Here is a 70,443-nt window from a genome sequence, read left to right as displayed (position 1 = left end):
AGTCTGAAAACATCATACGAACTTGCTTGCGTGATCAAATCACCAAAATAACACCTAGAACTTCGAATCGGACGCCAAATCAAAGGAAATTTTCAAGAAAATTTTAAAACTTATATTTTTACAACTGGACGTCCGAATCTCGTCAAATCAACTCCGATTCTCACCAAATTCGGCAGACAAGTCATAAATATTATAGTGGACCTATACCGGGCTTCGAAACCAAAATACGGACCCGGTGTCAATAAATCCAATATCGGTAACTTCTTAAAAATCTTTAAGCTTTCAACCTTTTAATGTTTCATCAAAATTCCATATCTCGGGCTAGGGACCTCGGAATTTGATTCCGGGCATACGCCCAAGTCCCAAATCATGATACGGACCTACCGAAACTATTAAAATACTTATCCGAGTCCGTTTACTCAAAATGTTGACCAAAGTCAACTCAGTTGAGTTTTAAAGCTCTATTTCACATTTTAATCCATTTTTCACAAGTCGAGGAATGATAATTAGTGCTTTTCAAGGTTTCAGAACACAGAATTACTTATTAAATTTAAAGATGACATTTTGAGTCATCATATTCTCCACCTCTAAAACAAACGTTCGTCCTCGAACGGAGTTAGAAAAAGTACCTGAGCTGGTGAATAAGTATGGATATTTACTCCGCATGTCCGACTCGGACTCCCAGGTAGATGCCTCTACCAGCTGACCTCTCCATTGCACCCGAACTGAAGGATAACTCTTAGACCTCAACTATCGGACCTGCCGGGCTAGAATAGCCACCGGCTCCTCCTCGTAAGTCAAATCTTTGTCCAATTGGACTGAGCTGAAATCTAATATATGGGACGGATCTCCATGATATTTTCGGAGCATAGGCATATGGAACACCGGATGAACCGCTGATAAACTAGGTGGTAATGCAAGCCTGTAGGCTACTTCACCCACCCTTTCAAGAATTTCAAAGGGTCCGATATACCTAGGGCTCAACTTGCCCTTCTTTCCGAACCTCATTACACCTTTCATAGGTGAAACCCGGAGCAATATTCTTTCTCCAACCATGAATGCAATATCACGAACTTTACGGTCGGCATAACTCTTTTGCCTAGACTGAGCTGTGCGAAGTCGATCCTGAATAATCTTGACCTTATCCAAGGCATCCTATACCAAATTGGTACCCAACAACCGAGCCTCTCCCGGTTCAAACCAACCAACTGGCGATCGGCATCGTCTTCCGTATAATGCCTCATATGGAGCCGTCTGAATGCTCGACTGGTAGCTGTTATTATAAGCAAACTCTGCAAGTGGCAAGAAATGATCCCAAGAACCTCCAAAGTCTATAACACAAACGCGAAGCATATCTTCCAATATCTGAATGGTGCGCTCTGACTGTCCGTCTATCTGTGGATGAAATGCTATACTCAACTCAACCCGCGTGCCTAACTCATATTGTACAGCCCTCCATAAATGTGAGGTAAACTGCGTACCTCGATCTGAAATAATAGACATGGGCACACCATGAAGGCGGACAATCTCACGAATGTAAATTTCAGCTAACCTCTTTGAAGAATAGGTAACTGCCATTGGAATGAAATGTGCTGACTTGGTCAACCTCTCCACAATGACCCAAACTGCATCAAATTTTCTCTGAGTCCGTGGGAGCCCAACAACAAAATCTATAGTGATACGCTCCCACTTCCACTCAAGAATTTCTAACTTCTGAAGCAAACCACCAGGTCTTTGATGCTCGTACTTAACTTGCTGACAATTCAGACACCGAGCTACATATGCAACTATATCCTTTTTCATTCTCCTCCACCAATAATGTTGCCGCAAATCTTGATACATTTTGGCGGTACCTGGATGAATAGAGTACCTGGAACTGTGTGCCTCTTCAAGAATTAATTCACGAAGCCCATCCATATTAGGCACACAAATACGACCTTGTATTCGCAGAACTCCATCTTCCCCCACAACAACATGTTTAGCATCACCGTCCCACACCGTGTCCTTAAGGATAAGTAAATGAGAATCATCATGCTGCCTCTCTCTGATACACTCATATAAAGAAGACCGAGCGACTGTGCAATCCAGAACCCGACTAGGTTCTGAAACATCTAACCTCACGAACTGATTAGCCAAAGTCTGAACATCTGCAGCTAATGGCCTCTCACCAATCGGAATATACGCAAGACTGCCCATACTCACAGCCTTTCTACTCAAAACATCGACCACCACATTAGCCTTTCCGGGGTGATACAAAATGGTGATATCATAGTCTTTCAACAACTCCAACCATCTTCTCAGCCTCAAATTAAGATCCTTTTGTTTGAAAAGATACTAAAGGCTACGATGATTAGTAAATACCTCACACGAGACACCGTAGAGGTAATGCTTCCAAATCTTCAGCGCATGAACAATGGCTGCCAATTCTAAGTCATGAACAGGATAATTATTCTCGTGAACTTTCAACTGCCGTGACGCATATGCAATTACCTTGCCATCTTGCATTAATACTGCACCAAGCCCAATGTGAGATGCGTCACAATATACCGTATACGATCCTGAACTTGTGGGTAATACCAATACTGGCATCGTAGTCAAAGCAGTCTTAAGCTTCTGAAAGCTCAACTCACACTCGTCTGACCATCTGAATGGGACACCTGTCTGGGTCAATATGGTCAATGGGCTTGCTATAGATAAAAACCCTTCCACGAACCGACGATAATAACCTGCTAAACCCAGGAAACTCCGGATTTCTGTAACTGAAGTAGGTCTAGGCCAATTCTGAACAGCCTCAATCTTCTTAGGATCCACCTTTATGCCTTCTGCCGATACAACATGCCCCAAAAAGGCAACTGAGTCTAACCAAAACTCACATTTTGAAATCTTGGCATATAACTGATTTTCTTCAAAGTGTGAAGCACACTTCGAAGATGATGCTCATGTTCCTCTCAACTGCTGGAGTAAATCAAGATATCATCAATGAATACAACCATAAAAGAATCCAAATAAGGCTTGATCACCCGATTCATCAAATTCATAAATGTTGCTGGGGCATTTGTCAACCCAAATGACATCACTAGGAATTTGTAATGCCCATACCGAGTCCGAAAAGTTATTTTAGGGACATCAGATGCCCTAATCTTCAACTGATGGTAACCAGACCTCAAATCGATCTTCGAAAATACCTTGGCACCCTGAAGCTGATCAAATAAGTCATCAATTCTTGGCAGCGGATATTTGTTTTTGATAGTGGCCTTGTTCAACTACCGATAATCTATACACATCCGCATAGAGCCAGGGCGAGACATTGGGTCTAATGAATCCCTGATCAAGCAAGTCTTGTAACTGCTCTTTCAATTCTTTCAACTCCGACGGGGCCATACGGTATGGTGGAATAGAAATAGGCTGAGTGCCCGGAGCCAAATCAATACAGAAGTCAATATCTCTGTCGGGTGGCATCCCCGGCAAATCTGCAGGAAATACTTCTGGAAATTCACGAACAACTGGTACTGAGTCCATAGAAGGAACATCCGCACTAGGATCGCAAATATAAGCCAAATAGGCTAGACACCCTTTCTCTACCTTATGCCGAGCTTTCATATAAGAAATAACCCTGCTGGCAGAATGACCAGGAGTTCCTTTCCACTCTAACCGAGGTAACCCCGGCATGGCTAGAGTCACTATCTTGGCATGACAATCCAATATAGCATGATAAGGTGACAGTCAATCCATACCCAAGATGATATCAAAATCTACCATATCAAGAAGTAGAAGATCCACACTAGTCTCAAGATTACCAATAGTAATCGCACACGAACGATAGACATGATCTACTACAACAAAGTCTCCCACCGATGTAGATACACACATAGAAGTACTCAGAGAATCACAAGGCACAACCAAAATGAAGCAAAATAGGAGGACACATAGGAATAAGTAGATCCTAGATCAAATAGAACTGAAGCATCTCTATGGCAAACTGGAATAATACATGTGATCATAGCATCAGATGACTCGGCCTCAGGCATAGCTGGAAAAGCATAAAATCGGGGTTTGGCCCCACCACTCTGAATTGCGTCCCTGGGATGGCCTCTAACTGGCTGGCCTCCACCTCTAACGGTCTGACCTCCACCTCTAATGGCCTGACCTCCACCTCTAGCTGCCTAACCCCTACCTCTAGCTGGCTGAGCAGGAGGTGAAGCAACCAGTGCCGGTATGATGGCACGAGAATCTTGCCGAGATCTGTTACTCGCCAATCTAGGGCAATACCTCCTGATGTGACCAATGTTTCCACACTCATAACACCCATCCCGATGTCGTGGCTGCTGAAGCTGATCCAAATGGGCCGGATAACCGATGTAGTAACTCTGGAGTGGTGATGCACTGATAGGAGCTGAATGTGCACTGAATGCTGGCTGCCCAGAGTAAGTCATAATAGGACCGTGACTCCCTGAAGAACTAGGAGATGCATGAAGTGCTGAATGAAACGGTCTGGGAGGATGACCCCTACCAAAATTACCCTTGCCTCCAGATGAAGCACCACTGAAATCACTGAACTGACGAGGCCTCTTATCAGACCTCTGCCAAGAACCATCTCGATCCTTCTCGCGACATTAGCAGCCGCCTGAAAAGAAATCTCACTTCCGGTCTCCTTGGCCATCTGAAGCCTGATAGGGTGAGTGAGTCCCTCAATAAACCTCCTCACTCTCTCTCTCCCTTGGTAGGTAGTAAAAAGAGAGCATGACGGGCCAAATTCACAAAACGGGACTCATACTGAGTAACAGTCATACTACCCTGCTATAGACGCTCAAATTGCTTGCAGAATTCCTCTTTCAGTGTGATAGGAAGGAACTTCTCCAGAAATAGCTGAGAGAACTGCTCCCAGGTAAGTACAGGCGATCCAACTGGTTTGGTCAATGTATAATCTCTCCACCATCTCTTGGCGAAACCCGTCATCTGAAATACAGCAAAATCAACCCCATTGGTCTCAACTATACCCATGTTCTGCAGCACCTCGTGGCAGCGTTCAAGATAATCCTGTGGGTCCTCAGAAGGTGTACCACTGAAGTGAACTGGAAAGAGCTTAGTAAACTTATCCAGTCTCAATAAGGCCTCAAAAGACATGGCGGGCCTATCACCAGTCTGTGCCGCAATAACTGGCTGAACTACCCCAACTGACGGGGCTGCTGGAGCCTGATTCTGGGGAGCCATCTGATCCGGAGTGGGAGTAATGGGAGTTTGTGCTCCTCCCCCATCCTGTGAGACGGCTGGTGCCACTGGAAATGTACCATTCTGGGCCACGGCCTCCATAAGACTTACCAAACGGACTAGAGCGTCCTGAAGTACTGGAGTGGCTATGAATCCTTCCGGGACCTGAACTGGTCCAACTGGTACATTCTGAACTGGAACCTCCTCCTGAAGGTCCACCTGAGGTTCTTCAGCAGGTGCAGCTGCTCGAGCTCTGGACTGAGCTCTACCTCGGCCTCTGCCTCGGCCTCTAGCACGATCTTGACCTCGACCTCTACCCCTGGCCATAGTTTCCACTGGGGGCTCTGGTCCCTGTCCATCAGTAGAGGTATTACGTGTTCTCACCATCTGCGGGAGAATAAGAGTAGAATGGTTCAATCATCGATGATAGAATAAAATCGCACGACAGAATAAGAAAAAAGTGATGTTGTTCCTAAACTTCATAGCCTCTGAGAGATAAGTACAGACGTCTCCGTACCGATCCTTCAGACTCTACTAAGTTTTCTCGTGACTCATGAGACCTATGTAACCTAGTGCTTGGGATGACCTGTCACGAACCGAAATTCCCATCTTCAGACCGTGATGGCGCCTAACATTTCACTTGCTAGGCAATCCAACGATAGAATAATATTATCAATTTTTTTAAAAATATTTAAATCTATTAATAACAAAGAACAATTGCGGAAGTAAATTCTGAAATATAGTGAATAATCCATAAAAATAACGGTGTCTAAATAACATCCCAGAATTGGTGTCACAAGTGCACGAGTTTCTAAAATAAATATAAATAAAGGTTTGAATAAAATAAAGCTGTCTGGAAATAAACACACAGCTAAAGTAAAATAGACGGGGATTTCAGAACTGCAGACATTGTGCAGTTATACCTCAAGTCTCCTCTGAGTAGCTGAAATCCGAGCAAGTCTATGGTACGCCACTGGGACCAACTCCGAAATCTGCACAAGAAGTGCAGAGTGGAGTATCAGTACAACCGACCTCATGTACTGGTAAGTGTTGAGCCTAACCTCGACGAAGTAATGACGAGGCTAAGGCGGGTCACTTACATTAACCTGTACGCAATATTAGTAACAACAACAAATAATAGAAATAAATCAGATAACTCATTTATAATAATTGAAGCCAAATCAGCAGTCATAACAAATTATCATTTCTATAAATTTCCGTTGCAGCGTGCAACCCGCTCTCACAATATATTCACATTCAGTTATGTCGCAACGTGCAACCCGCTCTCACAATATATTCATTTTCAATCCTCTCATATAATTATTTAATCAAGTATATATATTGACTTTTAAATAAGTCTATTGCGGCGTGCAATCCGATCCCCAAATATTGACTTTTAATAAGTCTATTGCGGCGTGCAACCCGATCCTCCAATATGGACTTTTTAATAAGTCTGTTGCGGCGTACAACCCGATCCTCCAATATATCCATTTCAATCAATTCTGTTGCGGCGTGCAACCCGATCCTCCAATATATCCATTTACCAATTCTTATAGAAGAAATTTTTCCAATAAATGCAACAATTAATATAAAATTATAAGACAACAAACATACAATAATTATGATTTAATTATGAAACAAACAATGACAAATAGCAAATTATTGTGGAAATCAGGGAGAAAATAGATAGTTTAATGTTTAATATGCTAAATGTCAAATAGCAATTAAGACACATAATTCAAATAGCATGTAACAATTAATGCAGGAATTCAAGAATTAATATTTGACAAAGAATAGGAGAGAAACAATTATTATAATAATTAATTCATGACTTAAAACGATTTATAATTTTTCAAGTAATTATGCAAATAATTAATTTGACGACGTATAGACACTCGTCACCTCGCCTATACGTCGTTCACATGCATTTCACATATCAAATAGTTTAAGGGTTCTATTCTCTCAAGTCAAGGTTAACCACAATACTTACCTTGCTTTGCAAATTCCAATCAATTATTCGACCACAGCTTTTCTTTTTAAATTTGTCTCCAAAAGCTTCAAATCTATTCACAAACAATTCGATATACTCAATACGAATCATAGGAATTAATTCCATATGAATTTACTAATTTTCCAGATAAAAATCTGAAATTCATTTAAATATTCAACAGTAGGATCCACGTCTTAAATCTCAGAAAAACTTACGAAATACGAACACCCGTTTCGATACGAGTTGAACCATACAAAATTTATCCAATTCCGATGTCAAATGGACCTTCAAATTTTAAATTTTTATTTTCGAGTTCGTCCCACTATAAGAAAGTTGCAAACATAGTGAATTTCAGCAAACGAAGAAGATGAGCCAGTTCTGAAGCATAGAGAATGTAGGGAACCGACACACCTTTTGCCTCCAGACATCTCCATAGAACTGCTCTGGGTACCTTATCATACGCGTTCTCTAGGTTAATAAACACCATGTGCAGATCCTTCTTCTTCTCTCTGTACAGTTTCACCAACCTTCTAACAAGGTGTATAGCTTCTGTAGTCGAACGACTCGGCATAAATCCGAATTAGTTGTCGGATACAGACACTGTCATCCTCATCCTCGCTTCAACCAACCGCTCCCACACTTTCATGGTATGACTCAGTAATTTGATACCACTCTAATTGTTACAATTCTGGATATCACCTTTGTTCTTATACAATGGAACCACCGTACTCCACCTCCACTCATCCGACATCCTCTTCGCCTTAAAAATAACATTAAAAAACCTAGTCAACCACTCCAAACCTGCTCTCCCCACACACTTCCAAAATTCCACCGGAATCTCGTCTAGCCCGGTCGCTCTGCCCCTGCTCATCTTACGCATAGCTCCTACTACCTCCTCGACCTCGATACGCCTGCAGTACCCAAAGTCACAGTGACTCTCGGAATGCTCCAATTCGCCTAGCACAATATCCCGATCCCCTTCTTCATTCAGAAGGTTATGAAAGTAAGTCTGCCATCTCTTTCTAATCTGGGCATCTTTCATCAATACTCTACCATCTTCGTCCTTGATGCACTCACTTGGTCCAAATCCCGAGCCTTTCTCTCTCTCAACATGGCCAGCCGGAATAACTTATTCTCCCCGTCTTTTTTCCCCAATTCCTCGTACATACGACCATAAGCCGCAGTCTTAGCCTCTGTGACCGCCAACTTAGCCTCCTTCCTAGCTACCTTATACCTCTCCATGCACGCTCGCCTCTCCTCCTATCCTATGCTCCGCACTAACTTCAGGTACGCTGCCTTCTTCTCTTCCACTTTACCTTGGCCCACTTCATTCCACCACAGTCTCTTTTGTGCCCACCAGACACGCCCATCGAGACCCCTAACACCTCTCTCGCAGCCTCGCTAATACAGTTTGTTATCGCTGACCACATAGTGCTCGCATCACCACTGCTCCTCCACGCTCCCATAGCCGACAACTGCCCCTCCAACTCTTGGGCTTTATCCTTAGTTAAGGATCCCCACCTAATTCTCGGTCTTCCTCGAGCAGACCTTTTTCCTCCTCTTTAACATAATACCAACGTCCATCACTAAGAGCCTATGCTGCGTCGCGAGTATCTCACCCGGAATCACCTTGCAATCCTTCAACAACCCTCTGTCACACCTCCTGAGGAGGAGATAGTCAATCTGAGTCTTTGCCTCCGCATTTTAAAAAGCAACCAAATGCCCCTCCCTCTTTGGAAAGCTAGAGTTTGCAATCACCAAGCCAAAAGCCTTAGCGAAGTCTAATAACGATGTATCTCCTCTGTTCCTCTCCCCAAAATCGAAGCCTCCATGCACCTCGCCATAACCACCTGTGGTCGACCCCATATGCCCATTGAAATCCCCTCCTATGAATAGCTTCTCAGTAGGCGAAACCTGGCGCACAATCTCATCTAACCCCTCCCAGAAGTGCCGTTTAACCTCCTCATCTAGGCCCGCATGCGGCGCATAGGCGCTAATGATGTTTAGGGTGCACTCTCCAACCACCAACTTAATAATCATCAATCTATCATGCACTCGTCTAACCTCAACCATAGACTCTCTAAGTTCCTTATCCACCAAGATGCCCACTTCATTCTTACCTTTCTGGACTCTTGAGTACCAAAGTTTATACCCGCATGCGTTCTTCGCCCTCGACCCTACCCACCTTGTCTCCTGGACACACGCTATATTGACTCTCCTCTTCTGGAGGATCTTCGCCAAGCCTATAGACTTACCCGTCAATGTACCTACGTTCCATGACCCAATTCTCAACCTACAGACACCCTTGTTCCCTTTACCTCCCTTGCCTCCCGCCCCCACCCCCTGTTTCCCCCAAGGACATGATCTCACTCGACCATCCCAGACCACAGCCACTATACCTACGACAAAGTAAGGGGAATCACTATCACACACAAGGCAACATACCAAACCAGAAGAAGACAAATTGCAACAATAGACACACTAATACGATGAATAAACTAATACGAACTAAGATGGCAGCAAATTAACTAACACAACAAAGGGAAACTGGAAAACGAGAGGTACCAACTCCCGTGAGTAGAACCTTGGAATTGTCTTGGTATATACGACGATGTTGAGGCCACCTAGCACGTTCGCGTCCAACTCCCGCCGCCCCCTGTTGACACTCGCCCGGGTTGTTCTTCAATGTTTACACACACACGTCCCTTTCGCCGTTAATAGACACAGGCCCTGACTTGAAATACACACAAAACACCACGAAGTCGAACAAAGGGGGAGAGGGGTTGTCACCGCTACCACTGGTGAGGCCCCACCCATAGCAAAGGAGCGCAAAAAAGGATGAAATAAAACCTTAAGTTGATTTAAAAACAGTCAATTCAAAATAATCACAAGAAAAATGACTAACCCGAAAAGATACAAGCTTTATGTATATATCAAAACAGATGAGGCATTAGAAAATTTAAGTGAACCAAATGGAGAATAATAAACTGTACAAAGAGTGACTGGAAGAAATAGTTGACTGAGAGTTGAATTTTTGGTTATAGAGAAAGGGAATTTGAACTCTAAAGGAGCCGTTTTAACTCAGAATGCAAGAAGCTACGCACAGAATGTGACTCGTTTTTCACCGGAAATGTCAACCGCCAATTAAGAAAAAAAGATAATAACTTGGATCTGAACAAAGACACAACAGATTCTAAAATCTTTATCCCCTTTTTCAACAGGAACAAGATACACTTGAACAAGTGTTATCTAAGACACACAGATCTAAAAAAATAAACAAAATAAACAAATAAACAATATATTCAAATCTCTAACTCTTATATCTGAAGAAAAATTGAATAAACAAAATAAACAAATAAACACTATATTCAAATCTCTAACTCTTAGACGAAGAAAAATTGAAACTTTGAAGCACACTTTTTTTGTTTATTAAGGAAGATGATGACAAAACACTGTATATTATAGCGGCACCAAACAAACCAAAGCAGATTATAATTCAAAGTATTCGGAAATGTATTATTAAGATTTAAGAGACAACAAGGAGAGAACAATTAATAAGAAGATGAAAAAGAGATAAAATCAGATCAGTTAAGCAAACTTTTGAAACTAATAAACTTAATTAGCATCAGTGACAAACAAAGAGAAAGAAGGTGAACCTGTCCAAATATTATTACACACATTTGCATGTGAAGACACACAGAGAAAAAAGGTACTGATTTGATTACATAAAGATTCGATTTGTAGAAGAGATCTGAAGATTGTAAGCAAGAAAATCCAACTGGGTTTTGCGTGAGAGCACAAGATGAACCAAAAATAAAAAAAATAGAAGTACGAAGGTGCGTGTGAGAAAATTCTGAAAAGAAAAGAAGAAAAAGGAATACAGACACCATGATTTCAGCAAGGTAGAAAAATCCAAAATGTTTTTTTTCATAAACAAATGCTTAATTCATAGCCTTTCGGCTTTAATTATTTCTAAATTACCCACAACATTTTCACACACTTTTCAGAATTGAAGCACTATATCCAGTTTGTTCGTCCCAAAATTTTGACCACAACATAACACCACCATACTTGCGCGACTTCTTAATCATCGGAAGAATTTCGCCGGTCAACACATCCGCCGGAATAAACCCACTTCCGGCAGCTTGTGGTGCCGCCGGAAGCCCTAAAAATATCCTTCTAGCATTCACCGACGAAGTCCACCGAATCCAAGAATTTTTTAGATTATCAGTATTATTAGGAGTATACTGACAAGGAGGATTATTGTAAAATTGAATCCAAACAAAGTCAAAAAGCCCTGTATTTAAAGCAGTACCAAGCAACCTATCTGGAAACGGGCATTGTGGAGCTGCTGTTAAGTACACTTTTCTTCCAATTCTACCATAAGCTTTCAAGTATTTAGCTAAATCTTCATAAAAAAGAGATGATCCAAGCTCAATATCGAAGTCAATTCCGTCAACAACAGCATTTCCTAAAGGCCTAAAAGAGGAACGTCCACCCAAAAATGAGTTCCATAAATAACGTGCAACATTTTTGGCGTCTTTTTTGGAAGCTAAAGAGTAATTTCCAACGCCACCACCTATAGACAACATTACTTTGACACCTAATTTTTGACAGTGTTTGATTTCTGGGCCAACGACTGTGCATCCATTAACGGCAGGATTGCAGTGACCGGCAAGATTGAGTTCTGGGGTTTGACCATTGCCGAATTTGTTAAGGAAGGCTAAGTTGACATATGAATATCTACCTGAGGCACAGGTTTCGTTTAAGGTCGCTTCGTTTCCGTTTTGGCCCCAGTAAATGGATATGCCACTAGCAATTGAGGTCTGGACAATAGCTAAGAATAAGACAGAAGAAAGAAATTGATGTTTGGTGGCCATTTTGGATAGAGTATATGGTAATTCAATATTGGTTATATGATGGAGACTATTAATAGAAGGGAAACGGGGAGATTTTGGGAAATTGAGACAGTGATATTAAGGAGATTTTCTTGTTTAAAATAGTACCACTCTCTCGCATTATGTGGATTTCTTAGAATATTTTGACCAGAAGGCAGCTGAATTATGGGAGTCAGGGAAGGAAGAGGTCAAACATCTACTGCCTTTTTGGACATCAAAATATCTCCACTCTCTTGCATTTTGTTTATTTTAGTCTGTATTTATTCTCTTTCCAAAATCTTTTGAAAAAGAAGGGGGTCCGTAAATAGTAAGGATCTGTAAATGGGAGTACATTAATACTAAGGGAGGAATTGAGGAAAGATTGACTGAGGGGGTGACCTTTAGTGAAAGCAGAACCTGTACCCAAGTGATGTAAGATGCAGTCACAACTATTATATTGAAACTTCAAATTTCTTTTCTTAGTGTAAAATCTCCACTCTCTTTTATTAATGAGAATTGGTAAGTCCTATACTTACTACGTATGTTTTGACATTTATATCCCCTTTTTTTCTCATGATTATCACTTGGGTTGAGTCAAGCGCCTACGAGGCAATTCAAACAGAATTGATCTGTTTCACAATTCAAAAGTCTAAAAAATGCAAGTAGGTTCACAATTTGCAGTTTTATTGGACCTTCCACCAAGTTTAACAGGTCAATAATCAATAGTCCTGTGTGGGTGCAACGCTGACTCCTATTTGCAAGTTGCAACCACACAAAAGCTATTTCGCAGAATCAATCCATTTTTAACCTTAATAGTTGTTTAAGGTTTGTATTTTAAAAAGCTTTTTACTGCTTTATGATTTTCCTTATTATTCGCCCCTTTCCGATAGACATAAAAACCAGGATTGGCTAAATAATCCTGTCTTAAATAAGAAGTTGTTACGTTTGGATCAAGGAAAGACGTGCTACTGATAATGAGCCTTATGGCAAGCTGCTACACTTCCAACTACTTGATGATTGAGTTGACCAAAGAATACATTTTTTTTTAAATGTAAAAATACGTTCACAGATGCTTAGTTGTCCTCTACACGAACTTATCCATGAGTTGACCAAAAAAAAAAACATACTCCATTGTTTTTGCAAAGTCAATTCATGCTACATTTAGTAGTTAGATGAAGAATGCAAGGTCTTATTGTCTTCTAATCCAAGAAGCCTTACGGAGATGAGTAAATGACATAATATGTACATGATGTTTATATCGGGTTATTCACGAGCAGCGAAGGACCTATGCTTGGACAAGTGGGGTCACTGAATCCTGTTAACTTCAACAAAAGTTCTGAATATATAAGTGTATATATGTTGAGAACAATCATATATTTTGCTTGGAACCTTTAAGATCAAAAGTCCGATGGGGCACTGGTTGAGCAGTTCGCTCATGTTCCCCGCCACCTTCAAATCCTACTTATGAGTCTGCTTCTACTTATGAGTTTGGCAGAATCCAATATTTTGATTCTTAGTTTCGGAGTTTAACCCTATAAATATTAAAAACAAACACAAAATAGAGTTGGATATAGTTTTTAGAACCCACAATGTTTAAATTATGGATTTTCTGTTGTCTCGTGCAGAAACCTATACACTACACTGATTTTTAGAAATTATAGTAACCTTCAGTTGAACAAAACAGATCCACGAATCTCCAATCATTTCTTGTTACTAGCACAGAAGGTGCAATTTTCATGCAATTAAATCTTATCTTCTGACAGTGTGTGTGTGTGTGTCCCAAGCTGATCAAAATTATTAGTTCAGAATCCCTGTTCATTAAACTATGCACCAATTTGTTTACTCCTGTTTTACACATAATCGTAGGCAATACTTCAGATCTATTCATGTCATGTTAACGAATGCAGTGGAGGTGTGAGCTCACAATATACTTTGTACCATTAACACCTTTAACATTTTTGGAACTTGGCCATTTCTACTCATTTAGTTTTGTAAGAGAATGCAAAGCTCTAGCTCTTCTTGAAGCAAGCATTCACAAAACGATAAAAGAAACATATCTGTTCTGTCAAATGGTTCTCTTCACTTTTTAAGGAAGGATAAATAGCACAAACAACTAGATTAATTAGTTTCTAAAATTTTCTGGATGTCTCTATTCAGCGCAATGTCCTTTCTTTCACTAGACTATCTACACAAATTCTGCATTGGGGGAAGAGGGATTACATGAGGTAGCTGACTAGTTTGTGATGTACAAAGGTCTTCATACAAGACAAGAATATACAAGAATAATTGATGAATAGAGAAGAAAGCATTGTAGCTGAAGCTTATTTGTTCAGATGTTCTCTGACCAGCAGTGCGGAAACTGACTTCTGCTATTCCTCCCCAGTAATCTTTTTCTTAAGAGCTTGAATATTACTTCCCAGTTCATCCCTTCCAGACTGAAAACAGAAATCCAAATTAGTGTTAGCCATGTGCACTATCTACCCTCAGCAATGATTATACACTGACAGGGAAAAATACTAGTAATAAGATACTGTATTCAGCATGTTATTTCAATCCGAAACGATTAGGCTCTTGCACTACAGATGTAGATTTGTGGCTTACCAGACTAACTTGAAACAGGATTTCCTAGGTTATTTGGCATGTTGAGGGTCTCTGATGTCTGGAGGTGAATTTAGTAACTAACTAATGTAACTAAAACATACTAAAACTTAACGAAAACCTCCCCTCAAACTTGGATTAATTAACAGCTTCTGTCACTTTAACCTGTAAATTGCCTCAGCTGACATAGGAAAATTTGCACAATTGCTCTACATGTACTGAAGTGATAGTTTTAGGAAAGAAGTGAATGAAAAACAATAACTCGTTTGAAATATCACTAGAGCAATGTGAAACTGAATGGTCTAGAAAATTATTCCTGCAAGATTGACCTGAAATTTCTTAGCAAAAGTGCATGCTATTCTAGCCTATGTCTATACCCAACTGAGAATAGAGATTAATTGCAAGAAATGATCTGCATCTATTTCATGTAAGATCATACCTTAAAGAGAAGATATGTGTAGACGAACCAACCAAAGTATCCAAAGCCGACCAACTCCAAAAACTTGGGTAACTGGTTTAAAAAAGTTAAAACGTGAGAGAGATTCACTTGGGTTCAAGAATCACAAGAAAGCAGAAATTGTGATAACCCCAAAAACACAAGGCTAAGTAAGACTAGTCACAATGTATTGTTAGTAGTATTGGCACCCTATATTTTGCTAAAGAACTGGAAAAGACTAGTCCAATTAGATTACTTACCATGGGAATGGAGTCTAATGCATCGATAAGTATTGAAGAAAACCAAAGACCAAGGACGGCTGAACCTCCATAAAGAAAGACAGTAGGTTTCTTTTCGAGTTCGTCCCACTATAAGAAAGTTGCAAACATAGTTGGATTTCAGCAAACGAAAAAGATGAGCCAGTTCTGAAGCATAGAGAATGAACTCTGAAGTAGTACTCATAAAATAAGTGCGGAGTCTTACCTTGTCTTTTACATTGGAAAATACCTTTCTGATACGAGCTAAAGATTCAGAATTTTCTTCCTCTTCAGAAGAAGCCCTGATCTTGAAGATGGGAAATCTCTTGGAATCTATGTGATGTCGAAAGCCTGAAAACTTTTACAGCTTAGACCAAAGAACTCTGGCTTGATAAAAGACAAGTTCCAATAGTCTCCTAGAATGAAAAATTCAGAAACTAAAATCTTTTGTCTTCCCTATTTGAAACTATAAAAAGACTTCTTCACTTGGAACATAAACGGAGTTGAGACCAGTAAGGCCTTTCTATAGTACTAAATTAAGGTGCCAAGATCCTTGAAGCCGTATGCTCTCTTCTCCGGGGCAACAAACTTTACTTGTATTTAATCCACTCCTTGTATGGTAACTTTGCAGTACGTGTTAAATTTGTATTCCATTTGATCAACTTTTGTTTTCCTTAATAAAGGACCACTGGCATAGTCATACTTTCGTTATTTAAAAAAAAAAAGAAGTTTGAAGTTTAAAACCTTAGATAAAGATGGACTTCTATTTTCCCTTGAAAAGTTAAATTCTGATAGTTTCTAATAGCAAATTATCACAAGGAAGATATCTCTCTGTCATTAAACTATAGACATCTCGTAGGTCATTTTCCTCTTCTGGGTACTTAACAGGCCGATTGAGACCCATATTTGTAGGATTGCGTAGAGGTGTTCATAACACACAGCGGAAGACAATAACAATCCTAGGCAGAACTTTTCGTGTTTAAAAATTATTTACATGTCAAAGATCGGATCTAAGACGTACCTGGTGAAGAGAGTCTTGTTTTAAATTTTTTCGATAGTGCGAAAACTTTATGCCTATCCACACCGAGACTGATCCTTGCTATCAACTCTTTGATCAATGAAATCCCGTGAACAAATTGAATGAAAATATTGTGTTGAAATTTTTCTCAAAAATCTCAACTCAAAGGTAGAAGAACAAGAAATAATTTTCTTATACTAGTATTTTCTATCTTGGCTTTGTATTGTACTATTACTTTCTCAAAGCAATTTTCTTCTCAATAATAACTCTATTGGTATTTACGTGACTTTAAAATATGTATAAGATCTATATCTTCATCATTCTTAATTACGACACACACACACACACACACACATATATATATATATATATATATATATATATATATATATATATATATATATATATATATACACACATAATTTTCATTGGAAAATACAAATCATATGCCTCATGGTAAATATTTAAAAAACAGGTAACTCATTTATGCAATTCAATTTTAAATTGAATTTTACAACTTAGTCAACATTTTAAAATAAAAACATGTAACTCATTTATGGAATTCAATTCTAAATTGAATTCTACAACTTAGTCAACATTTTAAAATAAAAACATGTAACTCATTTATGGAATTCAATTCTAAATTGAATTCTACAACATAGTCAACATTTTAAAATAAAAGCATGTAACTCATTTCTGTTCATATACACAAATATTAATTATAATTATACACAAATATATATCAACCAAGAGATGTAACTTAATTTTCTTATTTAAAATAGAAAACTTCAACTTGTCCACAATATTAATTATATCCTCTGTGCTAACAAAGAATATAATAATATTTCATTTGGACTAATAACTAAATTTATTTGACTAATTAAATTCTTTAATTTAATTATCAAATAATAAAGTAATTAATCCTTTAGCAAAGATCAGAACACTCGTTAGTGTGCGACCTCATAGGTTCAATACTAAGCCGGTAGTAAATTGATCACATCAATATACTAATCAAGGGCGGCGTCTAGCAACACTCCTTAACGACCGGATAGCATGAAGTATACAATTTACTCTCAAGAACTTGTAAAAGAATAATGTATTAATTTCTTCTGTCCTTATAGCTCTGGGTCACTCTAGGATATGGTTCAACTGTCAATCCTAATAGGCGGCCGACTATGTGTTTATGTCAAAAATAATCGACCATTGAATGACCTAAGAAACTCTTTTCTTCTTTCATTCAATTACCCTGGCCAAGGTCTTAATTTGGTCGGTTATAATTTATGACAACATGGAGCTTAAAACTCATTACCAAGAGTTGACAGATTCCATCTTGATCAATCACTAATTCTACAAGTATTTAATCGTACCCAATATCCTTTCAACTATCGCCCTAGGGCCATAGGTGTCTAGTATCAAAGCACAATAAATAACTTGTCAATTACTATGATGATATCAGGTCAAAGGAAACTCTTACATCACATTCTTCAAGAGAATATCCTATTGACAGTTTATGGTAATTCTAACCATTAGGAATTATCCAATGAATCAGTTCAATGATCATATCTCTATATGCATCATCTATTTATGTTATTTAATTAATGAGATCAACTAATCATTATCTCATAAAGACGATCACATAAATATTGATCTAACCGGATTACTAATGTCCAAATTAATAATCCTACGATCAAGAACAAAATTTAGGTTAAATTGTAAGAGACTTTACTCTCATTATCATGATTCCATCATGATGACAAATCTCAAAATTTAATCAAGGATCTTATTAAATTAATCAAGCAATTAATAATAATTATGATAAATGAATATCAAATGCCATATATTTTTATATCAAATAACATTCACAAAAATATATTCAAATCATCAAATATGAGATTGGATCTAGGGCATATTTAATATATCCCTAACAATCTCTCACTTGCACTAGAGCCAATCGCTCTTGTATTTCATTCCCAATTTTCACTTGTGCTTGTCAAACTCCTTTGCTCCAAGAGCTTTGGTGAATGGGTCTGCAACATTTTCCTTTACATCTTTGAATCTCAACGTCTCCACGTTCAATTATCTCTCTTATCAAGTGATACCTTCGCAGAACGTGTTTGGATTTTTGGTGTGATCTTGATTCTTTTGCTTGAGGAATGGCTCAGTATTGTTACACAATAATGGAACTGCATCTTCTATTGAAGGAACCACACCAAGTTCAGTTAAGAACTTTTTCATCCATACAGCTTCCTTAGCAGCTTCACTAGCTGCTATATATATTCTGTTTCAGTCACTGAATCAACTACTGTAGCTTGTTTAAAACTTTTCCAACTCACTGCACCACCATTTAAAGTGAATACATAACCAGAAATAGATTTGCTATCATCTCTATCTGAAGAGAAACTTGCATTAGTATAACATTAAAGTTTCAACTCAGAATCTCTATAAATGAGGAATTGGTCTTTAGTCCTTCTTAAGTACTTAAGAATGGTCTTCACCACCTTCAAATGTTCCTCACCAGGATTTGCCAGATATCGGCTAGTCACTCCAAGTGCATAAGCCACATCAGGACGTGTACATATCATGGTATACATGATAGCTCCCACTGCACTAGCGTATGGTATCCTACTCATGCTTTCTCTCTCTTCAGGTGTTTTAGGACAATCCTCCCTACTGAGAGTAATTCCAGTGCCTATCAGTAGATAGCCTCTTTTGGAATTATCCATGTTATACCTTTTCAAAATGGTATCAATGTACAAAGACTGGGAAAGTCCAAGTAGCTTCCTCGATCTATCTCTATAGACCTCTATTCCTAATATATAAGTTGCTTCTCCCAAGACTTTCATGGAGAACTGTTCAGATAGCCAAATCTTGGTACTTTGCAATGTCGGTATGTCATTTCCTATGAGCAATATATCATCAACATACAGTACTAAGAATAAAATTATGCTCTCACTAACCTTTTTGTACACACAAGGTTCTTCTTCGAATCTAACAAAATTGAACTTTTCAAATGTCTTGTTAAAGCGAATATTCCAACTTCTAGAAGCTTGCTTTAGTCCAATAAAGGTTCTTCAACTTGTGTCTCATGATATTAATTTTGTGTTGATTCATTAGTTTCTTGAACTTCATCAAGTTCTATTTCTCCACTATAATTTCCTTCCAAAAGAAATTTCCTTTCCAAAAAGGTTGCTCCTCTAGCCACAAACACTTTATGGTCAGAAGGGTGATAGAAATAATATCCCATTGTTTCTTTGGGATACCCAATGAACCTACACTTATCAAATCTTGAGTCAAGTTTATCAGACTGTAGTCTCTTAACATAAGCTGGACAACCCCAAACTTTAATGTGTTTAAGGTTAGGCTTACGTCATTTCCATATCTCATATGGTGTTGTAGAGACTAACTTAGCGGGAACTTTATTAAGTAAGTATGTTGCTGCTTCCAAAGCATATCCCCATAAATTTATTGGAAGATCAGTGAACCTCATCACAGATCTCACCATATCTAATTAAGGTTCGATTTCTCCTTCAGACACACCATTGTGTTGTGGTGTTCCTGGAGGTGTCCACTGTGAGAGAATCCCATTCTCTTTGAGATACCTAGTAAAATCTTTATTAAGATATTCTCCACCTCTATCAGACCTTAGTACTTTGATACTTTGACCAGTCTGTTTCTCAACTTTACTACGGAACCTTTTGAACATTTCAAAAGATTCAGATTTGTGTTTCATAAGATACACAAATTCATATCTTGACATATCATCGGTGAAGGTGATGAAATAAGAATATCCACCTCTAGCTTGAATTTTCATGGGCCCACAAACATCTGTATGAATTAGTCCCAATAATTCAGATGCTTTTATTTTAAAATGTTTGACTATTTTGTAGAATTCAATTTAGAATTGAATTCCATAAATGAATTACATGTTTTTATTTTAAAATGTTGACTAAGTTGGAGAAATTCCTACATGTTTTTTAAATATTTACCATGAGGCATATGATTTGTATTTTTCAATGGAAATTATGTATATATATATATATATATGTGTGTGTGTGTGTGTGTGTGTGTGTGTCCTAATCAATGATGAATATATATATATATATATATATATATATATATATATGTGTATGTGTGTGTGTGAGAGAGAGAGTCCTAATCAAGAATGATGAAGATATAGATCGTATACGTATTGTAAAGTCATGTAAAAACCAAGAGATGTAATTTGATTTTCTTATTTAAAATAGAAAACTTCAACTTGTCCACAATATTAATTATATCCTCTGTGCTAACAAAGAATATAATAATATTTCATTTGGACTAATAACTAAATTTATTTGACTAATTAAATTTTTTAATTTAATTATCAAATAATAAAGTAATTAATCCTTTAGCAAAGATCAGAACACTCGTTAGTGTGCGACCTCATAGGTTCAATACTAAGCCGGTAGTAAATTGATCACATCAATATACTAATCAAGGGTGGCGTCTAGCAACACTCCTTAACGACCGGATAGCATGAAGTATACAATTTACTCTCAAGAACTTGTATAAGAATAATGTATTAATTCCTTCTGTCCTTATAGCTCTGGGTCACCCTAGGATATGGTTCAACTGTCAATCTTAATAGGCGGCCGACTATGTGTTCATGTCAAAAATAATCGACCATTGAATGACCTAAGAAACTATTTTCTTCTTTTATTCAATCACCCTGGCCAAGGTCTTAATTTGGTCAGTTATAATTTATGACAACATGGAGCTTAAACTCATTATCAAGAGTTGACAGATTCCATCTTGATCAATCACTAGTATGATCAATATCCTTTCAACTATTGCCCTAGGGCCATAGGTGTCTAGTATCAAAACACAATAAATAACTTGTCAATTACTATGATGATATCAGGTCAAAGGAAACTTTTACATCACATTCTTCAAGAGAATATCCTATTGACAGTTTATGGTAATTCTAACCATTAGGAATTATCCAATGAATCGGTTCAATGATCATATCTCTATATGCATCATCTATTTATGTTATTTAATTAATGAGATCAACTAATCATTATCTCATAAAGACGATCACATAAATATTGATTTAACCGGATTACTAATGTCCAAATTAATAATCCTACGATCAAGAACAAAATTTAGGTTAAATTGTAAGAGACTTTACTCTCATTATCATGATTCCATCATGATGACAAATCTCAAAATTTAATCAAGGACCTTATTAAATTAATCAAGTAATTAATAATAATTATGATAAATGAATATCAAATGCCATATATTTTTATATCAAATATCATTCACAAAAATATATTCAAATCATCAAATATGAGATTGGGTCTAGGGTATATTTAATATATCCCTAACAATATTATCTTTAAGCTTAGCAAAATGATACGAACTCTCAGAGAAAAAAGTCAGTTTTCGGCAATTCCATGTCGATCTAAACCCTAAAACTCATACCATCTTTTTATACTGATCACTTCATTTTTAGTCTTTTTCGTTTGTGCATTTTTCTTCTTCTTATGCCTTGTGTAGGTCAACAGTCAACCAAAATGCTCTCTATTCTTCTTCATTAATTATAGAGTTAAGCTAATAAAGAGAATATTTTGTCTCAATCAGTCAAAACTGCCTCAATTAAATTTTTAGCCAACATTAGCCGCTTTATACTTCATAAAATAGATACACCAAAACGGCAAACCACGGCTATATATCTGGGATTTGGGAATCGTAGAAGAAAGAAGACAGATGTATTAAGAGAAATTATACCTGATGGCGGCCTAAGAGACGATGAAAACGACGAAGGAGCAGCTTGGGGAGAAAGATGAAGTAGAGAAGGGGCATTGGAATGACGCAACCTCATGGAGGAATGTGGAAGTGACATGATCCTTTCCATTGAAGGAGATGAAACAGAAGAAGCTGTAGCCATTTTTGCTGTATAATTCTTCTCTCTAAATTCCTTTTCCTATATCAAATATGGAGTTCACACCAGCTATCCTTTTGACTTTTTTAATTTGTTGTTGTTCTAATCAGCTTACCCATACCTTATTTATTTCACTAGATAAATGTATAAGTAATAAATAACTCTAGCCTATATACTTTTATCATATCATATTTATAGAATCAGCCCAATAAGTTAACTAGTTGGCTTCTCTTTTCAAAGGTACCTTCCTCCCTCTTTTGTATATGAGTACAAAATGTAGATGAAGTGCTGTCACAAACTCCGGGAGGCAACTAGTCCCGTTTATTAAATAACATGTCCGTGTTTAAAACTTTAAATACTTACTCCAATATAGTTACTTCCATCTCTTTCCTACCCTAGTCTAAAGTTAGGTGAGCAAAGGTAGGTGAGAGGTATGATTAACAAACTGGAATAATTGAACCCCTCATAGTGGGTCACTCTTATTAATAAATTCATCACTAACACATGTTACATCTTTTAAGCACATTAATATATCTTTGTAAATAGTGAATCCTATAGCATACATCTGAATAGTACTTAAAATTTCTTGATACCTACCTAAAATCACTTTTTTTAATAAAGCAGAAGACATAATTACTCCAAGAAATTACTAGTATCTTATTAGATGGATACTGCACTCTTAAGGAAATTCGAATTCAAATTTAACTGTAGCCTGCTGATTGTGCTTACTGGCACATTATTGCATCTGTTAAATCGATTAGCAATACCAGCATGAAACTGAAGACGGTATATTTTCTCACAGATACAATAGGCTTCTATTTGCTGATGAAAAGTTTTACAGCTCCTGACGTGGTGCAATTGAGCTATTTAACTATTTCTCTCACGTTGAAGTTAAGATGAATAAAGTTTAATAGTTAATGTATTGAATCTGGAAAGAGGCCTCTATTACGGTGAGCAACTTAGGTCCAAAATTTCCCTTCAACTACTCGTGGCGTCTGCCATCTGTGCCCACTAACTCTTCAGTCAATCTTTGTCAGATAGCAACAAGTGTGATCAGGCAATCAAAGAATTGTTGATTGCAAGACTGAAAAGAGTAATATACTAGCAAAATAAGGAGGATAAAACCTTTGCAGTCACCAAACATGAGCAACTGCAATAAGCATACACCTTTGGACCTCAAGGCAGAGTCACCAATAATCACTACATGAGCAAACTCCATTCTGAAAGTGATGATAGCGATTTGTATCCCTAACAATAATCAGACGTTGCGTGATCTTGGAAATAATCTTGGCAGCAATGTGGCAATCTCCACATACACGTAGGTTTTTAGTAATTCTAATGGGTGTATCTGGGGTGGTGTTCATAATTGCAAAGACAATGGCCAGTTTCTCACTATGAACTACAAGATGATTTTCTTTGTCTTCCTCCTCAACATCATGAAGGGCAGCATTTGTTTCTGGGACATATCCTTCCTCTTTCATCTTGCCTATTACTATGTCTAACTCTTCATAGATCTTCTTTGATTGTGGGTGAGACGTGTCCCCAGCAAGGAAGGTGTGCACCATGTTATTGATCTCAACATTACTGATACCGGGCATTTTCTTAATCCCTCTTCCCTTCATGATTGACCTAACAGTCGTTACATCTTCCCATCTTCCAGCCTTTGCATAAATATTTGATAGCAACACATAATAACCAGACTGCTTCGGGGACAATTCAAAAAGATTGTCTGCGGCTACAAGACCAATGTCCATATCATTGTACAACCGACAAGCACCCAAAAGAGCACCCCAGATTCTCTCATTAGCTTCCATAGGCATCTGCTTGACGTAATTGTAGGCCTCACTTATGCATCCGGCGCGCCCTTTTAAATCAACCATGCAGGCATAATGTTCTAACCTCGGAACAATCTTATACTTGTCTGTCATTAGCCTGTAATAGTACTCTCCTTCTTGTAGCAAGCCTGCATGGCTGCAAGCAGAAAGAACGGAAACAAAAGCAATAGAATCAGGTTGAAGACCAGACTCCAACATTTTTGAAAACAAAGCAACTCCATCCCGGCCTTGGCCACCCTTACCATAAGCAGATATCAAGGAAGTCCATGACACAACATCCCGAAACTTCATCCCCTCAAACATTTTCCTTGCCTCGGTCAAATATCCGCACCTGGCATACATATCAACTAAGGAGTTCTCAAGAGACAAATTTGGCCTAAGACCTTTTCTTTCAACAGATTCATGAATCCTCCTTCCCAATGATGCAGCTGAAAGGTCCCCACAAGCAGGAAGAATGCTAGCAAAAGTTATAGCATCAGGCTCTATCCCACAAGTTTCCATTTGGAGATAGAGCTCAACCGCCTCATTAGGCATAGAATTCTTGACATATACAGCTATCATCACATTCCATGGAACCGAATCCTTTTTATCAATATTCAAGAAAATGTCTTTTACGAACGAGACATTCTCAATGCTGGTATTGCTTACAGCAGGTAAAATGCTAGCCATGGTTCCCGCATTTGGTTTATGACCTAATAAGTTCATTTCCTTACAAACCTCTAATGCATCATCAAACATTCCATTTTGAGCATATCCAACAACCATTGAATTCCAAGAAACAACATCCCGTTTGGGCATTCCATTTAGAACCTGACGAGCCTCCACTAAACACCCACATTTCCCATACATAGCCACCAGGCAATTCCCAATAAATAGGTCAGAATCGAGACCCCTCTTGCTGACAGTACAGTGAATTTGCAGCCCCACCTTCAAATTATCAGAGCCAAAACAAGCTTTAAGAACACAGGGAAATGTAAAGTTATCAGGACTAACATCTCGTTTACACATATCTTTGTAAACAAAAATAGCATCTTGATAGAACCTGTTATTCGCATAGCTCCTGATCATGACATTATATACAACCACATTCCTGTCAGGTATTTTGTCAAACAGTTGGCGACTAATATTAGGTTGGCCGCAAGCTGCATAAGCTCGCATCAACTTGATGGCAAGAGACGTGTTGCAACATAGACCCGGATCGAAAATAATCTTGGAATGTAGTTTTTCCAGTGTTTTGATATCTGGGTGTGCGTCTAATATACGACTGGAAGTAACCTCGTCTAAATGGAAAGAGTTGCTCAGCTGGGGTTTTCTCACTGTTTGTATATACGAATTGGCGGTGGAACTATGGCGGCAAAGACGCATAGGGCTTGCAATTAGTGTCATGAAACAACAGCTTACGATTGAGTGACCAATAAACTTTCCTTTTCTCCCTCCATGAAGTGGAGAAATATTTAGGGAAATTTTGAAAGAAGAAACAATTTTATACTCGATTCACATGCATTCCATTTCGTGAATAGAGTTCCGTTGGAGTACTCTAAAAATTGATAAGAGTTCCCCCTACTTTGTTTTAGTTACGAGTGTTTTAGCTTCACCAGTACTGGAAATGAAATTAGAAGGAACTCAAATTTCTTTTCTCAAAACTAATTTAGATGTTAAAAAGATTAAATTTTTTTACAACAGGGTGTAACACTTTGCGTCGAAAAATATTTATACGTTATGGACTTATGGTCAAACACATTAGTTACTGGTAATTCGCACCAAATGCTTATATCCAGTCAAATCCACATATCTTTTATCTAAAAAATTACTATTATTTTACTATGATTAGGTGATATGTATTCTTACTCTAATTTTTAGTTAACTAAGATTAAAATGATTGATTGCATATAAACAACGGGTGCGAGTAAGCAGGGGCGGATCCACCCTTTAGGGTGGGGTGGTACACTCGTTAGATTAGTAAAATTATCATATATTTATGTAAAAATTTTCTTAAATTAGGTTAAATATTTTATCTTGCCACCCCCCAATCGCAAACTAGACAAATGTGTCATGGCTGGTAGACCTTTGTGAAAGCGTTTCTCGTGTGCAAAATTCGAGTTCGAATTTATTTGAACATTGTCTTACTTTCCTTTTTCGTTGTACTTTTTATTTTCTTTGTCCCATTCATTTTTCTTTTTGGCTACCTCCCAATTTTCTATTTGTCGTTTATTATTTTTTATATGTTTTTTCTCTATTCTATTATTTTATCTCTGATCTTTAGCAAAGACACTCAAAAAAAACAGCCTCCTATATTTAAAATACCGTAAAATAAAAATTTCTCTTAATTCAAATCTTTTTATTTATTTTTTTCAAAATCAAAAAACTTGGTTCTTGATAGAAATTTTGGATTGAGATCAAATTTAATTTTTATAATTTATTTTTTTATTATAACATAAAAATTTGTGTTATTCTATGATTATTAAATACAATTTAACTGTCTTTACTATTAAATTATGATGAATATTTCGCAAGTATTGCTTAGAAAAATATGAGATTTTTTATTTTAATTTTCGGGATCTTGTATTTATCTAATTCTGCATTTACTTATGGTGTATAATTTATCTATTGAAGATATTTTCTTATTTTTCTTATTCTGATTAGTGGAATTCCCTTATTAAAGATGTTATTTTACTTGTGCAAATTTACTTTTAGCATACAAAAAAAGATGCAGTTCCCTAGTAAAAAAATATTGATTTTACTTGTATTGTTAATAATAAAGGTGTGATTCCTTCTTTAAAATGCTAATTATATTTTTTTCTTGATGTCTGAGATGTAATTTTTGTACAACAACAACAATATACCCGGTGAAATTTCACAAGTATATTCTGGGAAAGAGATGTAATTTTCTAATTTTAAATAAAAAATACCTATTAATTGCCTGAATAAACTAAAAAATAAATAAATCGGACAAACGTTCTGAACAAACTCTATATTAGTTATTTTAAGGTGTACATTAAAGAAAATTGTGGCACTCGCCACCTTCAAATCATAGATTCGCCTCTGCGAGTAAGTATTTATCTTAGTTACTTCAGTTTGAAAATATACAATAACGATTATTTTTTCCCTTCTTGTTTGCAAGAAAAAAAAAAGTAACTGAACTAAACAGTAAACAGGAGGCATAGTAGCAGAAATAATATTTTGGGTTGCAGTGAGTATCTCTCTGCTCTCTCTTCTCTTTGCTAAAAAATGGTTTTCTTTTTCTAACACCCATTACTACTAGTACCTAAAACAAATAAGTTAAAGAAACTCTTGTTATCTTATTTTCCCTCTTTCACTGAAAAGTTTTCACTTCCTTTGGTTGGCTAGTTGAAAAGCACGTGAGTTTATTGTAAACTTAAAATCTTTAGTGCATAAAATATAAATCCAGGATATCGAACATGTCCCCTCGCTTTCGTTACTGATGGCAGGCTAGAATCTCGTATTTTAGCCGTAGTATTGCACTCAAATTATTGTATTTTACTTGTGTTTGAGCTTGAATATTAGTGTATTGCACTTATTGTGTGTTTTATGTCTTGTAGGAATTGATTTCAAGTTAAAATGATATTCGGAAGCTAAATCAAACAAGTTGGAGCTTTGAAGTCTGAGCAAAAGTCCAAGGAATTAAGTCAGGATCACGTTCGGGAGTCGAGGATCAAGTCTGGATATTAAAAAATGAGAAAACGAATTCACTATGAGAAAATTGCACTACCGCCCCCCGAGCCTCATAGCGCTAGTGCAATTTTCCTGCAAAGTGAAAAAAACTCAATTTCTGGCCAAATTTACACAGCTGCGCGCATGGGGGCGGTGCGAGGCGTTGCGCGGCAGTGCAAAAAGTGGCTAGAAATGATTTTTTGGCACGTTCTGGAATTCCATACATGCGCGCCGCATGGAGCGGCGCGGGACACGGCGCGGTAGCACAAAAATGTTAGAGTGACTTCTCATTTCTGCTAAAAAGGGTAATTTCGTCCGGGGTTTGTTATAGGGGCGGCTTAAATACACCAAAACACCATTTTAGATGGACTTTTGACACATTTTTGACCTAAGGAGGCTTGGGAAGAACACAAGCACAAGGATTTCATCATTCCTTCCTCACTCAAGATCCGGGTTTAGATTGAATTTATGTTTTCCTATACTTTAGTTATATTTGTGAAGAACTTCTCCATGTCTACCTTTTGGGTTTTGATGGATCTGGTGTATTGATGATTGTTTGTGGATTATAACTCTATTTTTATGTATTTGAATCGTTTTGGAAGATTTAATTGTTGCATTTATATTCACTAGTTCATGTAATCGAGAGAGGCATAACTTGTGATATTTTTGCATTATATTGTTGGTTGAGTTCATAAATTCTTCTAAATAATCAAAGGAGGCTAGTTGAATTATTGATTAAACCTAGTTAGTAAAATAATCGAAGGAGGTTTTCCTAAAGACTACCTTAAGCCTATTGGGCCACACACGTAGGAAAATCTAACATTTACTACTTCTTGGTAAGATCACATGTTACAATGAAATATACTTGTAGGTGTGAGTGTATTTATATATAATTTCTTCGACATGGCGGAACATCATATGGCTAACCAAACAAACTGTTGATACTTATATCTCTTGTAAGGCAATGTCTGCGAATATGGCTTTTCCACCGCATAAAAGGAAACCAGTGATCTTGCTAGCAGTTGTATTAAGTTGGCTGTCACTTTGAGATAATTATAAGATATTTGTACAAAAAGATAAGTACAAAATATAGTACTACTAGTACGTATTACTTACAAGTCCCTGCAGTAGCATATGAAGAAGGAATTTAATCAATATTCAAGTTGAACATTCCCAATCCAAATTCCCATTCTTCAAGATAATAAAGAGCATAACTCATTTATAGCCACTCGGGCCAAACTTAAAACATCGAGTAGCCAAAAATTATAATATATATTTTATAACCCAAAAATAATTCAGCGGCTAGCCACCGAAATTGACAAACTGGAGTTTGTCGGAATGGACAGCTGCCTACCGATATTGACAAACAGAGGATTTAACTATGTCCTTTCTCCTTCCCCTGTTTTCTCATCAGTTGGAGTAAGGAAAATTTATAAGAAAAAATATGTTTTTCTTCAACAAATTCCCTATTTTTTCCCAAAAATTTCAAATATCCCACAAAATAAGAATGATCAACAAGATGATCAGAGCATAAGGGGGTGGAAGACGTAGTTTTATTTGAGGATTATAAAGATGTTTGCTTTATTGGTTAAAGGTAAAATCTTACAGAAAAATATCTTGGGGTTTTATGAATTTTCTGGTGAAATATTGAGACTTGATCTGCTTTTCAGTGAAACAAGTAGATGGGGAGTTCTGCTTTTCATAATTTTGCTCTCTTTATTTGTTTGTTTAACCGCGAAGCACGGTAATTAGCTAGAGGACACGTATAACCATTTACATTATTTTCCATTTGCAAGAATTATGGTTTTTAGTGTCAATAAATATACTCCCACTTAAAACATTGAAAGTATGAATTAAGGAGAATTACATCAATCACCAATGTTGCCAATTGGCAAATTTCATGAGGGACCAAATAATTATTTCCATTATTTTCTTGACAAGCTATATTCTTTTTTGGCTTACATGGTTTCATCAAATTAGAAAGAAAAGGAAATTTATGAAAAGAAGAATACAATTCTGGTTATAACTTTTAAATCCAGATATGCAGTTGGTCATTTGATTTTCCAATTATGTCTTGGTAAATAGTAATGTACAAGGCAGGAATGTAGTGGAAAGTATATATAAAATAGACTGTCACTATACAAAAAATATACAAAATAGACTATCACTGTACAATTTATATACAATAGACTGTCACTATACAAAAAATATACAAAAAATATACTAAATAGACTGTCACTATACAAAATATATATATAATAAACTGTCAATATACAAAATATATACTAAATAGACTGTCAATATATAATTTATATACAATATATTGTGACTATGCAAAATATACTGACACTATACAAAATATATATAAAATAGACTGTCACTATACAAAAAATATACAAAATAGACTGTCACTATATAAAGAATATACAAAATAGATATTTCCGGCTATTAGATGCAATAAGTTTGGACCGAAGGGTCATTTCGTGTAAGTGAGTAAAAATATGGGTTATTAAAATTTTGAGGGGCTATAGAAAATAATTTTCTCGATAATAAATGGAAAACTTTTCATTCGTGAGCATGAAGTACAAAGGGTCGCTAGTGCCACAAACCAGGTACATAAATTTACTACTACTCCACTAAAGTGTATATAGTACTATTATATAGTCAGTCGCACATGTAATGTAAACTAATATAAATGTCTGGTAATACACATTTACAGTCTTGGTAATTAAATTAAGTTCAAAGTAGTTGTGACTTGGAATTGAGGAGTCTTTTAAAATTCATGAAACACTCAAGTTCCAACACTTTCACATTTATGAAAGTGGATTGACTGGATTCCAATCGTCACATAAGACTAGCCAGTCTGCACCTATAAAATCACAGCACTTACTATTGTTTTCCAACAAGCCTCATCAGAAATCCTTGGTTAATCACTCCATTGCAATATTGGCTTATTGTACTTTACCAAAGTAATAATGGCATCCACTGACAAACGCGAAATCAAAATGATCAATGGCACTGTTCTTCTCATGAAAAAGACACCTTTGGACCTTGGTTCTTCTCAAGTATTAGCTCCACATGAAACTTACGAAATTCTTGGGCATAAGGTCATCCTGCAGCTTGTTAGTTCTGTACATGGAGATCAAGGTTTGAACTTTTTAAATACTTTTCAAAAAATTTCACTCCATTTCTCATGCTTCAGTTTAGTTACACTTTTGTATGTTTTCTATGGTACTATGCAGCTAGCATGTTAGTACTGTGGTTAAGTGTGAATATATGCATTTTCTTTTGAATGTGTGGATTAACAATCATATTTTTATATTGTTGAAGGAAAAGCTTTGAAAGGGAAACTTGGGAACCCTTCACATTTAAGAGATGAGAACAAATCAGGCAGCGAATCGAAGTTTTGTGTCACATTTGAGTGGGATCATGAAGTTCTTGGAGCTCCAGGTGCATTCATCATCAAGAATCTTAACACAAGTGAATTCTATCTCAAGTCACTCACTCTTGAAGCTAGTGATCCAAGTCAAGACACTGTGCAATTTGTCTGCAATTCTTGGGTTTATCCTGCTGAGAAATACAAGTCAGACCGCATTTTCTTTGTGAATCAGGTACGAGCAAAATGATTCAAATTTAGTGTTATAGATCACATCATTTACTCATTTTGCATCTGATAATTTCTTTTTATGATTTGCAACAGGCTTGGCTTCCGAGTGAAACTCCTGCAGCATTGCTTGTGTACAGAGAAGAAGAGTTGCTTAGTTTGAGAGGAAATGGAACTGGAAAGCTTCAAGAATGGGACAGGGTTTATGACTATGATTGTTACAATGATCTTGGAGATCCAGACAACGGTCCACTTTATGCCAGACCAGTCCTTGGGGGTTCTGTAGAGTATCCTTATCCACGAAGAGGAAGAACAGGACGAGCACCATCTAAGGCTGGTAAGTCTTTCAATAAAAGCATTTGCACTATTTTTATAACATCCATATTGATATGCACCCTTATTTTGGTTGTTTTTACACTTGGTTGGGCAGATCCTAACAGTGAAAGCCGGATTCCACAAATAGCTAGCTTTGCTATTTATGTCCCGAGGGATGAAAAGTTTTCGCCTTTAAAGATGACAGATGTCCTTAGTAATGCACAGAAAGCCATTGCGCAAGTCTTTGCTCCTCAGCTTGCTTCTTTAGGAAATCTCTCTCTCAATGAATTCAACAGCTTTGAAGATGTACTGAAAGTGTATGAACCTGGAACTCCAGGTTTTCTTAAGTATCCAACGCCACATGTTATTAGAGGTAATTTTCGATGAGACTTTCGGTTGACTCATTTTTGTAATTATTCAATTTTTGTTATGTTCTCTAAAATTTTAAGTTGGTGTAACAGAGGAGAAGTCGGCTTGGATGTCAGATGAAGAATTTGGAAGAGAGACATTAGCTGGATTGAACCCTGTGTGCATCACTGGCCTAAAAGTAAAAACTTTCAATTTTTTGTCTAATTCTTATATCTTCTCGTCTATTATCTGAGTAATGGAGTAGATGACATTCTTTGCATTTTTGGTACAGGAGTTCCCCCCGACAAGCAAACTGGATCCAAAAATATTTGGTGACCAAACAAGCAAAATAACCAGACAACAAATACAGAATCAGCTAGATGGAATGACCATTGAAGAGGTAAGTGACTAAACTGTTTATTGTTTCTTGCAATAGATTAATCTGGTCAGTGCTTACTCAAATGTATATTTACTTCTTCTTAGGCCATTGAGGTGAACCTACTTTTCATACTGAACTACCATGACATTGTGATGCCATATGCGAGGAAAGTTAACACATCGCATTCAAAGATTTATGCCTCAAGAACTGTGCTCTTTCTGCAAAAGGATGGTACTTTGAAGCCACTGGCCATTGAACTAAACTTGCCTCATCCAGATGGAGATCAACTTGGTGCTATTAGCAAAGTATTCACTCCAGCTGAAAATGGTGTTGAGGGTGCCTTATGGCAAATTGCAAAGGCATTTGTAGCAATTAATGATTCTGGAGTTCATCAGCTTCTTAGTCACTGGTACTTCAAACTAACTGAATTTCATGTAGTGTAGTCTGTTACTGAATATTTATTTGATCACACGTCTAATGTTTTTCACAGGTTACGTACTCATGCATCAGTTGAGCCTTTTGTGATTGCGGCAAATAGGCAGCTAAGCGTGCTCCATCCTGTCTATAAGCTTTTGCATCCTCACTTCCGAGATACTATGCATATCAATGCCTTGGCTCGACAGGCTGTACTTAATGCTGGTGGTATTGTTGAGAAGACTGTTTTCCCAGGACCATTGTCAATGGAGTTGACATCTATTTCTTACCGGGACTGGGTTTTCCCTGATCAAGCTCTACCTGCTGAACTTGTTAAGAGGTAAGTCACGACTTGTTGTCCTAGCTTACCTACTTTGTAATGATTTCCTAATGTAATACTGCTTTTTTGTATCGTTTTACATCAGAGGAGTGGCAGTCGAGGATCCTTCATCCAAACATGGTGTCCGCCTACTTATTGAAGACTATCCTTATGCTGTGGATGGACTTCAAATCTGGTCAGCAATCAAAAGTTGGGTACATGAATATATTAGTTTGTATTACAAATCAGATGACATGCTTCAGAAGGACACTGAACTCCAAGCCTGGTGGAAGGAACTTCGCGAAGTAGGACATGGTGACAAGAAAGATGAGCCCTGGTGGCCTAAAATGCAGACGCGCCAAGAACTGATCGACTCAGTGACTATCATTATCTGGATGGCATCTGCTCTTCATGCAGCTGTTAACTTTGGGCAGTATCCATATGGAGGCTATGCACCAAACCGCCCTGGTATGAGTCGAAGGCTTATTCCTGAGCCTGGAACCCCTGAGTATGAGGAATTGAAGTTGAACCCTGTAAAGGGATATCTGAAGACAATTACACCACAGTTCCATACTCTGATTGGAATATCTGCTCTTGAGGTTTTGTCAACACATACTTCAGATGAAATTTATCTTGGACAGAGAGATTCCGCTGAATGGACCAAGGACAAAGAAGCTCTTCTAGCTTTTGAAAGGTTTGGAAAGAAGCTGGCTCAAATTGAGGAAAATATTACAAAGATGAACAATGATAAGAAGTGGAGGAACAGGACTGGGCCAGTTAAGATGCCATACACATTGCTCTATCCGACAAGTGAACCTGGACTTACTGCCAAAGGAATTCCGAATAGTATCTCAATCTAAAGTTACTTGATAAATTGTTCTTGTGTTATCTGCACTGGTTTTAAGATAGGCTTCTAGGGTCTGTCTAGCTCTATCTTAGCTTTAAAATGTTAAACCAGCTCATGTTCTGGTTATATAATATTAATAATATGAGATATGATCTCTCTTCTTAGTTACATCTGTGAATTTATCAGTTTCCTTATTTTCCTTGTGAACTTGAATGTATTACCAACCCGAAGTTCAATTGCAAACCGAGGATGATATAAAGACTTTCTCATCTGTGATAAACTAAAACAACTCGGGGGGTTAAATTAAAAACAGGAATGATATGGAAAGAATACAATAAAGCTTTCATTGATTGTTAGCATCCCTGATACATATATACTTTATCCCATCTCCTTGTGTCTGTGTGTTATTGATAACTCAACTTCTTTAACTATTACACAGAATTTGGATAACATAAGTTCTTAACAATTATAGCAGTATATTGAGCACCATATTCAGTATTATCATAAAGGTAACCAATAAAGCTAATTAAAGAATGCAGTGTTCTTAGGCATAGAGAAAGAATTATAGATTTAATCCACAATGTACCTAGAGTTGTATATATCCCTTTGATTTTTCTAAGAATATCCAAATAATAGTTTATAATCTTTTACACATGCACGCCAACAACTTAGAATTGTACAGTGAAACTGTCAAGGCAAGCTTTACATATTGAACCTAGCTAACAGTATATACCTTTGATATTTTGATGGAATGCCCCTTAATTCAATTGGAACTAACTCCTTATTGTGCAACCTAAGCTCAGGGGCGGCCCAACCTCATCGGAGGCCTAAAGCAAAATCTTAATAAGAGGCTTTAATATATATATATATAAATATATATATAAAATTTAATGAACATCGTTTTTAAAAAAATTAGACAAGTGAGGATGTGGAATTAAAAAAAATGAGAACTTAGTTTTATAAAATACAGAAAATTAAATGAATTTAACGTTGATTACATCACAACTGAAATGGGAGAACCCAGAAAACATAAGTGACTCCTTTATTTTAGTAAGTCCCTTTCTATATTTTTACCATTAATGAGATGATTTCTAGCCCAAAAACTTATATGATTTATTTAAGATTACAAGTTTCAAAAGCCTTCCTTTATTTCATAAAATACATGTCCAGTCAAACACTTTCATATAAATTGGGACGGAAAGAGTATAATTTATGTAAGGAAAATAAATAATAAGTTAGATTATTAGATATAGTTACGTAACCAACTAATGAATAGAGAAATATAATTAAGTAAAAAAAGATTGACAGAAAACTATTTTAGTTATATTAATTAGAGGAAGAAATCGAGTTATTAAAAATTAATATGACAATAAAAAAATAAATTTATCAATAATAAATGATAATTATATAAATAATATACTACTATATATAAAAAAAAAATACTAGTAATTTTGGGGCCCTTAAATATTTGGGGCCTAAAGCAAGTGTTTCACTTACTTTAGGGTTGGGCCGCCCCTGCCTAAGCTCATTGCTTGAAATTGGAAAAACCTCAAAGAATGGTTGTTTAGTTAATTTGAAGCATCAACGAATGATAAACTTCATACTAAAAGAGTTTTACGTGATTGAGAAATTGGAAGGAAATAGAAAAATTCGTTTGACTTTAACTCCAATAAAACTTTTACTTTTTTTTGTTTGCATTAATACTTCACTCTTTCCATCTATTTGCCAACCAAACAAGACGATTTATCGGCACGTGGACATAAAAAATGTGATATTTGAAAAAAGATAGTATTTGAAGTTAAAGATGATAAAAGAGTATTTGGAAATTAAATATTTCAATCTTTTTTCAATTCTTAATCATATTAATTATCATATCTCTCTAAAAAAAAATTCTTTTCTATTTAAAATTAGTTGATAATGTCATTTCTTGATCAAAATGACATCCACAGTACTCAGCCAATTGGCGTTAACTTCATACTAAGCTAATTAATTGAGTTTTTCTGTTTAACTACGCAACAATTGACACGTATACTGTATTGAAGTTGAACTTCAACGAAATTTCTTCCCCGCCTTTCGGTGTTTGAGACTATTTATATGATCTAAGCGATTAGGAATATTTTCCAAGAATACTGGCATGTTCGTAAACTCCAAATGAAATGTTCTTGAAACTATACGTACTATGGCTCGTTTTAAATATATGTATAATAAAGACTATATTATTTTGAGCTAAATTCCAAAATAATATACTGTCTGAATTCTGATATACTTTCTTCTTTATTACCAGCTTACTTCTTATTCCTAACCTGAATGGCTGAATCCATTACTAAATAAACGAAAATGGACCAAAAAGAAATGAGTAGGCAATTCATGCTTGAATTTACGCCACTCATCCTCAAGAAATCCTCCGAGAAGAAAGTAAATTGTGGGAGAACGACATTTTTGTATAGATTTGCCTTTACCCCAAAACAAAGTGAAGACTTATGCTATTTGAAAAGACTCATTAATATTATATAATATTCTCTTTGTTCCAATTTGTTTGGCACTGCTTTTATAGTTTGCTAAAAAAAATAAAAATATAATAGTCATTATTGAAAGAGTGCGTAATAGCTCACAGATCGAGCACTCTTATAGCGAAGATGAACACGGCTTAGGGATCTATCAAAGCTGTGGAATGTAAAAATACAACGATAGGGGAGTATTCCGCCTTAGAGAGAAGCCTCCGGCGAGCGGTGATGGATAAAGCGGAAGCGAGATATCAGCTTGAGTAATGCAAACATTGGTGAGAATCCAATGTCCCGAAAACCTAAAAATTCCTCCCCAAGGTTTGTTCCATCGACAGCGAGTCAGGGTTTATATATATGTGAAAACAATTAACTTTATATATACTTTTCGTTTTACCATTAATGAAACTTTTATATAAAACCATACAAATGTTATGTTATATTTAAAAACATAAGTTATAAAAGTCTTATAGAAACACAAATTTATTTACTTCATAAACTTTATGTCAAGTCAAACTAAGTAATTTTTTATGCGCTATCTTGGGTGCAGATTAAATAATTAAATCCTCTTTCAAAATGTATTTTACGGACTACTAAATCCAATTATCTGTCTGAGTAGATGTTAATTATCAAGCAACGACATGAGTTATGTCGTGAGACTGCCTATTTTCGCGTAATTAAACATTGTTTCCATTATGTAGCCTAGCATCACATATACACGAGACAATAGGAGACCATGCCGGTTACGATAACTAATGCATTTAATCTAACGACATATTTGCATCAGCCAAACGATATATCATTGCAAGTTATTTGTTGATTTGTCAACTGTTCCAATGCACATATATGCATTTTAAATGATTTTTTTAAATTCATTATTGGCTTATATTGTTCTTTCTGAGAGCATTTATGGGCTGATGATCTCACATTATTGTCCAGTTCTACTCAACCCACACACAGGCAAATACCACGATACAAGAGATGGTATGGAAAATAAAAGAAATGAATAACGAATGGATGAGATCACACTACTAAAAAAAAGGGCAAAAACTGACTGCTAAAACCGATCGATATTGGTCATTAATTGATAAAAATCGATTAAAAATCAATCGATTCGTGGCGGTTGGTAATCGTGTGGTCGGTAGAACCAACCAACCGATCAACTTCGGTCGGTCAATTAAATTCCACAAATGACAAAAAAAAAATTGGCCGAAAAAATCGACCAAAGTCGGCTAGTTTTTTTAATTATGTATTTAAAAAATATAACATCTAGGAATCAAATCGTGGTTTGTGCTGTGGCAGGATACTATTCTACTACTAGACCTCTCGTGTTTTTTGGTTTAAAACTTTCTTTTATTTTATTTATACATTTTAATTGTATTTTCGTGCGAAAATAACTTACTGATATCGGTTGGTTTTATTAAAACAAAAATTACAGTACAAAAGCGGTCGATTTTTTAAAATGACTGACCGATTTCCACTACTAAAAAACGTCTATTTTCCGACTGAAATTTTCCAACAGAAAAAAAGTCAGAAATTCCGACCGATTCGATCGCAACTTGTGATTTTTTCTTTTTTTTTTAAAAAAATAATTTACAGCAAACACTCCGACCTTATTTGTCGAAAACTTTGGCGCAAAATACCGCAAAATTTATTTTCACGGTTTCAGACCGTTTCGATCACCAAATAAAAATAATTTAATTTTTTGTGCGGCCGATACGGTCGCAAAATGTGTCATTTACAAGGTTTGACTAGTTTGACCCAGTTTGCGATCGATTCGGTCGTACTTTGAAAATTTTAAAAAACTAAAATAAAGTTCCGACCGTTTAAGTTGCAAAATTTAAAAAAAAAAAAAAAAGATTTGCGACCGGTTCGGTCGTAAAATGTGTCATTTACGAGGTCTGACTAGTTGGACCCAATTTGCCACCGATTCGGTCGCACTTTCAAAGTTTTAAAAAATTAAAATAACGCTCCGACCGTTTCGGTCGGAATTCTTTTTTATAATCCCGCCCAGCAGTCTTTTTTTCTTTCTCTTCTCTCTTTATTTTCTTTACTTTTTCTTTCCTCTTCACCATCGTTGTCTTCTCCACTTACTGGCATCGCTTCTCTCTTCCTCACTGGCTCCGGTGTCTCTCCTCCTCCGGTGAGTCCACCTCTCTCTCTCTCTCTCTTTTTCTCCTTTTTTTCACTTAAATCCCTAACTTATTTTTTATTTTTATTTTCAGTTCGGCACACCACTCCAACAGGTCCGACGACACCACTCTGGCGGGTCCACTGCGGCATCAAGGTAATCTTTTCTATTTTCTCATATTTCATGTAAATTAACTTTTTTGGTTAATTTTCTTATTAGGGTTTAATTCTCAAAATTTTGAATTGATTCTAAAATATTTACTTATTTTGTTACTAGTTTTGATGAATAAAAGTTACTAACTAAGTTTTTATTATTATTTTAATTGAATGAAAATTTGACTTTTATTGTTCATATTGACAACATTTACGAAGCAAGAGGTGTAATGATTTGGAGAAGCCGCAGTTTTAGAGAGCTGTTAATTTTGTACAACGAGCTTTGATGAATAAAAATTAGAGCTTTAGTGTTTATATTGATAGTTGGCTTTGGTTTATGAAGCAAGAATATTTAGAGAACCTCTGATTTCTGGAGAGTTTATGATTGCTTTAAAAGACAAATTAGCTATACGCAAAATAGAATTTGAATGATTTTGATCTGGAAAAAAAAAGAGTAACGATTACAGAAGATACACATAATTGACTCCAACTTTATTTGGGACTGAGGCGTTGTCAGTTGAATTGATTGGATATTAATTTATTTATGAATTGAGAACTTAAAGAGGAGAAAATACGGCCATTTTAAGGGGATATAGGAGTTCAAATGGGTGAATAACTCTCACTATGGAGCAATTTGTGAACCAAAAAAGTTATGTATATTACGGTGAACAAATTTACTAGTAATTTGTTACTACCGAAATTTTTGGTTATACCCGCATTATTATAGTGGTTGTTAGACTCCTCTATGTAGGTCTTTCTTTTGTTACATCCTGTTGTAGTAGATTGAATTGTCTGAAATCTATTTTCAGTAGCATAAAGAGTAAATTTTGCCAATCATGACAGGTTTGTAGCAAGTTGTCTGAGAAGTTAGAGAACTATGGATTGGTTAAACCTCAACCGGCAATGAGAAGCTTGAAAATGCGGCTGAGAATATTTGATGGAATGTTTAAGGAATCTGATAGTGATGAGGAGACTGAGTCTGAGTAGCAGTAGTTATTTGAGTTGTATGTTATGACGTGGTTGTAGTATGCAGACTTGTCTTGGAATATTTATGTTTTATACTTGAATAATCATGCTATGTTTTAGACTTGAATGTGGATGTTAGACATGATTATGATTTGGTTACTATGTTTAAAATATGAATGTGAGTTGGTATTTTGGTAATTGAATATTATTTGGTTGTGATATTAAGTGTTTTGTTTGGTTTGTTGTGATATTAGATGTTTGATTGGTGGATGATGAATTGGGTGTTTGATTGGTTGGTTGTTTTATTTGGCAGGTGGTATGAAAAAAACAGCAAAATCCTGTTAAATTTTTTCCGGGCTGATATCCGACCGATTCAGTCACAATTATTACATGAAAATCCTAAATTTGCGACCGATTAAGTCAAAAATTATGAATTTATGAATTTTTTAAATTATTTTATTCTCACATTTTGCGATAGTTTCGGTCGAAAAATTTAATTATTTATTATTTAATTATTCAAATTTGCGACCGAATCGGTCGGAAAATTACCGACCAAATCAGTCGCACATCCCTAAAAATTCAATACGTCCCAAATTATTCATTTTGCGACCAATTCGGTCAGAAATTTTTGACCATTTCAGTCGCAAATTGTTTGCGATCATGTGTTTTCCAACCGATCATTTTCCGTTGAAAATCCGTCGAAAAATCTTGATTTGCGACCGTTTTGAAGGCCGGAATTAAGCCATTTTCTAGTAGTGTTCAGTCGATTTTTGGAATATTAATTTTAATTTATTTTAAACTAAAAATCGATCGAAGTTGATCGGTTTCTTGAAAAATAAATTTCAGGGGACGCTAAGATAATTTATCGCATTTTTGCTCAAAACAATACCGACCGAAGTTGGCCGGTTTCTTTAAAAAAATTAAAAATAAAATATTTTGAAAACCGACCGACTTTGATCGATTTTTCGATCGATTTTTTGATCGACCGACCGACTTCGGTCGGCCACGATCGGTTTTTGCTGAATTTCTGGCAGTGAGAAAGACCTGTACGGTGTACCTAGAAAATTATGACATTTAACAAATTGAGAATTTGAGATTTTGTAAAAGAAATTAAAGGGCAGCTTTAATTTTAGATGAGAGACGGAGAAGTGTCCAGTTTTCGTTTTCAGTAGGCTTTAACTTGAACACTTTTTGTTTTATATTTTAGCTAACCCCATATGCATACAATTACTCTTTTGAGACATTGATCGTATCACGCCTTGAGCCTTTTTCTTCATCTTTTGTCTATTTCCGTTTTTCTCTTCCTTTCCTACTTTCCCCATCAAATATTTTACTCTATATAGCAATATATATAGCGTTTCGTGGTTCAGAAAGGTTATTACTACATAAAGTTGATTTATACGTAGTAAATTTTGATGTGTCTCCCACGTCACAAAGCACTAGGAAGTTCACTGATTCGATGTGTCCCCAGGTCGATAACTTATGTTATCGAGTTCTCTTTTATTTTTGATAAAAGAAAATGTTAATCAAGTTTTGAGGAACTTATTAATCAATGATGCATAAGAAAGCGGGCAGACAATCATTAAGAAATCTTTGCTTATTCCATGAGCAACTACGTGTTTCGACCACAAATTTTAATTGGGGTTGTTTAACCAAATTTGTTTAATTAATGAATGGATTAAATCATTAAATAATCATTAGTGTCTCAGCCAGCTAGATTCTTAAAATGCACTAGTATATATATGTGGATTAATCCATCTCATCATTCTTTTTATAAAAACAATTCACTTATCCACAGGCTGCAATAATCTCCAACTGCTTCCTCTCCCTCCTTATATAAGTTCCAGTAGTTCTGTTACAAATTTCAGTCTTTTGTGCGTTACGTCCTGTGTTTTTAACTTTAGTAGTATCAGAAAAATCGTCAAATTACTTAACACAAAATGGCAGCAAATGATGTGCCATGCTGTGAAACCATGTTTTGGGTATACTTAGTAATCAGTGTGTCACTGGTGTGTTTTGCTGGACTTATGTCTGGACTAACACTGGGACTCATGTCCCTTAGCCTTATGGATCTTGAAGTTCTCATTAAGGCTGGTCAGCCAAATGATCGCAAAAACGCAGGTAATTAATTATTCCTTTGGTTGGATTAAATATATTTTTTGCTACTTGAGTTCTAATTGCACTATTTTTAACTGATCGATCACAGAGAAAATTCTGCCCATTGTAAAGAATCAGCACTTGCTCCTTTGTACCCTTCTAATATGTAACGCCATGGCCATGGAGGTATGTTTTAAGCAGTAGTGGATCCAAGAATCAAGAATGTGTTCATGGACTTAGTTGAATCTAGTGTTTTAGGATTGATCCTATCATATATATGTGTAGAACTCACAACGTTTAAATTGTGGATCCAATCCGCCACTGGTTTCTAGTGATATTGTACTGTTGTCCTTCATTTAGTGCCATATTTTGAGCTGATATATATATGCTTAATGTTTTCATCAAATTGCAGGCTCTTCCAATATTTCTAGACGCTCTACTTCCTGCATGGGGTGCTATACTGATATCGGTCACTCTCATATTAGCCTTTGGAGAGGTTGTTTCTCTTGACTTCATTTTTTAATTACTAGTAGGACAGATCAGAGTTTGTTTCTTAATTAAACGGACTTATTCGATTTCAATTTTCTCCCTGTTACAGATTATTCCTCAGGCAATCTGTTCTCGCTATGGACTGAGCATTGGTGCAAGATTGTCACCTTTGGTTCGTTTGCTTGTCATAATTGTCTTCCCTTTATCTTATCCCATCAGTAAGGTAGAGTCTTATCTTCTTTATATATAATCCTAGAGAAATGAAGCCCTAATCCCCATATTAATATAAAAATGTAAAGGGCATGCATAGTTTTAGTCACCTAATTAATTATTTCTGTTCACTCGGTTTCATCAGTTGTTGGATCGACTCCTGGGTAAAGGGCACTCAGCACTTCTACGCCGTGCTGAGCTGAAAACCTTAGTGAATATGCATGGTAATGAGGTTAGTGCTTTGTACTTTATCTTTGCTTTATTCAGCCTAATAATTAAGTAAACATATGCCAAAAACATATAATAAAATCACTCTTTTTGAGGCTTGAGGCGGTAACTAACTTTAGATCCTGAATTTGCCTATGGTAATAATAGGCAGGGAAAGGCGGAGAGTTGAGCCACGACGAAACTACCATAATTGCTGGAGCATTGGACCTAGCTCAGAAAATGGTTAAAGATGCAATGACCCCCGTGTCCAGAGTATTTTCTCTTGATCTTCATTCAAAACTTACCGAGTATGCTACTAATTAGTCTCTGTCAAATTTCTCCTTCAAACAATTATTAGCACTCCTTGTTAATAGTAACCCAAATTTTGATGATTATATTCCCAGTGAGATGATGAATCTGATTATAAGTAAAGGCCACAGTCGCGTACCTGTATACTCTGGCAGTCCAACAAACATTGTAGGCCTAATCTTGGTAAGTCTATTAAGAAACTTTACTAATATTTCAGGGATAATAAAACAAATATACTAGTATCATTCTGCCACATTTTTGCTATTCTTTTGTATGGCATATTTAACTTTTCTTCATATCTTTACCCTTTGTACCTTCTCTAGGTGAAGAATTTGATAAAATATCGTCCTGAAGATGAGGTTCCAATCAAAGATCTCAGTATAAGGAGTATGCCAGAGTACGATATTGTAACTTCTTACATTAATTTGGTGCATTTCTTTCAAGAAAGTACTCCCTTCGTTCCAATTTTAGGTGTTGATTTTGCCTGGAAATGACTATTAAGAAAATACTAGTTGAAATGCTGTGATATTTAAATAAAAGTAAATCCAGAGTGAAAGGGAAAGTTGACTTAATCTTTATGACAATTTTAAACATGTTTTTAAGAATAAATTAATTTTGCGTATATTTAATTTCCCTCAGGATCCCAGATTCTTTACCATTATATGATCTTCTGAACCAGTTCCAGAAAGGGAACAGCCATATGGCTGTAGTGGTAAAGAGCAGTAGGAATACTAAGGAAGCTGCGGAAAATGCCACTGCTCCACACGATATAATCAAGATAAACGTCCTTCCGCGTCCAATTATTCAAGATCCTTCAGTTGAAAAGGGTAAGAATAGTCAGTACAATATAATTTTTGGAAAATCAGAGAATTGTATATCTTTCATAAATTGGAATGATCTTCGATTATAGGAGGAGAAGCAATTGGTATCATTACAATGGAAGATGTTCTTGAACAACTTCTGCAGGTAAAATTAATAGTCATGTTGGTTATGTTTTCTGTTTGTTTTCCGAAACTGATGATTCCTAGCTAATTGGTCTGCTTTAACTCTTTTACTTTTTCCTCGTAGGAACCGATATACGATGAGACTGATGATTATGTTGATGTTCACAACAAGTATGTAAATTAGGAACTCTACAAATTTAATCATTTTACAATATCTTAATTAGTGCCATGATAATATATAGCTCAGATCCTAAGACACTGATTTTCTTGTGTCCAGAATTAGAATCAATATTCCTCCCTCAATGATATTTTCACCTAGAAGATCTCCAGGAGCAATGGCGTCGGAGGTTTCTAAACTGAAGTGGCAAAGTCCAATAGCATCTCCAGTTTCAACTGTTAATCAGACACCAATATCTCATAATCAAAGTCCAATGTTGCGCTCACCAGTTTCCCCATATATGCAGTCACCAACTGTAGTATCTGTTTCCCCTGGGCATTTAATAAACACGAATTCTCCAAGCAGATTTGCGCGCACCTCTCCATCATCTAATAAGGTAATGAACCAAAATCTGCAATATATAAAAATGATCAAAATGCTGGTGTTGACTTTAAAAGAATGAATAATTTCTATATTTTGGTCGGTCTTTTTTTCTTTTTTTTCTATACCTACGTACGGGGTAGAGAAACAAGAACGTTTAATTCCTTCAACTATTGTGAAGCATTCAGAACAAACTGCTGAACAGTGAATGCTATTTCCCATGATCATTTAGAAGATTTAGCAGTACCTTAATTAGATTTATTTACAGTATCTAAAATCTGTTGCAGGTTTCTACCAAGTCTTATGAGAAGTTGGAAAAGCACGGTAGTTAGTACTTGCTGAAGTTTGAGGGTCTAAGTTTCTCAGCCAACAAGTTGAGATGAATTTATCTTTTGGCTGGCCATCAGAAATACTGATAAACTCAACATTTGTAATATCAGTGAAATATTGAAAATTTTAGTTGAGAAGTATTTCAAGTGAAATAAATAAATTTTTACTTACAAATTAATATAATTAGACCATTTAGATAGTAAGTGGAGTATTTTATATTAGTAACTTTTAATCTTGTTTTCAAGAACCCCACATCATGGCCTTCTTTTAAGTGGTAACATAAGAGTAGCTAGGGTTTTGGAAAGTGAAAAAGTAGAAATTGTTATTTTGCACTGCATGAACTGGAATAGGTTTTGGGTGTTGATTCCTGTAGACTGTAGTCGCAAAATTTTGCTCATGCACTCTTGTATACGTAGTGATTTTCTGTTATATTATCAACCACTAGTTTTACTTTTTCCTGATTAATAAGAAGTGTAGTGCTTAAGTTGTCCACCATGGTATTTCCATATAAACTACTTGTCGCCTTTCCATCCACAAAATCAAGAAGTTGGTGACAAATAGATTGTAGACGTCTGCCAAGATTATGCCAGTAATTTAATCGAAATCAGTAACTGGAGGGCCCAATAACACATCCACCTTAATTAAGTAACGTCCACGGGGCCTTTGTAATCAAATCATTCGTCATTGATTTAAGTAATTAAAAATTGGCGCCTCTGTCCTTTCCCAATTATAATAGAGTATTTCTTAACAAACTGCCAAAAGAGGTGATGAAGATTTGAGAAAATCTAAATTTTACGTTCCACCAATGGATTAGTTGAGTGATTCAAATGAGAATAATAATTTTGGAGTTAATTATTATTCTCATTGATGCAATTACTGTAAGACAATACACGAGATTTAATTTGTAACTGAAAATCAAAGACTAGTTTAGGAGAAACTTATGCATTAACATTAACCCATTTGTTTTACCCTTAAACATTATTGAGGACATTCTTGTCATTATAGTGGACGCGGAGTGTTGGTATAGATCGATGAAGTCCATGCCTCCCCATAAAATTGTCAATATGCATTCATTAACATTGAACTCGTGTTGATGTTAATTGTTAAGTAGATCGATTATTCCTTTGTTGGCTATTTAATAGGACTCCTTTTTCTTTTTTAAGTTAATACCACCCTTGTGGTTGGGTTTAGACATTCACACCTTGACACTTTCCCGTAAATTTAGATCCACAAGTGAAATACGTGAAGGAGATGAATAAATTAAAAGCCTTACCTCCTCAAATCCTAAGTTAAAATTGGACAACCCCAATTCTTTAAACTTTGTGAGTTCACAAAAAACAATTCTGTAACATTGGAACTATGCATCGTGTTAGTAGTCAGAGTAGAACTCTCATGTACGGTGAGATTTACAGAAAGATAAGCAACAAATGGTATAGAAACACTATAGATATTTAGCTTTGTTAATTCTAACTCGAAAGTATGCAAGTGTCGTTTGTCCATCTTTAATGTGGCTCTCATTTCTCTAGACAAAGTAACAACTTCAGTCTTCATTGAAGAATACAGTATCCTTCACACTTTGGCTCCAATAAATAGGACTTTGGACACATCGCAATCCCAAATGTCTTCTTTCTTTCATAACTACAATTTTAATGCCAGGTAATTTTAGCAATGACTTTATTAGCTCCTATGAAATAGTTGAGCACGTGATTGGGCTCAGAAGCCCACTAGCTATGAGAACTAGGCCCATTAAGTTGCTACATTTGTCAATGGCTATATCTGTCTACCATGTCCATACTTAATGAACCAGATAAATTAGCTTACAACATCATTAATTAAGTTGGATAAAAAATAGTTGAATTAACCCAAATAGCCTCTTACTTAATCTCTTAAATTAAAAGTAACCGACTGATGTATATAATTCATGTATAATGTATATATAATTGTGTAATCAATGTATAATCTATGTATACCGGATAGAAAAAGTAAACATTAAATCTGGTCGGCTATTTGTTTTCAATGCCTAAAAAATATTATGATGTGTGAATGATATCAAAATTTTGCAACTCTGTTTATAATTTAAGATAGTTAGATGTCATTTATATGGAAAAAAGGAAAGATAAGACAAATATCTTCAAAATATCCATCAATAATAAGCAAGAATGATAACAAAAAGTAAAGATTGAGGCACAACCATTCATCTATTCGGATAAGACTACTACTACTCGTTGCATTTACAAAGAACACGACTCCATGAGAAATATGACCAAATTAAAATAGCTATGGAAACTCTCACAGGTCTTCAAAACTCATCTCTCTCAATTACAAACTCATTTCCATCGAATCAAAAAATCCCAATCCTTTTCCATAAAAACATATACAGTACTCCAAACCTCCACAGAAATACATGGAAATTACACGCCGAAGCAAAAGGCTTCGGCAATGTACCAGCTGAAACACAAAAGCAAAACGGAAAACTCGACACCTCCCAAAGAAATAACAGAAGGAATAATAATAACAACAATGACGATAACGACGAAAAAATTCCGTCGACAGTGTGGGAAAGAATTATAGGAAGGATGCTGTTTTACGTGGGAGCTCCAATGGTAGGCGGTGTCGCTCTGCTGCAGGTTTTGGATATAGTAAAGCAACAACAATTGTGGGATGTGCCAGTTTGGTTACCATTCTTGACAACGTTAATCACATTTGGAGCTTCAACACTTGGAATTGCTTATGGGACATTGTCTGCTAGTTGGGATGCTGAAAAAGAGGGGTCATTTCTTGGGTTGGAACAAGCTCAGAAGAATTGGGTTGATATGTGGGCTGAAGATGGTGTTGATGATGAAGAAAATAGGTGGAGCAATTAAGAGAGAAAAATATGTAAACTACTACTACTCATTGAATATTTGTTAATACTATCCCAGGATTTTCTTTCCTGCTTATTGATGGATAACAGGATAAGTGGTGACAAAAATTTAGGGACAGATTATCATATGGTTAATTCTTCATTAGTTTCTCCTCTTGGCATGTTTTATAATCTATAATTAACTTAATTGCACACTAAAACTAGATGGAGTCACATATGGAAAAAAGAACTACTAACAGGAAGTTAAAACGGATTAATTGACAACCGTAATTGGAAAGCTTTTAGGATTCCGAAAGAGGTACTTCTTACATTAACCTACAGATATAATAGAAACGGTCTATTCCTTAAGGGTCTGATCTTCTAGATTATATTCAACTTTCTTTTTTTAATTCAAATATATTTTTATTAAAGTTAAGCTATCAAACACAATAGTCAGGAAGGAGAAAGTCAGATGTATAGAGCATTATATATTAGATTTTGTCATTTGTCGATAATTACGTCCGTTTCGGTCCTGACAGGAAATTTTTTCACTATCCACCATCAAATAATTAACGTAAAAAAATCAAGGTTTAACGTTTAATATTAAGGAAAAAGTCTTCCACACAATACGCATGGATTTAATTTTTATTATGTCTGTCTTTCATTTTCTTCCTTTAATCCTCCACCTAATAGAAAAATTATTTATAAAAAAGAACCATGAAAGAAGAAATTAGATTAAGAAGTTGGAAGCAAAATCACATACATTAAATACATTTTCTATTAACTTCTGCTATATATTATTTCTTTGATTGTATTTCTCTAACTATTAATTAGAGTAATTTCAATTGCTTGGGAGCGCAGCTTTTGCTATTATTTTTGTATTCTTTTTGCTTTTAATAACATGTAATAGGAAAAATAAATAAATAGATTGGATGACGTGATCTAATAAAAGCTAAGGGTATTATTAGAAATAAATCTTTATGCAATTTAAAATAAATTACATTTTAAAATGATATATGGCGCATATCCATATTTATTACGATACGAAAGCCCAATAACAAATTAAAAAAATAGAAAAAATGACATTGTATAGGCACCCTTAAAATAGTTGTCGAATTTTATTTTTTTTTATATATATATATACATTATGTATGTTATATACAAAAATTATACACATTTTATATATACTTTTTCGGCTAACGAATATAAATAATTTATTGTGCGGGCTAAAAGTGATAATACCCAATAAAATAGCTCATTAATTAGTATTCCATGTATTATTATAATCTTAATGGTATTAAAGTTTACTGTTGCTTACCTTGTGCATCACACAAAACTGTCAAGCAAGAACTGTTGGTTTTGTCACTAAGCTTTAACCGATAATATCAAAGAGAGTGTTAGCATAAGGCATCAAAATTTGGCACACCGAACCAAAAAGAAAGTGAACAAATTTTGAGAGGAGGACTTCGAATTTTATTCATTTTTTCTTAAAATAATAATACGACGTTTGTCATTATCGATTGAATTTGTAATGGTTTCGGATTAGCTCTGCTGACCTCGAATTATACAGTGACCCTCATATTATTTAACTTTGTTCTTCAATCTCCCAAAACAACTTGTTACAACAGGATTTTCTCAGAATTGATTGAGACATGTTTTTCTTATATTTTATTTACATAAATTGGCTTTTTGTGGCAGGCAAAAGTTACATATTGTTGTTGCAACAGTTACCTACGGAACATTTCTTCAAATGCCGCCTATAGGGAATGTTCCAGAAATCTATTTAATAGATAATCTTTAAATGCTTCACAAAATAGCCGTCTATGTCACTCCTAATTATTTTTATCACAAATTCTGAGGTCAATAATCCCACAGTTTTCCTCTAGAGCTGACGTTTTATTCTCAAATAATTGTATGGTTTTTATCTAAATGACGTTTTACTGTTATTTGAAAACTCTGTCAAAGTACTAGGTGAGTTCTCAAAGTAGTAGTCCAGGCTAAATTTTGCCTTTAGCGTTACATAAATTGTGTCGCATTGATCCTGGACCCTACTCCCTAGGACATAAAGAAAACGGAAAAGGGTCATCAATGCCCCTAACCTATTGAAAATGGCTCAAAAATACCCTCAGCTAACCTTTGGGACCAAAAATATCCACAACGTTTTTTTTGGGCTCAAATCTGCCCCTGAGATTTAACAAATCAGTCAGGGTCAAATTTACCCTTTAAAAGATACCCGACCCGACCCGCTAACCCAGAATACACATAACCTATTTAACTAAAACCTAAAAACAAGAGACTATTCTTCAGCAAAATATTCCTCTCTTCTTTCATGTCTTAGACTCCATTCTTGTGTGTGAAGTCGATTGTTGGAGCAAATCTACATAGTAATTTTAAGGATATATTCTCTTGAAGATTCATATCCAAAGTCAAAGGTGAGTTTTTTTTACTGTTTTGTATGAATTTTTTTGGGTTTGAAATTTTTGGGTATCTACAACTTGTCCTTCTAATGCATTTTTTTTACTTTATTTATGTTGGTTGAAGCTTTTAAAGGGTTATTAAACTAGGGTTGGGGGTTATTTATTCGTTTGTGGTCGTATTGTTTGTTAAATGTCGTTAGATTCTAATTTTTTTAATTTGTGGTACATATTTACTTTCTTTTTTGGCTTGCATGTGCTGGCTTCTGAAGAATGCAAGAAAATGTGGACTTGGATCTTAGTATAATTCATCATAGTGAAACTTACATTGGCTCTATAGCTGCTGGAACTGATTGTGATAGTTCTGAGAAAGAGGAAGGTGATGAACTTGTATCTAGTGATTATTACAGTGAGGAGTTGGAGATGTTTAGAAAGGAAAGGACTAAAGAAGTCAATGAAAAATTAGACATGTACAAATAGTTGGAAAAAGGCATGACCTTTAAAGATATACCTGAAGCTAGAAGAATTATTGGGTTTTATACAGTTGCTAATTCTAAAGGTCTAAATTAAAAAAGAGTGATACAAAAAGACTTAGCTATAAATGTGATACTGGATGTCCTTTTAGGTGCTTTATTTCTAAGGATGGGCAAAGCCAAACTTTTAAGATTAAGACTTTGAACCAAAATCACGATTGTGATCCAGTTTATCAGAATCGTTGAGGTGATTCCAAAACTTTAGCGCATTACTTTAAGAGAAAAATTCAGAATAATCCTAAGTATAAGATCAAAGATATGAGAGGAGACTTGGAAGGAGAATTCAAGCTCAATGTTAGCAAGTCAAAAATGAAAAAAGTTAAGAGCATTGTATTGGAGAAATTGGAGGGGAGTTACGTGGATGACTACAATAGATTAGAGGCATACGCATAAGAATTGAGAGAGAGCAATGTTGGTTCTAATGTGGTGGTAAATATATCCAAGGAAGCATTGTCAGAAGGTAAAAGAAGATTCCTTAGGATGTATATGTGCTTCCAAGCTATAAAATATGGCTTTAAAAATGGTTTGAGACCTTTTATAGGGTTGGATGGCACATTTTTAAAAGAAAAATGCAAGGGGCAGCTATTGGTGGCTGTTGGACAAGATTCTGTGAATCATTTCTATCCAATTGCTTGGGCGGTGGTGGATAAAGAAACCAATAGGACATAGAGTTGGTTTGTGGAGATGCTAAAGATTTCATTAGACTTGAAGGACGGTGAAAGGGTGACCTTTATCTCAGATATGCAAAAGGTATATTTTTACTATTATGTCTTCCTTATTTGCTTTAAATGAGGTCCTTATTCATAAATTTAATTTCTTTTTCACTACTCCATTTTTTAACTATTGCAGGGGTTGTTGGATGCTATTTCTGTAATAGTTCCTAAAGCAAATCACAGATTTTGTGTAAGACACATTGAAGCTAACTGGGCAAAGAAAAACAAGAGGGGTGGGGAGATGAGGAAGATGTTGTGGTGGTGTGCTTGGAGCACATATGATGAAGATTTTAAGGATCAACTAAAGAATTTGGGTTCTTTATCTGAACAAGCTGTCAAAGACCTATTATGGTATCCACCTCAAAGTTGGTGTAGAGCGTACTTTGACACAAAATGCAAGAATAATATGGTGGATAACAATTTCACAGAATCCTTCAATTTTTGGATTCTGGAAGCCAGGTCAAAATCTATCATAAAGATGCTAGAGGATATTAGGATCAAGGTGATAGAAAATCTATCATTAATTTTCAGGTTTATTAATTGAGGTGATAGAAAATCTATCATTAATTTTCAGGTTTATTAATTGAGTTAAATGTTATTATGTGACTATTTTGTAATTGTTTTGCAAAGGTAATGAATATGATCAGGGAGCATGAAGATGAAGCTAGAAATTGGAAAGAAGATATCAGTCCACTTGCAATGAGGTTGTTTAAGGACTACAAGCACATTGCACAAGGGTGCAAAGTTATATTTAATGGAGATAATGGGTATGAAGTAACAGAGGGTGTAGATAGGCACACAGTCAACTTATTGCTGAAGAAGTGTACATGTAGGACATGAGATTTGTATGAGATCCCATGTCCTCATGCCATCAAAGCACTGATTCATTAAAAGGTTGATCTACTGACTGGGGTACATTGGTGGTACTCTAAAGAGGCTTATATGCTGGTTTATAAGCATAAGGTGCAACCTGTTAGAGGTGAAAAATTATAGAAAGTAGAGCCACATCATGCCATGGAGCCACCGCCTTTAGCTAAAATGGTTGATAGACCAAGGGTGAAAAGAACAAGAGAAAAGGACGAAGCTAGGAAAAGAGAGGGGATATGGTCAGCTTCAAAAAAAGGGCTTCGTGTGACATGCGGTTATTGTAGTGCACCAAGACATAACATCAGAAGATGTCCAATAGTAAGATGATTTTATATTCCCATTCTAAATTAATAATAACACATTTCAAATACCTAACTTAAATTTCAAATTATGTAGGTCAAAGGAAAGCACAATCTGTCTTATGAAGAAACTTCTCAATCACTAGAAGATATTCATATGAAAGCACCTCAAGATTCCCAAGATTCAGAATTTGTATTCATTCCTGTTCCTGGATTAAATATGTCTTCTAATCAATCTTCTAGTCACTCAAGTCAACATGAATATGATTCGACCTTTCAGTCTGAAGCTAACACACAATTTTATGATGTTGACGAGATTAGGTGTGAATATGATCCAACTCTGATGCCCAAGGTGATTTCTGAAGCTAACACTAGGCTTAAACAAAGGCAACTGCTGCAAAATCCTACTGGTACCGGGAAGATCAATTTCATGGGAGATGAAAATGGTGTATATTTACCCTCTAATCTGCCATATTCCCCCAAAAAGATCACTTGGGAAGGAAAAGCAGCAATGACCTCAAACCAATTGGTAGAAGAAAAGGAAAGAAGAATTACAAAACTGAAAGCTAAAAGGGCCATGCTTTAGGACAATTAGAAGTTAAATTATTTTGCTGGTTGCGATGATGTTATGTAATATTAATAGACTTATAGACATGTAAACTGATTATCGTTTGTTATTTTTGTGATGAATCAGTTACGCCAATGGTTTTACTGATTCTAACAAAAATATATTTGTGTTGAATCAGTTACGGCAATGACTTTGCTTTTGTGGTGAACTTGATGTCATGACGATGACTCTTCTATGGTGATTTTCAGCAGTTTAATATTTTTCAATTTTTTTAATATATATTTCAGCATTTTAGTATTATTCAGTTGTTTCTTTATATTTCAACAGTTTCCTTGGGTAATGGCACTAACTAAGCTTCAGGCCATGTCAATAGCAGATAAGTTCTTAATCAATAGCAGATAATTACTTTCTCGGCAAAAATATTACTTCATAAATTAATAGGAGTTTTGGTCGTAAATTGACTCATAACTTGTCCGCAATTACATCTACTCAATTGGTTGAGCTTTGAGAGGAAACAAAATTTTTGGACATTCTATCACAAAAGAACAAATTTTTATGCAAAGATAACAGGAGATTATGTTTTGCTGATGAATAGTATCTTGTTTTTAGGTTTTAGTTAAATGGGTTATGTGTATTCTGGGTCAGCGGGTCGGGTCGGGTATCTTTTAAAGGGTAAATTTGATCCTGACTGGTCTGTTAAATCTCAGGGGCAGATTTGATCCCAAAAAAAAATGTTGAGGGTATTTTTGGTCCCAAAGATTAACTGGGGGCATTTTTGAGCTATTTTCAATAGGTTAGGGGCATTGATGACCCTTTTCCGTAAAAAAAACTCCCCCATTTGAATTTTGGAACACTGCAAAAATAATTATGGTGATTAATTTTTTTGGGTGTTACATTAACTAGTCCATTCTAATTACACATAACAATAATTTGTCAGAGTTGGCGGCTAAATTTCAATGTTTTCCTTTTTAAAACATATATGGCATTAAGATCAACAAATAGCACTGAAAAGTCTCCTGTGGACACAATTCTAGAAAACACTAATTGACTAGATAGGAGCTGAATTCCGTGGCCAATTCAAATTGTATTGTTTCTTCCGTACTGTTTTACTGTACCAAAACAGTAGAGAAGATTCAATTTTACGGTGTCTTAAAATGTACTTAACTTTGAAACACCAAAGTGTGAGATAGAATGATAACGCTTGATGTATTATTAATAAGAGATTTCGATTTTTTGGCATGAAATTGTCTCTTTAACAATTAAAGAGGACTAAACGCGCCGGCCCCGACTAACCTAAATTAGTATGGCTAGTGAATTTCGAATACCAAAACTTAACTTTGATAACAATCTTTTTGCTGAAATTTACAGATATATCAAACCAAAAATTCCAATATGTGCATCAATTTCCAGCTCCACATCCACTGGTTTATTACTAAAGATGTTCTAATAAATCCAAATGCCCGTCCGTTTAATTAAAAGTAATCGAAGAAAATTATTGAAGTAGAACAAAAATGTGATAACAAACTATCAAAGGTCTGTACAATCAAGGTTTGATTTCTGAATTAATCTACAACCTCTCAAAACTCACAGAAATATATATATATATATATATAGTACTATAATAGATATGAATTGAATCCAATATTAGATATAACGACTTAACATTAAAAACTCAGCAGATAACACAGGAATTAGGATCCTCTTCGACACTTCGCTGGTGATAATAAGCAGGAACAGGAGGCTGATAATGTTGATAAGGTTGCTGATAATTATGATAATACATAGGAGCTGGGAAAGCCTTCATTACAGGATGAGAATCATCTTTCCCATCTTTCTTCTTGTCGTCTCCTCCCTTTTTGTCATCTCCTCCTTTTTTTCCGTCGTCTTTTTTGCCTTCTTCTTTCTTGCCTCCCTCATCTTTTTTGCCCCCCTCATCCTTTTTCTTCTCTGGCTCTTTTGCTGGTCCAACTGATAGTATATCAGTGTGACACAGCTTCCTCAATTTGGAAACTAGTGAAACTGGATCTACGTTTCCTGTTATTGTTAACTTCTTATCCTTTGTGTCTATTGCAATTGATTCAACCCCTGCAATAGAAATTCAGAGAACAAACAAAACAAATTTGAGAAACTTTACAATTTTAGGATCTGGCCTTCTAGAAAATTCAGGATTCCTGTAGGAATAGTATTAAATACGTAGCGTGTAATTTTACCTTCAAGACCAGAAACTTTTTTCATGGCCTTTTGCTTGACTTTCTCATCGAAATACTCCAACTTCAGTACTACTTTCTGTAAAAGAAGAAGAATCAAAAGTTTAGAGATTAAAGATCCAATAAAACTCAATCAACTTATCAAAAACATATTTCTACAGATAATTTCAGTATCCACTGAGAATCGCCCGGTCGTAGAAATCAACAAGCCAATAGTAAGCAGGTAGTATATACTTTGTATAAATTGCGCAAATAGAGTTTTGATACTAAATTTTAATATTTCTTGAGAATAAGAATTCTTGAAAAGGTAACTTTAGCTAATTGATGAAAAAAGAAACAGAAAGTATATGCAGAAATCAGAGAGAGAAAAGCTAACCTTCATTTTTTTTTTAAGCTGAGATCACTTCGATTCTGCTTTTGGGGTGTAGGAGAAAGTTGCAGATCAAGACTACTTTCTTAGATTATTCTTTATATAAATAGACGAGGAATTAAGCAAAGAGAATATTCAAAGGGGGTGGAAGAGAAGTCCAAGAAAAAGAAGAGAAAGAGAAAGAGAAATCAGAAACAAAACGTGTTGAAGCTGCACAAGTGTGGAATGAGCTTTTTAGTAATTGTATTTATATGAGTGATTTTTGATACTGATGAGTGGTGAGTACAGTAGTTAGGGATTAGAGGGATGGAAGGAGGAAGCAACCAAGTCAAGAAAATGTCAAGGATCCAAGTCCACGGTCAATATTTTTTAAGTTTATCAAATTTGGCTGCGACTCTAATCATATCATAGTAAATATATTTTCTCCTTTTATTTTTCACTTTTACGTTTGAAAAAAAATGTGCTCACATCGCCACTGTTTCAGAGACGCGTTGTTTCAACATAACTTGAAAAAATAATAATTAAAGACTTATATATATGTTTTAAACTAAAAATAATTTATAGACATATAATATATAATTAGTACATAATTTATATATCGACTAAAAAAAACAAAGTGTGAATTTAAGTGACTATTTTTGTAATAATCCCTTGAATAAACAGACCACATCGTCCCAAGAAAAAATAAACAGACCACATCGTTCAATTTCTCCTCACTTTTAAATTCTAATGTAAAGGAATACGTCTTTTCTGTTTTTCCAAATCACTCGAAATAAAGTTTTTCCTTCGGATAAAGTTCTTCCTTCTTTAATTTAATGTTCATGTATATATTGTTATTCTACCTGAATAATATGTTTTTCGTTTCAAAATATTCACTTTTCTTTCATGGTCTAGGCTAAAATATTAATTCACTTTCTAAATAATAGAAATTCTTAAATATATAATACTCACAAAAAGCCAAATAATATGGAAAGGAAAGACTACCATTTTTTCTCGTCAACGCATTAATTTTCGGTACAAAACTCAATTGTTTCTGAACTGTTCAAGGCCCTGAAACCCAGAAGTCAGTTTCGTCCTTTGGATTATAAGTAACTCATTTCATTCCTCCCCTAATTGAAGGTTTTTATTTGACCTTGCACGTAGATCAGAGACGAATGAGAAATGTTAATATTTTAATAATTATAACATGGGTGGGTGTAACATTTTAGTTTTACATTAAACCGGAGCAAAAGTTGTACGGAGAAAGTAGAAGTGGTTCACATTTATTCTGCTTTTTATTTTCCTTCTATATTCATATCGATCCAATATTTTTAAAATGTTGTAAGGTTGAAAATTTTTATGCGTAAAAACAATTAAGAGAATTGCCAGTCCACTATTTGGCATACAACAACAACAACTCAACTCAATATAATCCCACTACTGGGGGTAGTATGTACGCAGACCTTACCTCTACCATGAGATAGAGAGGTTGTTTCCAATAGACCCTCGGCATCCTTCCCCTCCAAGAACTCCCCACCTTGCTCTTGGGGTGACTCGAACTTATAACCTCTTGGTTAGAAGTGGCAGTTGCTTACCATCAGAGCAACCCCTCTTGTCACAGTCCACTATTTGGCATGAATTGTTGATATTCATTTTGCTATGGAGGAAGTAATTTGTCAATTTATTACATGACACAATTTCTTAGCTAGCATTTCGCCATAAGTTCTCAAATTTATTTTAAAAAATTTAATTTGGGTGAAGTTTGATTTGAAGATGAAAATTTGTTTGGACATAATTTTTTAAAATATAATTCACTTTTTTTTAAAAAAGCATGAAGTATGATTTATACCCATAAGTTCCAAAAACTATCAAAAATACCCAACAATACTAAATAAACAAACTTGCTAATCTTGTATATGCAGAACCTTCATCGATGCCATTCAATATCATTATCACAGACCATAGTCCCGGACATAGATAAGTTTGGCACAAAATTATCATTTTTATAATGAACTACATAATACAATATATTAAAACCATAACCTGATATTTTAATATCAACTGCTAATAACACAATTACTAGCCACTATAATTCGTCAAATTGCAGTAATATTACAAGATCCATCAGTCAAAAAAAATAATAGTAATTAGCTGGTGGTTAGTTGAGTCATAATGATGGTGGATTTTTTTAATAAAATATAAAAATTTGTGGTAATCTTTGAAATTGTTAAAAAATCAAACAGTGATATTTTGGGCCAAAAACATATCTAGAGCTAGTTTTAGGAGTTGGAAATTTTATTTTCAAAATCTGCCAAAACATGGATAAAATCTATAAACAAACATATTTTGCCAAACATATTTTGGGAAAAACTTGACAAAATCTATGGCCAAACGGTGGCTAATAGTTTTCAGTCCGCTCTACCCTTATTTTCATTTCCTTTTTACTTTTTCGAGTAAAAAAAATTACATATATTGCTCCCTCTGTTTCAAATTAGATGACATATTTCGATTATCGAGAGTCAATTGGACTAAATATTTGAGCTAAATTGGATTAGTCAACTCAGTATTTTAAAATTAAAATTTTGATATTCAAAAACTATACAAAAAGTACTATAAGTTGCAATTTTTCTCATGTCAATAAAAAAAAATATTTTTTAAAATATTGTTCAAAGTTCATATAGATTGACTCTCGATAAGAAAAATATATCATCTAAATTAAAATAGAAAGAGTACTGTTTTAGTATTAATTACTCTAAATAACTATTTTCAGAATATGCATGTGTTATCTGGTAAGTGATTAAGATGTATTGTCTTGACACGATGTCTCCTTTTACTAGTTAATGTACACTTGTCTATACATGTGGTATCTGAAATTCATTTTGTATTTACAAGGAATATGCTTAAAATGAAAGATTAAAATAATGTAATATGAAATGTGACGAGTGGACAAACAAACATCTAATGTGTGTTCGTTTTGCTCTGCATCTCTCTTCGCTCATGCTCTCGGCACATGATAGTTAACGTGCGATGGCTGTGCTCATCCATGGCGAACGGTAGAGGACGGGGACAGGGACGAGGGCATGGTAGGCCCAAGAAGAACCCCATAACTATCTTTGGTAGCTTTGTGGGTGCTCTAATACAAGCTGATGGAAATGATAAGGATCAATTAGTAGGCACACCTTCTCACAAACAGTTAGTGCAGGAAATTGAAATTGCAATGGTGATGACGATTTGTGAAGCGGGATCCTCATTGACAAGCTCTAGTGTTAAAAAAAAAAAAGGCTATATCTGAACACTCCTCCAATTGAAACTGGAGTCAACAACCCTGAAGAGAACCAGATCCAACATGCAAGTAAGGGAACACTAATTACTGGCAATTACACAGTGAATCATGTGCATGTTGCTAATGGAACAGTGATTATGGAGACTACTAAGCTCGATGGGTCAGTAGCTGCGGATCCTAAACCTTGGACAAATCTCTTTCAGAGGAACATAGCAGTTGAGAATGGTATGTCGTTGTCTTACATACCTCCACAAATTATTGATGGCCAAATAATAGTGCAATTAGACAAAGCTAAAATTGATCTAGAGATGGAGAAATGGAGATGTGCAGTGATAGATTATATCATTGGGGAAGTGCCTGGTTACAACACTATGAAGAGGTATATTGGTATGAATTGGACAAATCTTGCTGAGCCTGAGTTATACCTACATGAGGAGGGCTATTATATCATTAAATTTCAGACTGAAGTAGACATGCATGAAGTCTATTGCTCTGGGTCATATACGGTCAACAATAGACCTATTATCTTAAAGCCTTGGACACCAGACATTGATTTCAATGAGGAGTTTCCTACTGAAATTTCCTTGTGGGTCTAATTCCCTAAGTTGCCTATGAACTGTTGGGGTGATGATTCTTTAAGTAGAATGGCTAGTGCAATTGGGACTCCTATCTATGCAGATGAGTGTACAGCAAAGAAAATTAGAGTGTCTTTTGCGCGGATGATAATATAAGTAAATATCACTAATGAGTTTCCTTTGCAGTTAGTAGTTATGGATCCCAATGGCAGGCAATTTAAACAACTAGTCAGATATGACTGAAAACCTGAGTATTGCCAGAAATGTCTAGTGGTGGGGCACATGTATGGCATAGAGAAACGACCAAACAACCAGCAAGTGAAGCAATTTGTAAGGAGAAGAGAACCTAAGAAGGTAACAATGGAGTGGAGATCCAAAGGCCCATTGAATGTAGGAGACAATCATGCCAATCAACCAGGGGACCAAGCTCAGCAACAGACATAGGGCATTCTTCCTCAACAGAGCAAAGAAGGTCCACAGGGCAGAGAAAATATGAAGATAACTGTTGGAGCTCATACACAAGAGAAGCAAGGCAATTTTCAAACTCCTATACAATAACACAAGGACAATTTGGAAGCAACAGTAGATAAGGGTAAAACTGCAGAAGCTATGCCTGAACTGAATATGGTACATTTTCCAACACTATCAGCTATATCAGTGAAAAATACCTTTGAGCCATTGCAAGGTAGAAGTTTGGTTGTAAACACCCTACCACCTGATAAGGGTAGGGGTCATATGACTTGCTAATGAAGTGTCTCTTCTGCAATATTAGAGGTATAAATAAAAGATACAAATAAAAAGAGTTAAAGAAGTATGTTAGTAGCCAGAAAATAAAGTTAGCTAGTATAGTTGAAACTAGAGTCAAAAAATATAATATAAGCAATGTGATGCTGAATGTAATCCCAGGGTGAAACTCTTTTACAAACTATCAACATGCACCAAATGGAAAATTGTGGCTCACATAGGATCCTCAATGGTATATTGTTACATTGTTGAGAACATAAGCTCAACTTATACATTGTCTAGTACAGGATAGGCTGCGTGTGGTGGACTGTGAAATTACAACCATTTATGGATATAATACTCTGGAACAAAGGAAACAACTATGGAAAACTGTAAAGGAGTTATCAGTAAGAATCACCAAACCTTGGTTGCTATGTGGTGATTTTAATGATGTATTGTATCCTAATGACAGACTTTTGGGTAATCCTATTAGCTATATAGAAATTCAGGAATTTGCTGATTGCGTGACTTTACTATCACTGAGTGAACTACCTTGGACAGAGGAGTATTATACATGGTCGAACAAACAACATGGTGCAGATAGAGTGTGTAGCAGGCTTGACAAAGCATTTGGTAATTTTGAATAAATGATGGAGTGGGATCATGTGACTACTGAATATAGGTTGCCATTTATTTCTGATCTTCTCCCATGACACTAACATTACACTCAGCTCCAAAGCATGGCAAAGTACCATTTAGATTCTTTAATGTCTGGGTTGAGCATGATAGTTTTATTTATATTATGAAAAGGATTTGGAGACAATCATATGCTACTTGCCAGATGAAGAATATTTGGATGATGTTGAAGGCTCAAAGACCACATTTCAGAACTTTGAATAGTGAACAATTCAGAACTATTAGCTTAAAGATTGAACAGGCTAGAGTGGAATTAGAAAATATACAGGAGAAGATCAATATAACATATAATGATACACTGCTTGAAGAAGAAAGGAGCATCTTACAGAATTTAGAAAAATAGTCTCATAGAGGAAAGTGTATTGAAACAGAAATCTAGAGCAAAATGGATTAGGCTTGGTGATTCAAACACCAAGTATTTTGCAGTTGTCATGAAAGAAAGAAGTCAGAAGAAGCAGCTAAATGAAATTGTGGCCCTCACATGTGATAAACTTACTCACCCTGACATCATAAAGCAGGAGATCATTGAGTTTTATAAGTCACTAATGGGATAAGCAGCCCATTCTCTTCCTGCTATAAACATGCTAGTTATGAGGAATGAACCAGTTCTGTCTGTCACAACAACAAACGGTTGCTCTATGTGCTGAGGTTACTGATCAAGAAATCTATACTGGATTATGTGATATTGATAGTGATAAAGTACCATGAATTGATGGATACAATGCCTACTTCTTTAAGAAGGCATGGGTGATCATTAAAGATGAAGTTACTCAAGCTGTTAAAGACTTCTTTATCATTGGAAAATTGAATAAAACTATTAACTGCCTACTCTCACATTGGTGACTAAGATACCTAGTCCTAATATAGTCAAAGATTATAAACCAATTTCCTGCTGCACCATGCTTTATAAACTCATATCTAAAGTGCTAGTAGCCAGGATACAACAAGTCATTGTCTCTGTCATATGCGAGGCACATGCTGGTTTTATTCCAGGCAGGAGAATAGCTGATAACATCATACTAGCACATGAGCTAGTAAAGGATATACAAGAAAATATATTTCTGACAGATGTATGATCAAGATTGATCTTCAAAAAGCCTATGATTCAGTCGAGTGGAATTTTTTTTTAGCAGGATCTGATAGAGCTGGGATTTCCTATGAGATTTGTTGCATGGATAATGGAGTGTATTACCACTGATAACTATACTATCATAGATTCCAGGTGCTCTTTATGTCAATACCATGATGAGAACATGGAACACTTGTTCGTCAACTGTCGATTTGCCAAGGAGTTGTGGCATAGAATCCTGCAATTGATGCAAAGGCAGGATGTTGCTAGGGATAATTGGGAATAACATATGCACTGGTTGTACAATGCGCTAAGGGTAAAACACAATGAGCACAAGTCTTTAGGATGGTGTATGCTGAGATAACTCACTCCATTTGGATAGAAAAGAACGTGTGGTTGTTTGAAAAGAGAAGCAGAGAAGCTGATAGTATTACACGTGAGTTAGCCTACATATGTAATTTACGAGCCACCACTGGAATTAGTAGTATAGTACAATATTTTATGTTCTGATATTGACAGTTAGTGTAGGCTTTAGATTTTGTAAGTTTGATAGCTGCTGAGTTATAAGCTGGCTATGAATATGTAAAGTTTACTGGTGATTAATACAAAAAATGGTAAGTAAAAAAAAAAAAAAAAAAACTAATGCACAAGGCAACTTAACTTTTGCACTTTTCTTGTAAGGAAACGTTTTTTTTTTTTTTGTGAGAGTTGTTTTACAGCAAACATCCCTGAAGCATACTCCAAATTTTACGTGCATCCTTAATGTATTTCACTTAACAAGAAATATCCTGAATGCTTCTAAATATGAATAGGTTAGGTACAAAGTTAACTCTCAGTTATAAAATTACCAAACCAAAAAAGGGGAATGATTTCATAGACAGGATTGTTTTTAAAACGCTCCCGTAGTCAAATATATTAAATAACAAACAATAATATATTAATAATACTAAAAGTTTAGAAAATCTGTAACATCATGGTTGTACGTTGAATATAGGCCACTCAAATTGCAATCACAAACCTTTGAAATTTGCTCCCTCAAAGCATCATAATCTTCAAAGGAGAGAATTTTTTGTTTACCCGTAAAATATACAATTGAATTTATATGTGATTTCTAGACAAGTGAACTAATTTGATCCTGAAATAATGCAATAATTGAATGAATACACAATACTTAGCCTTAGAATGTAGATGAAATAGCAAAGATGATGATTCCGTGAACACGGTTTCCGGGCACATCGATGGTGAGATCAAAAGGCAAGAAGTAAAATTATATAAAACTTTGTATAGAATAGAATGTAAGTTTAGCCACAAAATTCGTGTCCTTTACAATGATAGCTGAGCTCTCTATTTATAACTATCTCTAGGGAAGGAAGTCCTAAGATCAATCCTCCTTAAATGTCAATTATGAGGATCTTTGATGAATACGTTACGGTGAACATAAATGCCAAATTCTCTGTAACGGACCGTCGTTCTTAATGCTGTAGAATATTCAATATTAAATATTACCGGGCGCAGAGTATTTAATACACCTTTATGAACCTTATCCTTTCCGGTGACAAGCAGAATGGTTGTGTTCGGTCTTCGGCCATCCATGTCTTGGGTTCCACGAGTTTCCCCTTTAAGCGACCACATGTCATATCATATTTCACCCTATACAGATAGTCCTCCTGCTTTCCGGTGACATGATTTTATGTTATCGGGAAGTTGGTAGAAATACCTTTTTAGCGGGAATTACTATAATTCCCTCTGAAAGTCCCTGACAGTTAATTAGACGCATGTCTCTCCGTATTTAATGCCCCGAACACGCGTCATCTCACGATTCAGCACAGCTTTTACCGATTATCGAGGTACTCATGACCATGAATTTAGCCGCCAAAATTTTACTTATACGCCACATTCTTTTCCTTTTCGTTTCATAATTTCTCGAACTCTTGATTTGCTTTCCACTCTTCCTCTAGTTCTCTTCAAACACAAAAACCTTTTCCATCTTCTTTTTCAATGGCTTTTTCCTCTAAGCGTGCTGGTTCTATAAAGAACAAGAACAAAACCGAGGACTCTGTTCCTCCAACGGTGGGTTCCATCATCCCAAGAAGATTTAATACTTTTAAGGATTTTGAAGAGAAATTCCCTACTGCTAACCCTCGTACATGGCTGTTAGTAGGTACCCTTCTTCCATTTGTCTTTCCAGTATTCCTGCTGTGAAGGAGGACTGTCGCTACCATGAGTTGGATATTATTGCTCCTGATCTATCGGAGCGGTGACCCTTCCCAAGGAAGGTTTTACGTACTTTTTCACGTATCCATTTACTTTGGGTGTGTTCTCAATGTGCGGAGAGCTTGATTCCGTGATTACGGAGTTTTGCTACCATGTGTGTTTGGCATAGGTAAGTCCTTCAGTGTGGAGGACGGTCGCCTGCCTTCGACATTTGTGCCAAGAAATAGGAGAGGAACTAACCTAATCTCATATGATGAATCTCTATTCCCCTAAAATCTTTCGCGGGGGAATGATAAACCTTTGCAAGTGTGGTCACCATGCTTTACTGTCTAGCATGGATGATGACAACGACCGTGAGTGAATGGAACGGTTCGTTGAAGTTGCTATCAACGACATCATTCCGATAACGGCTTCATCCTTTCCGGTCGCTTGGAACTGTACTCGTAAGTTCTTCATATAATATTCCCTTTTGCTAGATATTCTTTTATGGTCGTATCATCTCTTCACCCTTCATATGTTTCAGCAACTCGATGGATCCCTACCGATGGTATCAGGTTTGGACCGGTGGGTTCAAAAGATTTTGGACATCACAACACCCGAAACTCGTTTATGGAAAGAACTGACCCTTAAATATGAGTGGAAGGCCAAAAATCATGGTAATTTTAATTTACCTTGCTTACATTATGAAAAACTTGGTTGAACCCTTCTGACTTGTTCATGAAATTAGGTCTACCTGCGGGCTCTGTTGCTGTCCCCGATGAGGACGTTTTAGCTGATCCTGCTGATGCAGCGAGGCTGCTTCAGGAAGCACTTACTCGAATAGATATCTCCGGGCCTGCTTCAGGCGCAAACTCTTCTTTACGGAGTCCTCGGCCGGAGGGTAAGCAACCAAACAGAAGGCGTTCCTCTGCGGCCGAGGAAAAGAATAAGAGGGCAAAGACTGATGCCCCTGAGTCATCTCTGGTGGCGATGATGATTGGTCCTCCTTCCGGGCCGGTCATAGACATCGTGATGATTGATGATAAAGAAGAAGTTATTGATGAGGGAGCTTCTTTATATAGAAGGCGACGATCCTCATCATCTCAACAGGATACTTGACCTGTTGAGATTGTTACACCAACTGAAGACGATGTCTCGACACTTTGGGGAGAATCTGATTTAGTAGAATATGCCAACTCCCATTTTCGGGCCCCAATTGCTGTAACTGGTGTTGCGGGGAAGAGTACCGGGCCCTTGATGTCTTTGGTTGGCGAGCACCCAACAGCCGGTACTACATTTGATACAGCTGCTTCTCATTCTTCAAATCCATTAGCCTCATCTCCACCTTCCCCGATACCAGCAACTACTTTATCACTTCCATCTTCATCCAATCTTCCACCAGCAGTTACTACATCAGCTCCATTGGCCACACCTGACCATGAATAAGGTGTTTCTCTTCCATAGTCCCTAGTTCATGGGAATTTAGGACAAAATTATGCTGCCCCTTCTGAAGATCCACAAAGGAAGAGGAACGTTACCCTTTCGGACTCTACCGGATGCAACTTACTATCCCGGCCGGTGAAGCTTGCTAACTATCTGAAGCCTTTGGCTTCATAAAAAGACTGGGAAAAGATTCAGGCATTCTCGGGAGAGTGCTTGTTGAACAATGCTATGCATAACGCCACAACGGTACGTTCTATTCTTCCTCTGTAATTTCTTCTACTTTTGAACGAATATATTCTAAGTTTTACTTCTTCTTGTTTAGTAAGCCAACTTTCTTGCTTCTGAGGGACTTTAAAGGTTGATTCGTGAGAAGGAAGAACTTACTTCTAAATAGGATCAGCTTTTAGCGGAACGGGAACAAACTGTTCTCTGCCTATCGGAACTGGAAACCAAAGCTACTGAGGTCGTTGTTTTGGAGGCTCGTTTGCAGCAAAGCGAGCAAGAAGTGGTAATCCTCAGCTAAGAAGTTGGGCCGCTGAGAGTTAGATTTGATGAAGCCAAGGCTAAATTGGATGAAGTCCAAGACGTCATTCTTGCTGCAGCCGAGTGTGAGGCTGCTGCTGCCAAAAAAGTAACCAACTTAGAAGCAGCCTTGAATTCCAAAATCGAAGAGCTTGCTGTTGTGGGGGTAAAACATGCCCAACTAGAAGAGAAGTACATGAAAACTATTGAGTATAACAGGCTCTTTAGTTTAACTGTTCGCGACCTTGACGTCAGCCTCACGTCTGCTAGGTCCACCCGGGAAAGCCTTTCTGTCGAGGTTTCCTAACTCAAAGAAGAACTTAAGCGTCGAGCGGCTTCCCTCGGTGTTGAAAGAACTTATGCCATGTACAACATGAGGAGAAAAACCTTGGAAGAGGCCAAAACTGGTATCATTGATGTTGATGCAAAAATTTCTAAGGCCGAAGAGCTTGAGTTGGCTGCAAAAAATGGACTCCCGACGCAATTTTATGCTCAGGTTATTCTGATTCCGGTTGAGAGTTTTTGGAAACTGAAGAGGTATCGGAAGGCGATGATGCCAACTGGGGAAAACGTTGAGCCATCGGTGGAACCACCTACTTTTTCCGGGGATGCGGATACTTTTCTTCCTCCTGGTTCCGAAGGTGCTGTAGTTTAGCTTTTTCTATCTTTTTCCATTTTGTACTTTTATCGTTTTGGCATGTTCTTGTAAATAAAAATATATTTTTTTACTTAAGTATTATTTGAGTCTTACTTTTGTTTGAATATACATGCAAGTCTTTAACTTTTGCACTTGCTCAAGCATTCTGCGCATGTTGTTCTATTCGTACTTTACTATGTGTAGTCTCGAATGCCTTTTATTTAAAGCATTTTGGTTCCAAGTATTATCCATTTTACGTGAGGGTCTCTATTAATATTTGTGCAAGTTTCCCTTTTACGTAAAGGTTTCTATGAATATTTGCTCAAGTTTCCCTTTTACGTGAGGATTTCTGTGAGTATTTGCACAAGTTTGCTTTTTGCGTCCTTTTCATATGCGGCTTCGGGTGTATTTTTTTTCGATGGCATTTTAGATTCCGGGCATTGATTCTTCCAGAACCAACCCTTTAACGTGAGGGTTTTTATAATAGGGGGCCCGCTTATATTTACGATACTCTTGAAGAGGACGTCTCCTATTCATTACGACACTAAGATTTAAAGTACTTGTTTAACTTTCAAATGACAAAGTTAGCTCATCGTTCAGACAAGAAACAAGATAAAAGCAAAAGGATTTCATTTTATTCCTTCTATTTCAAAAAATACATAAGCATCTTGCTATGCAGAAAAGAAATTGCCATTACTTGTGGCTATCTTGTACAACTTATTTCTACGGGGCTGGCTGCGTAGTCTCCGGTCCCGTTGATGCGTTTAGTTTCTGGATTTTCGGTCCCCGGTTGACATGGCATTCATTGTTGTCGTATCCTCATATCATTTCCCCCTAGTGTTCGAATGCGAAGAGTACGAATTGGAACACTGGAAGTCTTGTATCTTCGAAGATTCCACTAATGAATTGCTAGGTAATCCTTCACTCGGCAACATATATTACTTCCCCTTAGAAATCCATGCTATCGAGCGAAATAATACCTAATAGTCCTCTAGTGTCTTGCGCTCGTGAATGGTCGGGTAACCTCCGTTCGATAGCAAACTTAACTTCCAGTGGGAATTTGCTATCGAACCAAAGATTATTTAATCGTCCCCGAGTGGAAGCTTGTTTGTTTGCCTTGCTATCAAATGTCTTATTGTCATTGTCTTCGTAGTACGCCTTCTGTCGTTGCCTCATTAAAAACCTTGCCAGGAAAACTCAATTGGGACAAAAACTGAACGAAGGGAAAAAGAGTGCAGTACATACTTTCCGCTTGAATAATGTTCATCAGCAATAATATCTTTTGAGGTGTGCCACGTTCCAGTTGCTAGGCAACTTGTCTCCATTCTGGTTCTCCAACTCGTATGAACCTTTCCCAGTAATAGCTAAAATCCGGTGGGGACCTTCCCACGTTGGACCTAGCTTCCCCGCGTTGAGCTCCCGGGTATTTTGGGTTACTTTCCTCAGAACCAAGTCTCCTACTTTGAAACAACGGAAGTTGGCTCTTCGATTATAATATCGCTCCATTCTCTGCTTTTGAGCTACCATTCTTATATGCGCCAAGTCCCTGCGTTCCTCGAGCAGTTCCAAGTTGATTAGCATTGCTTCATCGTTCGATTCTCTATTTGTCTGAGAATATCTCAAAGTAGGTTCGCGCACTTTTATCGGGATTAGGGCTTCAACACCTTAAACAAGGGAAAAAGGAGTTTCTTCTGTGCTCGATTTGGTCGTTGTTCGGTGGGACCATAGAACTCCGGGCAATTCTTCGGGCCATTTGCCTTTTGCTGCTTCCAACCTTTTCTTGAGGTTTTGAATAATCACTCTGTTCATTGACTCCGCTTGACCATTTGTGCTCGGATGATAAGGAGAATATGTGATCCTCTTTATTTTTATGTCTTCGAGGAACTTTGTAACTTTTTCACCGATAAACTGTGGCCCATTGTCGCATGCTATCTCTTTTGGTATTTTGAACCTACAAATTATATTTTCTCACAGGAAATCGACCACTTCGCATTCTCTGATCCTCTGATAAGAACCTGCTTCCACCCATTTAGAAAAATAATCAGTCAAAATTAAAAGAAACCTTACCTTTCTAGGAACCGGTGGCAGCGGTCCGACAATGTCCATCCCCCATTTCATGAACGGCCATGGGGACAGAACTGAATGTAAGGGTTCTACCTGTTGATGTACTAATGATGCGTAGCATCGGCACTTATCATATTTTCGTACGAAATCTTTGGCGTCTTGTTCCATGCAAGGCCAATAATATCCTGCTTGTACCAATTTCAGCATCGAAGACTCTACACTTGAGTAATTGCCGCATATCCCTTCGTGGATTTCTCTCATGACATAGTCAGCTTCTAACACTCCTAAACAGCAGACCAGTGGGCCTAGGAAAGATTTTCTATACAATTGGCCTTTCCTGAAGCTACAATGTGCAGCTTTGGCGCGTAACGCCCGTGATGCTTTTGGATCATCGGGAAACTTTCCGTGACCGAGGTAGTTGATTATTTCATTTCTCCAGTCCCAGACCATACTAGCCGAATTCACCTTATAGTAACCATCTGTATCCATGATTGAGCTCATCAGTTTTACCACCGTTCTGGATTCCGATCCCTTTATTTTCATCGATGAACCTATGTTTGCTAATGCATCTCCTTCTGTGTTATCCTCCCTCGGGATTTGAGTAATTGCCCATTCCCGGAATTGTGCCAAAAGAGCCTGGACCTTTACCACGTATTATTGCATACGTTCTTCTTTGGTATTAAAGATCATGTATACCTGATTTACCACTTACTGTGAGTCATATTTGATTTTGATAACCTCAGAATCAAGTCCCGGGGCCAATTCGAGCCCTACAATCACAACCTTCCGGCCGCCCAACGACCTATAACGCGATCGTCTTTCTCTGAGGAAGAGTCGAAATAGAATCAACGATTGATCAAAAGAAGAATCTACTTCAACCGATATGCAGATTCTTATCCAAGACTTGTATCATTTGATGCTTCGATCCACCCCCTCGGTGAAAAACCGTAATACGCCCTGAGGAATTCCTACCAGCAGACTTCCCTGAGATTCTTTCTTAACATCAAGCCTATTGGGACTAGATAGAAATGATAAGATAACTCCAACAATTTCTCTTCCATCAGAACCCCAAATCGGCAACGAATATGTCCTTTAGACTTTGCTAGAAATGGCCGAACACTAAAAAATATGTGGAAAACCAGCTTAAGCTGGTTGTACTTGTTCTGATGGCCTGCCTTAAAGTTTTCCCCGAAGGAGTGATTAAGACTATTCCGATCCTAGACCATTTTAAGGTCCAAACCCCCGATGTCGATTCCGACACCACCACTACCTCCTTGGTCGCCAAAGGTAGTAGTCCCGGACAAAAATCGGCCACGAAATCAGCCAGGACTTGTGACTTAATTGTAGTCCTTGGTTTATATTCTATGTCAAATTCACTCATTTCGACGGCCCATTTGGCCAATCTACCTGAGATCTCGGGTTTGTGGAGGATATTCCGCAAAGGGAAAGTTGTCACCACAGCTATCGGGTGGCATTAGAAGTAGGGCCTTGCCTTCCGAGCGGCGACTACGAGAGCTAAGGCAAGCTTT

At 36.3% G+C, this 70,443-nt stretch overlaps 10 protein-coding genes across 12 annotated transcripts; 6 read left to right on the top strand and 4 right to left on the bottom strand.

Moving 5' to 3' along the window:
* Positions 1–11,090: 11,090 nt before the first annotated feature.
* On the bottom strand, positions 11,091–12,257 carry LOC104101013 (hevamine-A). The gene has a single exon (XM_009608412.4). The coding sequence runs from the start codon at positions 12,076–12,078 to the stop codon at positions 11,191–11,193; it is 888 nt and encodes a 295-aa protein (XP_009606707.1). The 5' UTR covers positions 12,079–12,257; the 3' UTR covers positions 11,091–11,190.
* Positions 12,258–14,135: 1,878 nt separating this feature from the next.
* Positions 14,136–22,600, bottom strand: LOC104101012 (protein CURVATURE THYLAKOID 1A, chloroplastic-like). Of its 2 annotated transcripts, XM_070197217.1 has the most exons (6): positions 22,157–22,466; positions 16,388–16,474; positions 15,593–15,717; positions 15,370–15,477; positions 15,113–15,184; positions 14,136–14,510 (listed from the first exon to the last, which is right to left on the bottom strand). In XM_070197217.1, exons 1-6 carry the CDS (start codon positions 22,314–22,316, stop codon positions 14,445–14,447), a joined length of 618 nt encoding a protein of 205 aa, XP_070053318.1. In that variant the 5' UTR covers positions 22,317–22,466; the 3' UTR covers positions 14,136–14,444. The 2 variants fall into 2 exon arrangements, with proteins under 2 accessions (XP_070053318.1, XP_070053319.1); XM_070197218.1 differs by lacking the exon at positions 16,388–16,474 and having other exon boundaries at positions 22,157–22,600.
* Positions 22,341–25,792, bottom strand: LOC104113269 (putative pentatricopeptide repeat-containing protein At3g49142). Its single transcript, XM_033660549.2, has one exon. It carries the CDS (start codon positions 25,529–25,531, stop codon positions 23,498–23,500), a length of 2,034 nt encoding a protein of 677 aa, XP_033516440.1. The 5' UTR covers positions 25,532–25,792; the 3' UTR covers positions 22,341–23,497.
* Positions 25,793–30,664: 4,872 nt separating this feature from the next.
* LOC104113268 (probable linoleate 9S-lipoxygenase 5) lies at positions 30,665–34,237 on the top strand. Its single transcript, XM_009623384.4, has 9 exons — positions 30,665–30,964; positions 31,148–31,428; positions 31,518–31,758; positions 31,852–32,109; positions 32,198–32,283; positions 32,377–32,484; positions 32,568–32,872; positions 32,954–33,217; positions 33,303–34,237. Exons 1-9 carry the CDS (start codon positions 30,793–30,795, stop codon positions 34,054–34,056), a joined length of 2,469 nt encoding a protein of 822 aa, XP_009621679.1. The 5' UTR covers positions 30,665–30,792; the 3' UTR covers positions 34,057–34,237.
* Positions 34,238–41,560: 7,323 nt separating this feature from the next.
* Positions 41,561–45,083, top strand: LOC104113267 (DUF21 domain-containing protein At5g52790). The gene is made up of 13 exons (XM_009623383.4): positions 41,561–41,914; positions 42,000–42,076; positions 42,303–42,386; positions 42,489–42,602; positions 42,735–42,821; positions 42,965–43,104; positions 43,201–43,288; positions 43,429–43,502; positions 43,745–43,932; positions 44,016–44,071; positions 44,174–44,220; positions 44,327–44,603; positions 44,875–45,083. Exons 1-13 carry the CDS (start codon positions 41,734–41,736, stop codon positions 44,917–44,919), a joined length of 1,458 nt encoding a protein of 485 aa, XP_009621678.1. The 5' UTR covers positions 41,561–41,733; the 3' UTR covers positions 44,920–45,083.
* A 2,028-nt stretch (positions 45,084–47,111) lies between these two features.
* Positions 47,112–47,930, top strand: LOC104113266 (uncharacterized protein PAM68-like). Its single transcript, XM_009623382.4, has one exon. It carries the CDS (start codon positions 47,197–47,199, stop codon positions 47,779–47,781), a length of 585 nt encoding a protein of 194 aa, XP_009621677.1. The 5' UTR covers positions 47,112–47,196; the 3' UTR covers positions 47,782–47,930.
* Positions 47,931–51,294: 3,364 nt separating this feature from the next.
* LOC104113264 (uncharacterized) lies at positions 51,295–52,307 on the top strand. 2 transcript variants are annotated; one of them, XR_011414800.1, is made up of 3 exons: positions 51,295–51,456; positions 51,556–51,964; positions 52,008–52,307. XR_011414800.1 is itself a non-coding variant. In XM_009623381.4 (3 exons), exons 1-3 carry the CDS (start codon positions 51,391–51,393, stop codon positions 52,257–52,259), a joined length of 642 nt encoding a protein of 213 aa, XP_009621676.1. In that variant the 5' UTR covers positions 51,295–51,390; the 3' UTR covers positions 52,260–52,307. The 2 variants fall into 2 exon arrangements, 1 of the variants encoding a protein (XP_009621676.1); XM_009623381.4 differs by having other exon boundaries at positions 51,556–51,921; positions 52,050–52,307.
* Positions 52,308–52,331: 24 nt separating this feature from the next.
* LOC138891344 (uncharacterized) lies at positions 52,332–53,411 on the top strand. Its single transcript, XM_070197216.1, has 2 exons — positions 52,332–52,604; positions 52,683–53,411. The coding sequence occupies exons 1-2, from the start codon at positions 52,434–52,436 to the stop codon at positions 53,169–53,171; spliced, it is 660 nt and encodes a 219-aa protein (XP_070053317.1). The 5' UTR covers positions 52,332–52,433; the 3' UTR covers positions 53,172–53,411.
* Positions 53,412–54,645: 1,234 nt separating this feature from the next.
* LOC104113263 (heavy metal-associated isoprenylated plant protein 39-like) lies at positions 54,646–55,946 on the bottom strand. The gene is made up of 3 exons (XM_009623378.4): positions 55,737–55,946; positions 55,364–55,439; positions 54,646–55,238 (listed from the first exon to the last, which is right to left on the bottom strand). The coding sequence occupies exons 1-3, from the start codon at positions 55,740–55,742 to the stop codon at positions 54,826–54,828; spliced, it is 495 nt and encodes a 164-aa protein (XP_009621673.1). The 5' UTR covers positions 55,743–55,946; the 3' UTR covers positions 54,646–54,825.
* Positions 55,947–59,636: 3,690 nt separating this feature from the next.
* Positions 59,637–61,329, top strand: LOC138908125 (uncharacterized). Its single transcript, XM_070198766.1, has 4 exons — positions 59,637–59,696; positions 59,829–59,921; positions 60,599–60,923; positions 61,022–61,329. Exons 1-4 carry the CDS (start codon positions 59,637–59,639, stop codon positions 61,327–61,329), a joined length of 786 nt encoding a protein of 261 aa, XP_070054867.1.
* Positions 61,330–70,443: the final 9,114 nt, after the last annotated feature.

Source organism: Nicotiana tomentosiformis, chromosome 3 (assembly GCF_000390325.3).
Source record: "Nicotiana tomentosiformis chromosome 3, ASM39032v3, whole genome shotgun sequence".
Lineage (NCBI taxonomy): Eukaryota > Viridiplantae > Streptophyta > Magnoliopsida > Solanales > Solanaceae > Nicotiana > Nicotiana tomentosiformis.
This window is presented reverse-complemented; position numbering and strand designations above follow the sequence as displayed.

Bases quoted from the DNA above. Each gene is read 5' to 3' on its own strand.
- LOC104101013 (XM_009608412.4), bottom strand. From the start codon at position 12,078: ATGGCCACCAAACATCAATTTCTTTCTTCTGTCTTATTCTTAGCTATT.
- LOC104101012 (XM_070197217.1), bottom strand. From the start codon at position 22,316: ATGGCTACAGCTTCTTCTGTTTCATCTCCTTCAATGGAAAGGATCATG. The intron at 15,718-16,387 runs GTACGTCTTAGA...AAAAGTTTTCAG, and splicing joins AACAAGACTCTCTTCACCAG to GCTTTCGACATCACATAGAT. The intron at 15,478-15,592 runs GTAAGACTCCGC...ACTTTCTTATAG, and splicing joins TTTCCAATGTAAAAGACAAG to TGGGACGAACTCGAAAAGAA.
- LOC104113269 (XM_033660549.2), bottom strand. From the start codon at position 25,531: ATGACACTAATTGCAAGCCCTATGCGTCTTTGCCGCCATAGTTCCACC.
- LOC104113268 (XM_009623384.4), top strand. From the start codon at position 30,793: ATGGCATCCACTGACAAACGCGAAATCAAAATGATCAATGGCACTGTT. The intron at 32,485-32,567 runs GTAAGTGACTAA...ACTTCTTCTTAG, and splicing joins ATGGAATGACCATTGAAGAG to GCCATTGAGGTGAACCTACT. The intron at 32,873-32,953 runs GTACTTCAAACT...TGTTTTTCACAG, and splicing joins CATCAGCTTCTTAGTCACTG to GTTACGTACTCATGCATCAG.
- LOC104113267 (XM_009623383.4), top strand. From the start codon at position 41,734: ATGGCAGCAAATGATGTGCCATGCTGTGAAACCATGTTTTGGGTATAC. The intron at 42,603-42,734 runs GTAGAGTCTTAT...CGGTTTCATCAG, and splicing joins TATCTTATCCCATCAGTAAG to TTGTTGGATCGACTCCTGGG. The intron at 43,289-43,428 runs GTAAGTCTATTA...TACCTTCTCTAG, and splicing joins ACATTGTAGGCCTAATCTTG to GTGAAGAATTTGATAAAATA.
- LOC104113266 (XM_009623382.4), top strand. From the start codon at position 47,197: ATGGAAACTCTCACAGGTCTTCAAAACTCATCTCTCTCAATTACAAAC.
- LOC104113264 (XM_009623381.4), top strand. From the start codon at position 51,391: ATGCTAAAGATTTCATTAGACTTGAAGGACGGTGAAAGGGTGACCTTT. The intron at 51,457-51,555 runs GTATATTTTTAC...TAACTATTGCAG, and splicing joins TTATCTCAGATATGCAAAAG to GGGTTGTTGGATGCTATTTC. The intron at 51,922-52,049 runs GTGATAGAAAAT...TGTTTTGCAAAG, and splicing joins TAGAGGATATTAGGATCAAG to GTAATGAATATGATCAGGGA.
- LOC138891344 (XM_070197216.1), top strand. From the start codon at position 52,434: ATGGAGCCACCGCCTTTAGCTAAAATGGTTGATAGACCAAGGGTGAAA. The intron at 52,605-52,682 runs GTAAGATGATTT...CAAATTATGTAG, and splicing joins ACATCAGAAGATGTCCAATA to GTCAAAGGAAAGCACAATCT.
- LOC104113263 (XM_009623378.4), bottom strand. The intron at 55,239-55,363 runs GTAAAATTACAC...TTTCTATTGCAG, and splicing joins AAAAGTTTCTGGTCTTGAAG to GGGTTGAATCAATTGCAATA.
- LOC138908125 (XM_070198766.1), top strand. From the start codon at position 59,637: ATGGCTAGTGCAATTGGGACTCCTATCTATGCAGATGAGTGTACAGCA. The intron at 59,697-59,828 runs GTGTCTTTTGCG...GAGTATTGCCAG, and splicing joins GTACAGCAAAGAAAATTAGA to AAATGTCTAGTGGTGGGGCA. The intron at 60,924-61,021 runs GTAATTTTGAAT...CATTACACTCAG, and splicing joins CAGGCTTGACAAAGCATTTG to CTCCAAAGCATGGCAAAGTA.